The sequence below is a fragment of the Lycium barbarum genome, chromosome 1 (assembly GCF_019175385.1).
Source record: "Lycium barbarum isolate Lr01 chromosome 1, ASM1917538v2, whole genome shotgun sequence".
In the NCBI taxonomy this organism is placed as follows: Eukaryota; Viridiplantae; Streptophyta; class Magnoliopsida; order Solanales; family Solanaceae; genus Lycium; species Lycium barbarum.
Genome location: NC_083337.1, coordinates 137,231,087 through 137,303,175, shown reverse-complemented (window position 1 = coordinate 137,303,175; position 72,089 = coordinate 137,231,087). Strand labels below are relative to the sequence as shown.

The 72,089-nt window shown below is 39.2% G+C and overlaps 1 long non-coding RNA gene across 1 annotated transcript; it reads right to left on the bottom strand.

Annotated features, from left to right (window-relative positions):
* Window positions 1-16,516: 16,516 nt before the first annotated feature.
* On the bottom strand, window positions 16,517-27,430 carry LOC132639189 (uncharacterized). The gene is made up of 3 exons (XR_009582090.1): window positions 27,201-27,430; window positions 26,630-26,685; window positions 16,517-16,777 (listed from the first exon to the last, which is right to left on the bottom strand). It is a non-coding gene; the product is annotated as an uncharacterized LOC132639189 (long non-coding RNA).
* Window positions 27,431-72,089: the final 44,659 nt, after the last annotated feature.

Here is a 72,089-nt window from a genome sequence, read left to right as displayed (position 1 = left end):
AGCCCGCATTAGCGGTGACATGCCCGGCCATATAGGCGCGGTGGAATCATATCATCACAACATCAATCATAACACGCCATTATTATACATCTCAAGCCATAGCATCATGTTATCATTTCTTAGTGTTCCATGTATCCCATAGTGTTACAAGTTAGCATTTCTTATCATCTTATTATCATAACATACAATAGCATTAAGAGCATTCATTAGGCTTTAAGACAATCATACTATGCCGGGGTGACGTAAGGTCGTGAATCCCCGATTGTATTATGGACATTTATGAGTATCATGCCTCGCCTTGAAGGGAAGAAAACGTAAGGCGAGTGTTAACAATAATAGCATCATTAGCATCGTAAGAACATCATGCCACAATTTCTTGAGTCTCTAGACTCTAGCTCATTGTCATCACTATCATGCTCATAGGGGATTTAATATATAGAAGGACTCTTAAGCTTCATCTTATAGAAGGATTTGTGGAAAGCTTGAAGGATTCATGCCTTTTGATAGAAGAGTTAAGCCTCACATACCTTTGTCGTTTAAGCAATTTAGCGTCTGCTTATTCTCCTTCAATGTCACGTCTCTACCTTCAAAAAGAGGATTCGTATGATCGTTAGTTAACCAACTATAAGAACGCATTATCATTTCTAGAGAAAATTGGGCAGCACTTCCTTTGTTTATACTACTTTTCCCGTATTCCATATCAACTCCCAATCACCCACAATAATAATCACAATATAGCAAATCACAATTATCATTCATCTACAATGGCCATGATCCACCATTTCTCTTCATTTTTCCCCACATTTATGGTTTTGGGTTCGCTATTGGATTTTCCCATGTATCACACTTATCTCATGGTCTTCATGTCATTTGTAACATATTCATACTCACAACACACTAACATTCATGATTCAATTCAACTACCACTCACTCATGACACTATTCACTCTTGAATGACCTATTTGTTATGTTTTTCTACAATTCGGGTATCTTAACCTTTCAATACCTTAAACAACATAGAATGGTCATGGAACTTACCTTGGATTATGGTTGAACAAGTCTTGAGTGGAGTTTCTCCTCTAGCAACAAAACCCTATCTCACCTCTTTTGGTTTTCTTTGAGGAGGATGAACTTCACTTGGGTTTCACACTCTTGTTTTCATGAACTTGGTGTGGTTGATCTTGATTTTCACTTGGATTCTTGTATTGGAAGAGTTTTGGAAGGTTTTAGAGAGATGTTGGGTCATGGAGAGAGAGGATAAAATAAGATAAAATGAACTTGGGTCCTTATTTAAAAATTGAAATCTGTCCCGACATCATTATACGGTCCATTATACGGTCCGTATAATCGATCGTAAAGCTGCTCCAATGACTACCCTTTTCCTGTGTCAACTTGACGGTACATTATACGGGCCGTATAATGTTATACGGTCCGTATAATTGACCGTAAAATCATTCCTTCAGCAACCTCATTCTGCCTCATTCTGTGACTCTTTTACGGTTCATTATACGGCCGTATAATGTTATACGGTCCGTATAATTGACCGTATAACCCATTAGTTCACTGAGTCTTATTCTCGTCATTTCGTTTGATCTCCGATCCTTATGGAACCTTCTTAACAATTATTTAGCACCTCAATACCAGTCTAAAGGACGTTGTCCCTCATCAAACACCTTATACGTCATACCCTTCATTGGCCTAATCACTGTACGCTAGCGGGGGAAATTTTCAAGGTGTAACATTCTTCCCCCCTTTGGAACATTCGTCCCCGAATGTTAAACACTCGGGATTCTAGCTACCTGTCCCACCTTGCGAATGACTTTGTAGGGTCCGATGTACCTAGGACTTAGCTTCCCCTTCTTCGCAAATCTCATTATCCCTTTCATTGGTGACACTTTCAAAAATACCCAATCGTCAGTTTGAAATTCCAAGTCTCGCCGGCGGTTATCCGCGTAAGACTTTTGGCGACTTTGGGCTGTCAACAACCGATCTCGAATCACCTTGACCTTTTCTACTGCCTGTTGGATCAATTCAGGGCCCACTAATTGTGCTTCTCCTATTTCGAACCATCCGATTGGAGATCTACATTTCCTTCCATATAACGCTTCATACGGAGCCATTTGTATACTAGAATGGTAGCTGTTGTTATATGAAAACTCAATTAATGGCAAATGATCATCCCAACTACCACCGAAATCCAACACACACGCCCGTAGCATATCTTCTAAAGTTTGAATGGTACGCTCGGCATACCCGTCAGTTTGTGGATGAAATGCCGTGCTAAACTTCACTTGCGTGCCCAAACCTTCTTGAAAAGACTTCCAGAACTTAGCTGTAAACTGTGCTCCCCTATCCGTGATAATGGACAATGGAATACCATGGAGTCGCACAATTTCCTTGAGATACAACCTTGCATAGTCTTCTGCTGAGTACGTGGTTCTAACTGGAAGAAAATGGGCTGCTTTTGTCAATCTATCCACGATCACCCATATAGAATCATATTTACCACGGGAACGAGGTAATCCTACGATGAAATCCATGTTAATCACTTCCCATTTCCAAGTGGGTATTTCTATCGCTTGCAATAAGCCTCCTGCTTTTGATGTTCTGCTTTTACTTGTTGGCAATTTGGACATTGTGCTGCAAATTCTGCTATGTCTCTCTTCATCCCATCCCACCAATACATCATCTTGAGATCATGATACATTTTGGTTGAACCCGGATGAATAGAATATCGAGAGCAATGTGCTTCTTCTAGAATTCGTCGGCGCAATTCCGCCACATTCGGCACACACAACCTGCCTCGGTATCTAAGAATTCCATCACTAGAAACTTCAAACGGAGACTTTTCCTTTCCATGCGACGCGTCTCTATAATTACATAATTGAGGATCTTCATACTGCCGTTCCTTCACTTCCAGATCCAAGGACGAAATTGTGGAATCCTTGATACTAATACATGCATCACCTGAATCAATTACACGCACTCCAAGATTATCCAATCGATGAAGTTATTGAACCATCTCTTTCCTTTCCGGAGGGATTTCACATAAACTGCCCATTGATCGGCGGCTAAGTGCATCGGCTACTACATTCGCCTTCCCGGGGTGGTATAAAATGTTAACACCATAATCTTTTAATAATTCTAACCACCACCTCTGCCGCAGGTTCAACTCCCTTTGCTTGAAAATGTACTGGAGGCTCTTGTGATCTGTACAGATATCAACATGCACACCATACAAATAATACCTCCATATTTTCAGGGCATGAATAACCGCAGCCAATTCAAGATCATGCGTCGGATAGTTCTTTTCATGTTTCCGCAATTGTCTCGAAGCATATGTAATAACTTTATTATGCTGCATCAACACGCATCCTAATCCCACACCGGAAGCATCACAATACACAACGTAGCCATCTGGCCCTTCTGGAAGTGTTAAAACTGGAGCTGAGGTCAACCTGTTTTTCAACTCTTGGAAACTATGTTCACAAGCGTCATTCCATTGGAAATTAGCCGAATTCTGGGTTAACTTCGTCAATGGGGCTGAAATGGATGAAAAGCCCTCTACAAACCACCTATAATAGCCCGCTAAACCCAGAAAACTACGAACTTCTGTAGGCGTCGTAGACCTTGGTCAAGTCTTCACTACTTCAATTTTCTGAGTGTCGACTCGAATACCGTCATTGGAAATAACATAGCCCATAAATGTCACAGAATTCAGCCAAAACTCGCATTTCGAAAATTTTGCATATAGCTCTCGGGCTCGGAGAATGCCAAGAACAATCCTCAAATGATCTGTATGTTCTGATTCTGTGCGAGAGTACACCAGAATATCATCAATAAACACTATCACAAACAAGTCCAAGACTGGCCTGAACACATTGTTCATTAAATTCATGAACACTGCCGGAGCGTTAGTTAACCCAAACGACATCACCCGAAATTCATAGTGGCCATATCTCGTTCTGAAAGCTGTTTTGGGAATATCTGCTTCTCTAACTCTCACTTTATGGTAACCCGACCTCAGATCTATTTTAGAAAACCACTTGGCACCTTGTAGTTGATTGAATAAGTCATTAATCCTTGGAAGAGGGTATCTGTTCTTTATCGTCACTTTGTTCAGTTGCCTATAATCGATACACATTCGTAGAGAACCATTTTTCTTCCTAACGAACAGGACTGGTGCTCCCCACGGTGATGAACTGGGCCTAATAAACCCTTTCTCGAGCAAATCCTTCAACTGTTTCTTTAGCTCTTTCAATTATGCCGGAGCCATTCGATAAGGAGGAATAGAAATAGGCTTGGTATCCGGCAACACATCGATGGCAAAATCAATCTCTCTTTCTGGAGGAAGACCTGGAAGTTCATCTGGAAATACGTCTGGAAACTCATTCACCACCGGAACTGACTGGAAAATTGGTGGCTTTGCCTCGGTATCATGAACCCAAACTTAGTGATAAATATAGCCCTTGGCTATCATCTTCCTTGCCTTGAGGTAGGAAATAAACCTGCCTTTCGGAGATGCTGTATTACCCTGCCATTCGAGCACGGGCTCTCCCAGAAATAGGAATCGAACCACTTTTGTGCGACAATCCACATTTGCATAACATGAAGCCAACCAATCCATACCCATGATTACATCGAAATCTACCATTTCTAACTCAATCAAGTCAACCCTGGTCTGTCGATCGCATATCACAATAACAAAATTTTTGTACACTTGTCTTGCTATCACAGGATCACCAACTGGAGTGAGTACCTCAAAGGGTTTAATTGACTCGGGTTTTACCCCGATGCAACCAGCAACGTATGGAGTAATATAAGAAAATGTAGAACCCGGATCTATCAACGCATACACATCACGGGAGAATATAGACAATATACCTGTGACTACATTCGGAGAGGACTCGAGATCCTGTCGTCCCGCTAAAGCATATACACGGGGCTGAGTGGCACCCGAAGTAGATGCTGGCCCTCGGCCTGCTGTCATCTGAGAAGTCTGCCGTGCGGGGTGTGCTGATGAGGAACCCGCTGCTGAGCCTGTGGGCTAAACCCCACCTATACCATATCGCGAGGGACAATCTCACATCAAATGTCCAGTCTGCCCACAAACATAACAACCATCAGTGTCCTGACGATACAGCCCTGAATGTTATTTGCGGCACCGACTACATCGTGGAACTGGCGGTCGTCTCTGGCTGTAATCACCCCCAAACTGAGAACCCGGAGCTCTCGAGCTCTGACCCTGTCCCGATGGAAAAGAGCGATAAAATCCCCTGTCCGCGAACCAGGGAGGTGCACTAGTCGCTGACTGGTCTGAATGTCGGGAATAAGCCTGCCTCGATCCCCCTCTATAATCACCACCTGTGCCCTCAGATCTAGCCCTTTTGTTTTGCCTCCTATCACTGTCGCGATCGCCCCTTTGTTGTCGTTGTCGCCCCTCTAAATTCTGAGCATGGGCCTGTATCCGAGAAATGTCCATCCCGTCTTGCAAGGAAGCCGTCAGAAAATCTCTAAATAAATGCGGTCCCAAACCACTCACAAATCTATGTACCCGATCTCCCATGTCGGCCACCATAGTCGGAGCATATCTAACCAAGGAATTGAATTGCATGCTATACTCCCGGGCACTCATGTTTCCCTGTCTCAAATTCAGAAATCTATCCGCTCTAGCTCGGCGGACCTCGGGTGGCAAATAGTGGCGAATGAAAGCATCTACGAACTCTTGTCAAACCGTAGGAGGCGCATTCTCCCCTCTTGATAACACCCAATTGTTGTACCATAACACCGCCACATCCCGGAGTCTATAGGATGCCAACTCCATGGATTCGGTTTCGGAGGCATGGACAATCTTCAATGTCCTTAATATTTCATCAATAAAACCTTGTGGGTCTTCCTCCGCCTTTGACCCGAAGAATTCCGGGGGATTTAGACTTATAAAATCAAGGGCCTTTGTACTTGCTGCCCGGTCACTTGAACCCACATTTTGTCGTTGTGCCTGTGCGGCAACCAATTGGGTTAATAACTGAATAGCCTCGGTCATTTGTTGACCCGAAGAAACCGGTGGAGGGATCGGAGCTGGGGATCCTCCTTGCTCTCCCACAAGGCCTCGTTGTGTGATTCGCCTTCCTCTACATTCATCGGAGGCTCTCTTTCTACCCGCCTCTTTGTTGTAATCTTGCCCTTCTGGGCGGCGGTAGCTTTTCCCTTTGGCGGCATTCTGAAATCATAACACACTATTAGGGAGGATAACATCGTATACACGGCTCTATCGCACAATCTCATAGAAGAAAGATGGTCATTTTTCCTAAATGGCCTGTAGCCTCCTGTTTATTGATGTGGCGCGCAACACACCATAAACAAGACTCTACTAGACACAACTCGTAGACACTTCCTAGGACCGAACTGCTCTGATACCACTTTTGTCACGACCTAGCTAGGGGCCGTGACAGGTACCCGGAGCTAACCACCGAGCACCGCTCGTGCCATCACTTATTAAGCTTATTTAGCAATCATTTATCTGATTCATGCTTAATTTATAATAAAATCCATTTTTATTTAGAAATGAAATGCTTTTATACATACGAGCCCTTAGGCTAGCAAAATAATATACATATATATATATACATAATGACCATGCCATGAAACAACACGACCCACGTCGACTATCTACGAGCCTTTAAGAGATGACACCTACAACTGTACACAAAAGAATCATCATAGGCACCTCTGGGACAATGGAGGGCTTCCAATCAGCTAGCAGCCTCTAAGAATCCGAAGCAAGATCTCTTCCCTGTCTACCTGTGGGCATGAACACAGCGTCCATAGAAAAAGGACGTTAGTACGAATATTATACTGAGTATGTAAGGCAGGAATGAAATAAACAAACATAATAGAAAGATCATGAGTCATGGGACAAAGATATAACATGCACACATGTCATAGGCAATCGTATTACTATCATATTTCACATTTTACACAATCATAGTACCCATGTTATCGCATCCCATAAATCATCACGTACGTCATCATATACCTCATCACATCATAATCTGTATCGTTACCCGCGTCCAGGTAACCCTCATATGCCGCCCACTAGTGGTGATCATGCCCGACCCTCTCGGCTCGGTGTAAACATCACAGCCCGCATTAGCGGTGACATGCCCGGCCATATAGGCGCCGTGGAATCATACGCAACTCGTATTTGCGGTGACATGTCCGGCCATATAGGCGCGGTGGAATCATATCATCACAACATCAATCATAACACGTCATTATTACACATCTCAAGCCATAGCATCATGTTATCATTTCTTAGGGTTCCATGTATCCCATAGTGTTACAAGTTAGCATTTCTTATCATCTTATTGTCATAACATACAATAGCATTAAGAGCATTCATTAGGCTTTAACACAATCATACTATGTCGGGGTGACGTAAGGTCGTGAATCCCCGATTGTATTATGGACATTTATGAGTATCATGCCTCGCCTTGAAGGGAAGAAAACGTAAGGCGAGTGTTAACAATAATAGCATCATTAGCATTGTAAGAACATCATGCCACAATTTCTTGAGTCTCTAGACTCTAGCTCATTGTCATCACTATCATGCTCATAGGGGATTTAATATATAGAAGGACTCTTAAGCTTCATCTTATAGAAGGATTTGTGGAAAGCTTGAAGGATTCATGCCTTTTGAAAGAAGAGTTAAGCCTTACATACCTTTGTCAATTAAACAATTTAGCGTCTGCTTATTCTCCTTCAATGTCACGTCTTTACCTTCAAAAAGAGGATTCGTACGATCGTTAGTTAACCAACTATAAGAACGCACTATTATTTCTAGAGAAAATTGGGCAGCACTTCCCTTGTTTATACTACTTTTCTTGTATTCCATATCAACTCCCAATCACCTACAATAACAATCACAATATAGCAAATCACAATTATCATTCATCTACAATGGCCATGATCCACCATTTCTCTTCATTTTTCCCCACATTTATGGTTTTGGGTTCGCTATCGGATTTTCCCATGTATCACACTTATCTCATGGTCTTCATGTCATTTGTAACATATTCATACTCACAACACACTAACATTCATGATTCAATTCAACTACCACTCAGTCATGACACAATTCACTCTTGAATGACCCATTGGCTATGTTCTTCTACAATTTGGGTATCTTAACATTCCAATACCTTAAACAACATAGAATGGTCATGGAACTTACCTTGGATGATGGTTGAAAAAGTCTTGACTGGAGTTTCTCCTCTAGCAACAAAACCCTATCTCACCTCTTTTGGTTTTCTATGAGGAGGATGAACTTCACTTGGGTTTCACACTGTTGTTTTCATGAACTTGGTGTGGTTGATCTTGATTTTCACTTGGATTCTTGTATTGGAAGAGTTTTGGAAGGTTCTAGAGAGATGTTGGGTCGTGGAGAGAGAGGATGAAATTAGATAAAATGAACTTGGGTCCTTATTTAAAAATTGAAATCTGTCCCGACATCATTATACAGTCCATTATACGGTCTATATAAATTTATACGGTCCGTATAATCGACCGTAAAACTGCTTCAATGACTACCCTTTTCCTGTGTCAACTTGACGGTACATTATACGGGCCGTATAATTTTATACGGTCCGTATAATTGACCGTAAAATCATCCCTTCAGCAACCTCATTCTGTGACTCTTTTACAGTTCATTATACGGCTGTATAATGTTATACGGTCCGTATAATTGACCGTATAACCCATCAGTTCACTGAGTCTTATTCTCGTCATTTCGTTTGATCTCCGATCCTTATGGAACCTTCTTAACAATTATTTAGCACCTCAATACCAGTCTAAATGACGTTGTCCCTCGTCAAACACCTTATTCGTCATACCCTTCATTGGCCTAATCACTGTACGCTAGCGGCGGAAATTTCCTAGGTGTAACATCGCAAATCTGCAAAATGCTTTCCTTAAGCTACGCCAATTGAGCCCATGGTCCAACCATACCCTTTAGAGAGTTATACAAAAGGTTTGGGAGTCCAAGTAGATTTGCAGAACATCCCGGGGAGTTCAAGACTTATGTCAAATAGACAGCCACTCGACCTTTAGTCTTCGCCATTTGCTTTCTGGGAACCATGATTTTTCCTAAAGATTGATCATTAGCCATAGAAACCCGAGTCATTTTAGTTGCCCATGCCATCTTCTACGGCATAACCCAACAAGAAGAAACCAAATACTTTGACATAACCCCAATTATCCTAGCCAAATTGTACCGAGCCTTGAGCCTCTGCCGAAACCATTACAAATACTTCCAAGGTTGTAACCTACTCTTACAATGGTGGATCCTTAAGAATATGATCAAAGTTAGGGGTGAACAACACCCAAGTAAGCCAACCAAAAGGGATAGCCTTCTTGATTTTTGCCTTAGCTTTGGGGAACAAAACAAATAAAGTTGGACCTTTACCTTTTCTAGGTTAAAAGAAGAAAGTGTTCAATGGATATTCCACGACTTCGCGTTCGATAAAGTTGTGGTCAAGGGTAGGAAGTGTCCATTTTTACCGCTCATGGGGATCCGAGGGATTCGCCCTTACGCGTCTGCTAGTGTCTTGAGACAATTTGGGAGGTTCCAAGTCATACCCCAGGTCGGAGGCATGGGAGACTATATCATTGACTATGACATCAATAGACTGCCGAGGGCTTTGGATTGTATACGACAATGGAAAGGTCGCATGATTTGGGGTCCTGATATCTTAGCCGAGGATAGGTTTCATCCGGGTTGCGTGGTGGTGTATAAAGATTAGCTGAGGGAAGACTTACAAGGTACTCTTCCTCCCAGACCTATTCTCTACAGTTGTGTACAACATAAGGATTCGCAAGCCGAGACTTGAGCCCGTTTGGTTCAGAGGAGAGCTGACGACAGAGATGCCAAATATTTGAAAAAGATTGAGCATGACAAAGCCATCATAGAGAGTCTGAGACATGAGTTGGAGCTTACTAGTGACTGTTTGGTTGAGCTCGATGACCGGATAAAGAAGAATTTAGATGACGTTGCTCCACTGACTTTTACACAGAAGGGGTTTCTAATTAAAGCCACTTTGACATCGGCCCATCTTTATATCCAGACTACCCTTCGAAAGGCGAAGAAGGCTAATACTGATCGAGCTTTGTCATCATCCACCGGAGAACACTTCTGCTGATTTTTTTTATGCATTGTCTTTTCTTTATCCATTTGTACCCTTCGGGGAAGAATATTATTATCATTTTATGATTATGGGGCAATGGTTCGATTCAAATGGCACATTTATGTTTCAAACAATTAGTACACCTTGGTTTAGGAACGCGAATAATGTACTTGTATGAACTGCCTTATGTGTTTTACTTGCTTTCATATGCTCTGCTCAAATGCTTAAATTGATCTTAAAGTACCAACCACTACCCTAAAGAAAAACAATGAAAAATAATACCCGTACTAAGTCTAGTGACCTTCTCAGAATCTGAAGATGGATGCCAAGAACGTACCAGAGCATGAGGACAAAAAGGAAATGAGGGCTCACTCCGTCGGAAAATCCAAGTTCTCGAGAGGAAGATCCGAGCAATCAAGGCCAAAATTAGGGAGGCCGACGTGTTGATGGATTTGGCGGAAAGTCCACCCAAGGAACCAACTGAATAGAAAACCAAGGAGAGAATGTTTTGGACAAGGGAAAGGGGATACTTCCCGAGGAATCAGAGGAGGAAGAGGTGGAGTCTGATCCACAAGAACCCACTTAGCCATCCATAGAGGCCGCTTCCGTCACGTCACCAAGCCCTAGAAGAGAGGCCGCTTCTGCCGCACCTCCAAGCCTAAGAGAGGAGCCTGGGGAATAGGTAGAATTCGTTCGACTAGCATAGCCTAAATGGTGGGCTATTGCGCTCAAGGCTTTAGCCTTTCCCTACCATGTCTCGCCAAGATTCGTGACAAGTGAGGAAATATTAGACAAACTCGAAAGCAAAGAGATAATCTATGTCAGCTACGAAAGGTTGCCACCCTGTGCCCCAGTTTTTACACATAAAAGGTGTCCTTTACACTTAAATCATACCGATCATACTGCTAACGAGTGCTTAGCCTTCAGGAAAAGGATGATAGGGCTGATAGATGAGAAGTGCGTCACAAAACTATGGGCCCACATTCACTTTTGGTCCACGACAATGTTTCACCAACTGAAGGGATTACGCTGAATACCCACATTTGGCGTTATGATTTCACCGTTTTCAAGGACTCTTATACCAGTATCTTCCAAAAATTGGTCAGTATCGGAAAAATTATCCTAATTAGGACCAAGAGGGCTCAAATCGAAGGAACTATTTGCCGAAAGATGTTCCCGCGTAAAAGTGAATCGTAACAATGTAAATTGAGTTAAGAAAGGCTTATGACATGGATAGTTGGGAGCTTATTGAGGAGCCCCTGAAAGGTTATGGGTTCCCAGTATCTATTACAAAGTTGATCATGGTATGTATCACTTAGACTAAGTTCTCAGTGAAAGTTTATGGGGAAGGACATGGGTATTTTTAAGGTAGGAAAAGGCTGAGACAAGGTGACCCTATGTCACCTCTTATTTTTTTGTTGGTTATGAAATACCTGTCTAGAGCTCTGAAGAAGATGGCAGAAGTACTTGATCTCAGCTTCCATCCAATGTGCAAAAATACCAAGTTGACGCAATTGGTGTTTGCTGATGACCTCATGCTGTTTTGTAAGGGTGATCTTAAGTTAGTTACAAGGTTTATGGAGACTCTCAAACAATTTAGCAAGGTGACAGGATTGGTGGCCAATATGAAAAAATCTATCCACTTTGTTGCAGGTTTAGGGGATGAACTGAAGGAGCAGATGCTGCAGTTGATAGGATTCTCAATAGGTGCTTTACCTATTATATATCTTGGCTTTCCCTTATCATAAAATAAATGGAGTAATTTTGAGTGTCATTAGTTAATTGGCAAAATAACACACAGAACCATAAGTGCCTATTCCAAGGCATTGTCATATGTTGGATATCACAAGTGATCAATGCATTCCTATTTTCATAGTTTCAACTTTTAGGGGGTAGTTTTTATTTTACCCTAAAGCATTCCCAAAGAGGTTGACTGTCACGACTCAACCCGCCATGACTGGAACCCAACTAAATCCTAGTGGGCGAACCAACACACAAGATCTCTATTCATTCAAGTCTGATTTTATATTAAACAAGTCAACGATTATACTCATTCACGCATCAAATAACTGAGTAAGTCATGCCATAAAATACTAAAACAAGTGCGGAAGTCTAACTATTACAAATTCCCCAAAATCCGAAAGTCATCGTACAGGACTCTAAGCCAAAAACACGTCTAAGAAACTGAAATCTGTCTAATAAATAACCATAATGTCCATAATAAGAAAAGACATCATAAGTAGAAGATCTTCGGGGGGCCTGGCATGGGAAGGAGCTCACCCAAAAATCTGTCAGCAATTATCCTCCACGTCAGATGTGAGGACGAGTAGCGGTCTCTATATCAAAATCTGCACTCAAAGAATTCAGCAAGGTAGTATCAGTACAAACACTATGTACCGGTAAGCATCATAGGCCGACTAAGATTAGTATCATGCATATCATATGAAATCACTAAAATAAACAAGCCAGTCAATCATACACGAATATCAATACATCACAACAAGTCAGCCACAGACAAACACAACAGATCACCGAATTTCCAAGAATCACAAATACGTTAACTACAACGGAGATAAAAGTACACTATACCCCCACTCGTTGTACACACATGCTATCTGATGTCATAGCTCAGTAGGCATGACCTGCAGGGGACCCATGGTGTCCATGTACCATTCGTTCCGGAACACTCCTCGAACCTGAGCACAACCTCCGCTCCAGAACGAACCTCGGACGCAGGATAAAACAATAAACCTCTCGTTTCCGAAACTATCCTCGGACCACGAGCCCATAATCTAGGCCACATATGTGCCTTGTCATACTTTCTCAATAATTATATTCACCTTATCTTTTCATGTCACGACACCCTTGAGAAGACTATATTAACTTCTCATCAAAATACAATCACTGCAGATTGAATCACACAGGAATAATGGCATGAAGCCTACACGACATTCAATCACAACACATAGGAGCTCAACTATATAATATCATATAATGAACACTAGACATGCTTTCTCCTAATGAAATCACAAATATACATTCAACTAATCAAAGTCTAACTCAAGTAAACCGTAACCTACCTCAAAGCAGAGCTGGAACAATGCAAGTCACTCTGCTACAACCTTTCCTTTCCTCAAAGCCTCAGAAAGCTCAAAGTCTAGAAATAGAAGGCTCAATGAGTAATAATACTCAATCACAAGTTCCAACGCAAGAATACCTTTCCCTTACCCCATTCCAAGGGGTGGATGATTTCCTAGGTGATAAACAACTTATTTAGACCCTTAGTAATCATTACCCATCACTTTATAACAACATTCTATCAATATTCCCATTACAAGCAGTTTTCCATGGCAAGAACCCTAGGTCTCCAATCACTTCGTTTATATCTCTAAATGTTCAATTTATGACAAAAAGCAACTAACCAACGCATTTAGATGATAAATAAGCGATAATAACCATAACCCATCAAGTTTAGAAGGTTCATTAATATTCTAGGGTTTCTAATTCAATTTCACCATTAAAGACCCATGGGGATGATTACAATAATGAAGGGGAAAGGAATGATAGAATGAAAGCAATGGAACTTACCTCACTAGATTGTCTTGCCCTAGCTTTAAAATTCTCTCTAAGTGTTTGTTGGGAAGTGTGTTGGGGTGTTATGAATGAGAAAATAAAACTAAGGCATTTAAAACCCGGTTACTGCCTCCCGTCGACCGTTGCGGCGGTCGCTACGCCGCTGCAGTGGTCCCGCTATAGCGGTCCCCAACTTTCCCGCCTGGTGGTCAGTTCACCGCTATAGCGGTACCGCCATAGCGGTCCACCTTCCGCCACAACGACCACCAAAGAAATGGTTGGCCACTTGCAGCGGTCGAGGCACCGCTATAATGGTACCGCCGCAGCGGTAATCCCACCGCTGCAGCGGTCCAATTTGGGCAGTGAGGTCGGTTTCTATCCAGTTTTTCCCCCTATCACCCCACATTTCATCCAAGGCCTCAAAACACAAAACGCAACATGCACACATTCAAAAAGACGCCCTACGAATCCATTCGCTGCCTCGGAATTCCCAATGGAGTCCTAAACTCCCATAACGACCGGAAGGGTCGTTACATTGACAGAAAGTGCAGGGACTATTATGGGAAGCAGTGAGGATAAAAGGAAAGTTGCTTTAGTATCATGGGACAGTCTTTGTGTTCCAAAGAAAAATGGAGGACTCAATGTTAAGAGTTGCAAACTGTGGAACATTGCTTTTTTAGGAAAGCTGCTCTGGCAATTAGCTTGCAAACAGAACACTTTATGGATCAAATGAGTGTATGGTCTTTATATGAAGAATGATAATGACATTTGGTCCCATATACCTACTATAAATAGTTGTTGGTACTAGATGAAATTAAACTCAATTAAAAGGTTCATGATGAATTGGTACAAAAATGGTTCATATTTTTTAACTGATAGTGGTGTGTATTCAGTAAGCAGGAGCTATTTCATCCTGCTGGAAAGACTGCAGAAAATGATGGAACCTGATTTGGTTTGGAACTCAATAATGCTACCTAGGCACAGATTCATTATCTGGGTGGCACATCGAGAAAGGTTGTTGACTAAGGAGAGAATGCACCGACTACATCTACCAGCTGATGAAAGGGAATGCTGTTTATGTGATGATAATAAGGAGGAATCCTAATTATATCTTTTCCATGAATGCAGATGGGCAATAAGAGTGAGGGAAGAACTAAAACGATGGTCAGGCATTGATGTTCAAAGGAAGAAGGTGCTACGCTGTTTGACGTGGATAAAAGGCAGACACTGGAAGCAATTCAAGAAGGAACAGGCAACAAGAATTTTGGGAGCAAGAATCTACCATACATGTCAAGCAAGAAACTGGAAACAGTTCAAAGGGATTACTGTAAATACTGAAATAGCAGTGACACATATTAAAAAAGGAGATTATAGGCAGGCTAGAACTCGTTAAAGAATCTAGGAAATGTAGGAGTTTGATACAAAAGCTTGGAAACTAGTTGCTTGTTCTGTTTTCTGAGGCTTTGGAGAGATTAACATCCTTCCTGGAAGGTGGTTAAGATCTTTACAGTGTTATTTAGGTGTAAATATTATTTTGTCTGTGGTAACCATTCATGGCTTACCAAAAAAAACTCGAGTGGTTGTGTAATGGAGACTTTTTATTCAAAAATAGTTAATAAAACATGCACCAGAAAACATCTATTATAATTCTCGCCTACTTTAAATTATTAATTCAATTAAAAGAAATCTCTTTTCATGACTAAAATTTTCCTGATGGGCAGGCCAGAGATGATTTATTGTATATTAATTTTGGTGCAATTTTTTATTTTGCAAATGTAGCAATGATTTTTTTATTAAAACGTTACATCCCACATTATGTTGTAGTAAATGACCTGTGGAGTCCAGTACGGCTCAAACCAAGGCGAGTGAAGCAATGGCTTTAGACCCATTTTAAATTATTTTATGAATTATTACTTTTTTAAAAATGAGTATCTTAAAGTAAAAAAATACCATTTTTAATTGATTTGTTATTGGTGATGACCGTGTATGAGAATATGTATTTATTCAATCGGAATTGACAATTGCGAAGCGGACATATGAGAATTTATTTGGATTTCTATTTGGGGAAACAAATTTGAAATTATAAGATGATGAGAATCTCAAAAAAGAAAAAAAAATCCATAACCTCTAATTTTAAAACATAGTAGTAATTCCTTTGATATTGATGGTATAAACTTACTTTCCAGATAAAAAGTGTTAAGGAAAATATTGCAATTAGAAGACAATACTTTAATCGATATGCTCAATCAGATAAAATTACTGTATTATAATGTCTATATTGCTTTAGAAAATGTTAACAGTTTTTGTAGCCTTTGCATATGCGGAAAGAGGTATGCCAAAATTAAAATTGATAATATCTCACCTAGGATCAACAATAAGATAGATTAGCTATATTATCAATTGAAAAATAATTATTAAAGAAATTGATGCTAAAAAATTATTTAAAAATTCGTCTTAAAAAGTTAGGAAAATAAACTTCAAAAATAAATATATACAAATGTTTTTTAAGAGAAAAAATGCAGGCTTCAAAGTCAGATTTGGTTTTACGCCACTAATTGTGTTTAGCCGCTCCCGGTGGAGTCTTGTCATGTCCCTTATGTAATGTTGAAGATGAATGTATCTCACATGTGCTCTTCTGCTGGTATTTGGGGCAAGATTGTCACGATCCAAATCTGACACTCAAGCTGTAACAGGGCACCTTACGAGCTTCTACCCATAAGGCGAACCCTCTAAGCTAATCATGCGAAAATTAACGAATAAAATGAATAATACTACATGTCTCATAATATAAAGAAAAGTGCGAAAGCGAACTACAAATACTGAGTCTGCCAATAAATCCCATAAAATGTCTAAATCATGGAACTACTAGTCTGAATACAAAAGAAAGACATAGCTCGGAATACTACTAAGTCAACTAACGAAGAAGAGGCCGCCATGATCTAATGGTGGCTCACCTCGACTGAACTAGACTTAAGAAGGCTGGAATGATCAACAACCGACTACCTGGTCGCCGTTAACCACACCTGCACACATACAAACATCAACAAGCGTGAGTCTAAAAGACTTAGCAAGATCATCGACACTCTCAGCTTACCCTTGGGGAAAGTCTTTGAATCCCTGATAATGCATAAAGCACTTAAATAGTACAAGTATATTAAATACATGCAAACACTGAAGCTGAAACTGGAATCATGAAGCATAAACAAGCAAGACATGAAATACACTGAATCTGAATCTAGACACGGTACATATTTGTCCATATCTTACCCCGTCTTCCGGAGTGGGCATTATTTACCCACATCTTACCCGGGTCACTTATAATTCTGGCATCTACCTCTGACCGAACCCAATAGGGCCTGTCGAAGTATACCCCTCTGAAGATATGATAAAGTGGAACAAACATCCAATCAATACCAATTTAAAACTCTACATATCTAGCAATTATCTATTTAATTACGCTAAAGGACTCATACGGTCATTACTTTAGACACTTGAAAATAATCCAATTTAGACCATGCTTGCCCACTCACACGAACTAAATGGTTTTAAATGCATACATACAACGCAAACCATATGCTTTTTATGAAAAGCAAGTAAGCTAAGATTTTAAGTCTCACTTGCCTTATAATCGAAACGCAAATCTCTCTTGAAACACCAAAATCTCTTCAAATGATCTCCAATAACCTCAATCTATTCAATACCATAAATAATGGGTCCAAATTAGTCTAGTGAAACTAATTCTATAATTTTAGGTTAGAACTAAATCTCAACATTTTATACCTTGATTCCCTGATTCTTTTAAAAAGTAGAAATTGAATATCAATCTCTTAGTAAACAGTTATACAAATATGTTATAGTCCCAAATAATAATCATAGTGTGTAACTAAAGAAATGAAAGAAACTAAAACAAAAGAAAAGAAAAAATGAAAACGATACAGTGACGGGGGTTGAAACAATTTGAGAAGTTGCTGTAGAGTAATTTCACACCTTGAGTACCTATTTTGTCTTATATCCAATCCTACCACTACAACTAGTCATCATTGCTATGATCATTGCTCTCCCTAGTCATTAGGTGATCATTAGACCTTCTCTTCATTCTTTTGTTGCAATAGCTTTCATACTAAAAGTAGTAATAAACGTACCTGAATAATTATATTTAACTCAAGAGAATCTTCACTGCAATGGTTCTTTAGAGCAACAACGAGAACTGCCCTATGTCGTTCTCTTTTCTATATTTTTTTCCCTTTATTTTTAAGGTGAAAAATAGAAGAATGGTCTTTCTGTGTCTTCACATTAACCTAAAGACGTGATCAGTAGTGAAGTAGTGGGCCTGACCCACTAATACACTCTTAACTAATTCACCATCTCATTTATTATATCATATAAATAATATTTTTAAAATATACACACATGTTATATGGATATAATTAGTACTCGCCACGATATGAAACTCGATAAAACTAGTAAGCTATAATTAAGTAACTCTAAAATTCACTTGGAATATACTGGGTTACATTCTCCCCCTCTTAAAATAACGTTTGTCCTCAAACATAAGAAAAGCTCTACGCACGGTCAAAGAGGGATGCATTGACAAACCTTAATCATCTTAACAAGTCTCTTAGTCCTACCGAAATTTTGACGGAGCTTCCCCTATAATTAGGACTAATGCCATTTATATACCTGTCTCAAAACCGCTAACAACAACACCCAACAATCATAATTTATAAACCAACATATAGTAGGGAGTTTCGGGCGACGCCATACCATCAATCACATGCAAAATGGGGTACCGGGTGACCCATCCATTTACAAAATAAAGACTATAAATACCAACGTAAATCGAACGACTCAACATACAAATATGAATATGTAAATTCATGATCTATTAGTTCAAAATTCTTGGGAGAACGCACTGAGAGTATACCTGAAACAATGTACATATGCATTGAAACTTCTTTGGATCATAATATGATCTGTTAAAGGACCCAAGATTCAATAAAGTGTTTGATATTCTTACTAGAATGTCTTGTGAATATTTCCATGCCTTAATGGTAAAGTTCATGCTCTAGTACTGGGGATTTGGTTGGTCTCACATATGTGTCACCTCTTTGTTCATCTTAGTGATATGGCCTTTGATTTATTTATTTTTTAATTTTTTTTTTTGCCTCAAAGTCTGTCAATGGCTTATAAAATGTGTCTATTAGTATTCTACCTACAATTCTTGAAGATACAGTCCATTGAAACCCCTTTCTAACTAATCTCTGTTACAACTTACTCTGCCTTCAACAAACTGAACATAAACATAATTGCTTTTACCTCTGTCGTTTTCACTTATCTAAATAGGCCATAGTTTCATCAATGTCTCATCCATTTTCAAACACTTGTTTGAGAGTTTCAACCCTCATGATTCTCCTTGCCTTTGGATTTATTTGGTTTAATTGTCAACCTTAAAAAAATTGTGGATATATGTTCAGAATGTCCTGCTGTCACGACTCAACCGAAGGGCCATGACGGGTATTCGGAGTTATCCTATCGAGCACCTCTTAACATGCTTCTCATAGTAATATCTAGATGGACCACGAAAGATAACTCATGAATGTCACAAGCTGTAAGGGCATGAGTCCAAGAGTTAAATGCACATCTATATGATCATCATCATCTATGCCCATAGGCGCTGTTACGGTTCGCATTTTCGCGGGTCGAGTTAGCGCTCGAAAAAGCTACTCCGAACTCATTAGTGCTCTTTCGGACTTTGTTTTAAAAGAGTCACCACCTAATTTTTAGGAAATTAGGAAAACCCGTTTTGAAGGGTTTATTCATACGCCGTGAAAAATCCTTCTTAATCCAAAGTTCTAGGTAAGGATTCTGGTGATCCCCTAGGAAAGGTGTTAGGCACCTTAGTATTAAGGATCCGTACTATACGGTTGACCTTCGAGTTCCAATGTGTGATTATTTGCATGAACTGTTTATTTAGTGTTTATTTCCCGCAAAAGATTTGTCATGTTGCATATTTTTTTTAAATAGTTGAATATATTCCCTTGATATGTAGGGTATTTAGGTTCGGATTTATGATATCCGGGTATAATTAGTTCCTTTTATATATAACGATAGCAGTTTTCCTTATAGGAATAGATAGAAAGTTCATTTTTTTGGATTTGGGTGACCAAGTTTTATTCATGCTTTACTCACACGTGGACCGGGTTAATCTGTTTAATACACTTTCAAAATATCCATACCTAATTTTTTTTTATATTTAGGCATAATTTGGACGATTTTGATTTTTTAAGAAAAGAACACTTTATACGTTTTGCGCAATTGGTTTTTTAAAAGAAAAATGAATGTACTCATGGTCTAAAATCTTGCATATACTCCTTTAAAACGTACTTGTTGCATATATCTATTTTAACAAAGTCCCAATTTTATTTAAGAAATAAGAGCTTCATTTCAAAATCAGTTCTGTTTTAGCAAAATGTTTTTCTTATTTGTTGAAATCATGAGTCTTAGCCCAGAAAAATATTGACCGTGATTTTATTATTTAGAAAAGACCAAGTGGGTTTTAACCCAAAGAAGCAATTTTTATTTGGGTTTCTAAAACAAACCCAAGTTGTATGGGCTCTGGCCCAAACACACCCTATTTCTAATCATTTAAAACATAGGCCCTACCCACGTTCATTTGACCACAGATTTATGTAAAATCAAATGGGATTTTAGTCCAAAAGAGACCTTCATGATTTGTTTTCAAATACCAGACCGAATGGGCTCTAGCCCAAAAAACAGTTCAATGAGCATTTGTTTTCTTGAGAAAAAGGCAAGTGGGCTATGGCCCAGTAATATCAAAACTTTTTACCAAACCCAAAAACCAGAAAAGACACACTTTCAATAGTTTTTAAGAAAGAAGCTTTTTTGCCTAATCTATTTATCCTCTAAATTTTCGCAAGCTGTTATACCATTTTTGTGTTCCCAAAATATTTTCAGTTTATTACTTATTAAAACTACAACAGTTGCCTCCCATTTTTTTAAATCTTTAAATCAGTACGCATTCTCAAGGTTTTAGAAAAAAAGGTTTTTAGGTGCTAAAGTCAATGTAAACGGCATATGTACCGTTTGCCTAGGATGCCTAATTCATAATAAAGATTCTAATAATATTTGTGGGTTTACAAATAACAAGCACAATACAATCAAGCCAAAGATAGCAGAAATGTGATGAAATAAAAGAAAATAAAATGGGGTGTACCAAACCCCAACTATTTTCACCCATGGCTGGGCCTTCATATCATTTTTACCCATGATTGGGCCTTCAATTATATTAGGAAAAATTACGTGTTATAGCTACTTTTAGTACATAATTAGTGATATTAACTACCTTCTGTTTTAATTACTAATAATAACTAAATACTTTTTGAATTTAACTAATATAGCTACACAGTAATTTTCAGTTACTGGTGCACAAATACACCTAAAATTTAGCACTCCCAATCTTATATCCCCCTTTTAATGGTAACAATATTAATCACTTAATATACATTATCATTCTCTCTCATTTTTCATAAATTTTTGACATTTTCTATTCTCACTCACTACCCATTTCAGATTTTTCATTTCTCAAATCCCTAAAAAATTCTCTCTCCTTCTATCAACCACCACCACGACGGGTGGCGGCCGCCCCTCTCTCAATTTTTTTTGGTTTCCATGATTTCAAGCTTTGTGGACAAATTAAACATAAGAAGGCAATTAACCTTTCCATTTTTTTTTATGTGAATGATGTTCCAACTAGAATGGTCATTCATTATGGTTGACGGCTTATCTCCCATTGTGGGCAAGTTGTAGCTGTAAATGCCAAGACTTTTGGGTTATGGACCAGTGCCCATAAATTTGGACCGAGTTGCATTTGCTCTGTGGCTAGGGTTTTTTTGGTGGTCTAGGGTTTTTTAGGGTTTTGAGAAGATGAAAAATATATGTATTTGTGTATGTTCTATGATATAGCTACCAATTGTTTGTGGTTGGTGGTGTATTTATGTAAGTTTTTCTATATTTTTGTGTATTTTGTTCAAATTAATTTCATCAGTTCATCTAGTTTCAAATATATGAGTGACGAAAATACATTGTAAGTTTTCTATATATTTGTGTTTTTTGTTCAAATTAATCCATCAAATACATGTGTGATGCAAATTGTTACTCACACAAATACATGAGATTTAATATAAAAATATATGGGGTTTGATTGGTAACTTCAAATACATTGGTTATGCTATCAAATACATGTGTGAATCAAAACGAAATCAATATTGAAAACTTCAAATACATTACCGCTAAAATACATGGGTGATGCAAATTGTTAATCACACCAATACATGAGATTTAATATAAAATACATGGGGTTTGATTGAAACTTCAAATACATTAGTTATGCTATCAAATACATGGGTAAATCAAAAACGAAATCAATATTGAAAACTTCAAATATATTGACTGTTGAAAGTTTTCAAATTTTAAATTTTTGATTTTTTCTGTTTGAATGTTGAAGATTGGATGGAGGAATAGAAAATGGTTATGGAAAGGTAATCTAAAATCTGATTTTGTGGAAGGGTATGGTAAAAAATACCAATTAATAACTAATTAATTGATCCCAGCGTTATGGCCTTAAATCAATGGATATGTTTTATTTTTTACTGTGTTACTATGTATTTATAAGCATCAAATACATCCGAAAAAATACATTAATTTGGGAAAACATAGCTACAAATGGTAATTTTTAAAAGGTAGCTATAAATGATAGGAAACTACCAAAAGGTAGTCATTTTGTTAATTTTACCATTATATTAGCTTCCCTTTCTTCCTTTTGGACCCGAATACATTTGAAGGAAATTTTCCCTATTGGGCTAAAAGCCCAATAACGTGGCTTAACCTCGGCCCGAATGGCCATGCAGTAGAGAGGGGAAAAGCAAAAGACCTCGGTTAGTTTATATTTACTGTTCCTATCATACATATGATATGTACACATAATATACAAAGTATACTACTATTTTATAAATCCCATTATATACATACAACATATATAAATGGTATATCATATTTATTCAAGAGACCATGTGAGGCATATGTGTTTCCATGTCCTCAAACTCAACATCCCAAACTAGGCGGTGGAAGGCCAAGTCATCACCCCCTTTTAATCCTGATGCCGCACAAGTTCCAAGAGGGTTCATGAACCTCCGGCATGGCTGGTTACCAGGGAAGGGTTCAAACTAGACCCCTTTTTACCTAAACTGCCTCTCAACCAATAAACAGGGAAGACACAGATTCACATACACCCACACATGGTTCAGAGTAAATAAGATATGCCTAATATATATGTATATGGAACAGCCATCAGCCAACAAGAATAAATGAGACCAGTAGAGAAAAACATGACTTGAGCATGAAAATGAATGTAATCTATATGGGCACAGCATAGCCTAAACTAAACTTAAACCAAACAAACCACAACATATCAGTCAAATGCAGTTCTGAACAACATGGAATCAGGCAGATGTGATAAAGTATAAGAACACAAAGGAAAAATCATTCTCTAAGCACAGTGTCATCACAACAGGATTAGTTTACATAAAGTATACCTGTAACCATATAAGCATAACTCTCAAATGGTTCTAGACATTTTATGGACAATTCAAGTGAATACTTTGTTATCTTCAAGACATTATATTCCAAGTCTAAATGATTCCTCTTGTAAAGGCAAAAATAAATATGTAGATACAAGTTATAATCTTAACAGCTATAGCACAGCCAAAGACAAGTAGGCACAAACCAAGGTCCTTTATTGGTGTGATACCAAGTTATTTTCTCACAGAATCCAATTCAAGACATAAGCAATGATGGAAACCAAGCTAGAACTGTCTATAGAACCAACTGCCCAGAACCTTTTAAGCTTCATGTTCCCATATAGAGTATATAAATCGTAGACACAATCAGTTACACCCTTTTACATGATTTAAGCAAGTAGGAAGGTCACAGTCTCAAAATGCACAGGGATTCCACATTCTTTTTAGTCTAGGGGTCCTAACCTTTACTCTTAATTCTATCTTATTTGCAGGAAAGTTTAAATTAACTTAAGGGATGCACTTAATGTTAGCTATAACCTTATTCTTAATCTTCATCTCTTCTTTAAAATTTGAATAAGTATCACATATTTCTAACTTAATGTGTTGCACAGGAGGAAAACAGCTTCATTCAAACATGACTAGAGTAGGGCCAACATTATCTATTGCTGGCCTTCTATATTAATGGACTCATGACTCAGTTCAAAGAAAGAAATGAAAAGAAATCATGATTTACTGTTTAAAGAACCACAGAGAAGAAGGGTCAAATATACCCCCCATCAACCTACATTGCTATCCTGACTAAAAACAGGACCATTGACTTTCTTACCTTTTAAAAGAGTCACTTATTAGGACTTAGGGTGAAAGGGAGAAACAAACCACTTTTCAGAAAACACAGGTTGAAATCACAATAATACACACAAAATCTACGTAGGGTCCAAATCATAAACCTAACATAACTAGTTGCTAAAGGTTCTGTCATATACCACTATGTCCTTTTTCACAAAGGGGAAAGGACTTTTCCATCTCATTTACCAAAACAAGTAGTGTCCCTTAAGAAAGCAGTTTTTCCTTTTCCATTTTAATCACAGTCTCCAACTAATCCAAATATTTCCTTAAGGCATATTAAGACAGACACAACAAATCAAGCTAAATCAGTTCCAGCAGTCCATTACAAGTGTATAAACAATTCCACCTTTTAAGACTCAACAACCTTAACAGAATGAAAAGATGATCCCAAAGTGCAAAGGGTAAGAGTCTATACCCCATATACTTGAGAGGGATGCCATGACAACCTTTTATTTGGGAGAAAGATACTATGGGTCAAGCCATGCTTGACCTTTTCTCAATCCTCTCCTAAGGTGTCTTTAAAAGACCTTCCCCATCTAGCCAAGTGGCTTTCAACCTCAAACCATATAATCATGACCTTTTATTACCCTCATTTCCCAATCACACACCAGATGAGCCTAGGTAGTTTATAGATCAATAGACAAGTTGTTTTGCCCTTTTTAGTTCTCAAATACTGCTTTCTTCTATTTCATTCCTTCATACTCCTTTTTTACTTGGCTTATTATCATGAGGAATTTTCTTTCTATCTGTACCTATTTTTACGCCTAGGCAGTTTGCAAACAAAGGGATTTTAATGACTATATCAATTACTTATAAACATAGGAGAACAAAGAGAATATTCATGTCCCAAGGTAAAGCCTTAATCTCTAAATTGTTCAGGATTTGAGCAAATCAAAGTCAGGTTGGTTCTTTTCACTCTTCTTTCAATACTTAGACTCATAAAATTTGAACATTCATGATACCATACCAAATTAAGACTCATACATGGGTGAGGATAATAAAATACAAGAGCATGATATATCAGTCCATTGCTTTTCATAATAGATTACTTCACCCTTTAAGGTAAAACCAATTAATAAGGGCAGTGTCAGCAAAAGGAATCACAAACAAGAGAACAACCCTCTTCTTTAGACATCATTTTCATTTTATTTTTTATGTTATACCTTTTTAGTTTCAATATGACTAGGTGGCAAGGTTGATAGTTAGCCTATTAATCATTTAGCAACTAGATCAACTCTTGTTAACCTTAAATGAAGACTTGATCTTATGGTTTCTATCACTTCTCTCACTTTTTTACTTTTCCTTTTTCATCAGATTCTACACATTTAGGGAGGTAAACTACTACTAGGTAAGAACTTGTGGTATAGACTATCAAGACAAGTTGTGAACACAATGTGCACAAGCAACAAATTTCATCAAGATAAAACAGCCTTAAGCGGATCAAAAATGAAAACAGGGTTCACATTTAGGTGTCATGAACAGGATAGTTCTAGGATTCTGCTATGAGTCATGGACAATTAACATACACTTGTCATAAGTCATAGGTGGTTATGCATAATCTACATTAGGTGATGACACAAGCATAGTTACAGCCATGAACAAACAATCAAGCTATAGACCTAAGGCATGAACCTGCTTCACCTTTGTTCTAATATTAGACAATAAACAAACAATTGGCTTATTTTGTCTTAATTTATTCTAAGTGCAAGATTATTTAAGAGAAAAGAAGCAGTGAGACATCTCACTATTTTATTCAGAAGTTCAGCACAACAGATTCATTATTTATCTAAATTTTCCTTTGTTTAATCATTTTCCAGAAGAAAATGGAGCATGTCAGGAACCAAATCCAAAAACAACTTATCAAATTCAAACAACCCAGTTGAGACTTTGACAACAGACCTCACTTCACAAATAGGGCAATTCATGACTGACTAGCAAAATAGGGAGATTTAACTGTAATCACAAGCACACACTACCAACAAATCAACCATGTTCAACTATATTACACACAAACTGTCTCACCTTCCTTTTTTTTTTAAGAAAAAAATACTAAGTTGAACTTATTATACTTACTCTACTTAAGATCATGCTCAGTGAACTAACAACAATATTCAAGAACAAGGCAAGGGAAAGGGAAAAACACCTTCACAACACCTCACACACACCTCTTTATGATGAACACAGAACCTCAAGACCACACGAACAGACAAGACTAAAAGCACTTCAATAGTCTACTTCTTGAATGAACTTCACAATGATATTTTCCTCCATTCTTATCATGTTCTTATCAAATGAATCACACATTAAGAACAGAGTCAAGCAGGACATATTCAGCACATGAACATATGAGCATAACTAACCTACAAATATTTATTTACTAGGCAGGATGTTAAATACTAAATACAAAATGAAATAAACTAAATCAAGGTTTACCTTTTAAATGCGCAGCCAAGAAAAGAATGGATTTGGGATCCTCTGTGCTTCCAAATCTCAGCAACCCCAGCCGCATACGAAGAAAGAAAAAGTAAGAACAAAATATTTTAACTAAAACCCCAACTACTTAGTCTAGGTTTTATCAAAATTCTTTTCACTAGGAAGTTTTCTGAAAAATCTGAGTTTTTCCACTTCCTTTTTTTCAATTTTTTTTCCTCTATATATATTTTCCTTGCTATTTTTCTCAGTTTTCCAATTTTTTCTCTCCAAAAAGACTTGTTTTGTGCAAAGGCTGGGGTTCTATTTATAGAACCCCAAAGTTCAAACGAAATCAACAACAATCAATGTGGGACAAAACCTTTTTCCTTACAATCTAAAAAAATTAGCCAACAAATCAACGATCTAGATCATAAACGAGCCAATACATGGTCAAATCTTACCCTCTTGGGTCGATTTGACCCAACGAATATGGACCAATAACAAATACCAGCGAAAAAAAACTTAAAAGCAAAAGATAAAGATGATTTTGACTAAAAATTTGAAAACAATAGAGTAAAGCAAAGATTTTTACCATATTCGGGTAGAAAGAACATGAAAACGTGTAAAACTTTAGCACTTTCACCACAATAAGCATGCAAATGTTGTGCATATCAGCCCAGGTATGCAAATTTGCCATTTTTGGCATGAGAGACGTGAGGAAAGCGAAGGCGGCTACTAGGGTTTCATGAAAGTGGAAGAGAGAGAGAGAGAGAGAGAGAGAGAAAGCGTGTAGGGGGTGGGTTTAATTTGAAAAGGATAAAATGAAATAAGGATGGGGTGGGGGTATACCTATTATTCGTTTAAAAGGAATTGGGCCGGGTCTCAGCCGGGTCTTGGGTTGGACTCGGTCCGAAATGTTGAATATTAATTGAATATTAATTAAAAGGGCCTAAGTGTATATGTATACACCAAGTGTGTGTGTGTGTGTGTCTATATATATATATATATATATATATAGACACACACACACACACACACATATGTGTATCTAGTACATAAAAACAAGTAATTAGAAAAAATATAAAAATTGAAGAAGTTTTAATTATGGGACAAAATTAGGCCGTAATTGTTTTATTAAAATAATTAAAAAGGATCGATCAAATTATTAATGGGCCTATGGCCTTAATTAATTAACCCAGCATAATTATTTCAATTATGGCCTTGCTTGGCCTAATTAGCAATTTTGAAATTAATTAAACTAGTTATTTCAAATGAAACATTAACAGGATGATTTTGCAAAATAACTCTAATTTCTATAAATCATGAGCTGGATAATTTAATTATGGCCAAGACAAAATATATATTTATATAAAAAGGATCAATTTTGCAGTAATTATCACTTAATTAATTAATTAGCCTAATTAAAACATTTTTGGGCAATTATGCCTATTTTTGACAAATCATGCAGATTATATAAAAATCAGAAGTTTAAAAGGTTAAATAGTTAATTACTTAAATTATTTAAATTACTCAATCTTTCAAAGATTAAAAAGAGAATGAAGTGTTTGCAAAATTTTGATAATTTTAAATAATTAAATAAATGAAGACCTTCTGTTTTTCAATTAAATTTAACAAAATCTCATAAAAGGTCATTAAAATACTCATTAATTTCTAAATAAATTTATAATGCATGAAAATCCCCTTTATTAATTTAAGGGAAAGAAATATTGACCTGGACAATTTATAAAAATCATTTAAGGCTTTCAAAATGCTCAGCTCATTTATTTATTACCAGGGGACTCTGAGTGATTAAAATAAATTATGGGAGGTCAAACATTAGGTGTCGACAACTGCCCCTTCGGTGTTCGGGGATGGCGGGACTATTCCTGAGCAATGAAATTTGACTAACCCTAATTTTTGACTGACAAGGCTCCTTTTACCCTGTCTTTATGCAGTTTTCACATATATGGCCGGACCCTAGTTTCTGGGTTTCCTACATATCTCATGTCATATGAAAATTCGGGCTGTTTGTAGTTCGACTCAACTAATGACCTTAAAGTGATTTGGGAGAAACTCTCCGGGGATCCCAATATTGTGATTAGATTTCCCCAGAAGACTTGTTAGGATGTGACCGACTCTCGAGGCTTGAGTTTGCCTACATATGCTGGAGAAGAGTGTATCCCTTATGCGGGAACATCTTCAGACTTCCCGGTGTGTATCCGACCGGTTGCAGTTTTTGGTGGAAAGGGACAAAAACAAGACAAGTTGTGGCTGAGTCTGAGATTGGATGGCCGCCAAATCCTGGCCGAAGAGCTTGACTCTCATGGGCACCCTATCTTGACTGGCTGCAAAAGAAAAAGTTCCATATTTGCTCTGCAATTTGTTTGGATCTGGTTTAGCAACTGACTCCTTTTTGGGAGGTTGTGTGCCTCTTTCCTGGATTTTGACAATATGCAAATATTCTTGTGGAAATTTAGATGAATTGCCCTCTTGGAAAAAATAAATGAATGGCCCTCTTGGCAAAATAAATGGATGGCCCTTTCAGCATGCATATGACAATTATGGCCCTTGTGGCTGGATAATCTTTCTTTCGCCCGTTGTATTGGCTATTGACCTTTGTGGTTAGATATGCCCTTTTTGTGCTTGTCAGTTGTGACCCTCTTGGTTTGATACATCTTTGTTGTTCACTTTTTGTGTGACCCTTTCGCTCAGATGCGTCTTTATTACCCATTTCTGTTGTGACCCTTTTGATGTCTCTCCTCTGTTTGGGCTTTCGCCTTTCGCTTTTGCTGTGAGTAAGCTGGTTGGTGGTGTATATGCTGTCCTGTAAAAGGTAAAACCTGCATCCACAAAAAAATTGTGAGTTTCCTAAGAGGTCGATTAACGTCGTTGTCTTCTTGCTTGGTGCATCCTCTTGATGGCTCCCGGACCTTCTTGGGCTCGGTATTTTGAGAGATGTTCCTGGGACGCAATTGTGCTATATATTTTGAAAAAATGGGAGTAAAATTCATAAAGTGCATGCTATTATTATTATTATTATTATTTCTTAAGAGGTAAATGTTTGTTTCGTTTTAGAAGTCATGACGTGTGTTTCCTTCGAACGAGGTTTTCTGGTTCTTCTCGGTAGCCTGATTGCTGACTTAGAATTTTTGAGATCTTTCTCAAAACTTCTGCCCCGGTTTCAAGACTCGTTCCGGGTGTCCCTTGTGTTGTCATGCTAAGTGGGAATTTTTGAGGTCCCCTAAAAACTTATGCCCCAGTGTACGGCATTACTTGGTCCCTTTCTTTGTTGACTGTTTCTAATAGGAATTTTTTAGGTTTCCTCAAAAAAAATTCCCCAATGTAGGGTTGGCACCGTCTGGTTCTCGTACTGACCCTTGCAAGCCTGATTTTGTTGACTCTTCCACTTCACTGCCTCTGAGGTTTCCTAGGGGTCTTTTGTTTTTTCTTTTTATGACGATCGAGCTCGAGAGCCCCTACGTATCCCATCGCAGTAAAAATTCTGGTCGAACGTAGTTCGAACAAGGTAATTGTGCTTTGGTTTTGTTAATAAAGCGACCAAGTCCAGTATGGACTGCCTACATATCCCATTGTGGGGAATTCAGGTCATTGCGTAGTTCATTACATAGATGGTTTGCTTTGCTCCTATTCTAGTACAATTACAAGCAAAAGGTACAATTACAAACAAAAGGCAGTGCGATTACAAGCAAATGGAATCTTAAACGTAGTATCTCTTAAGTGCGTCTGCATTGATGGCCTTGCCTCACTCTTGCTCGTCCATCTCGGCCAAGACTACGGCTCTTTCTGAGAGTACTTTCCTGACCATGTATTGTCTTTGCCAGTTCGGTGCAAATTTCCCTTTATATTCCTTTTGGTGGGGGAAGATTCGCTTGAGCACGAGTTGTCCGATCTAAAAAAGTCGAGTTCTGACCCGCTTGTTGAAGGCTCTAGACATCCTCTGTCTGTATAGCTGTCTGTGGCATTCCACCACTATTCTCTTCTCCTCTATCATGTCCAACTGTTCGTAATGATTCTTAACTCATTCAGCATTTTTTAGCTCTGCCTCTTGGATTATCCTGAGTGAAGGGATTTCCACTTCTGCCGGTATGACCGCTTTAGTACTGTAAACGAGGAGGTATGGAGTTGCCCCAGTGGAAGTTCTGGTTGTCGTTCTGTATCCCAACAAAGCATAAGGCAGCTGCTCTTGCCAATTCTTGTAGTTGTCGACCATCTTCCTTAAAATCCTTTTGATGTTCTTGTTGGCAACCTCTACGGCTCTATTCATCTGTGGCCGATTGGCGATAGAGTTCCTGTGAGTGATTTTGAATTGTTCACTGATGTCTTTCATCAAATGGCTTTTCAGATTGGCACCATTTCCGGTGATGATGGATTCTGGCACACCGAAACGACATGTCAGATTGTTATTGACAAAGTCAGCCACGACTTTCTTGGTCACTGATTTGTGGTAAGTTGCCTCTACCCATTTAGTGAAGTAGTCTATGGCGACTAAGATGAAGAGATGCCTGTTAGAAGCCGGAGGCTCAATGGGTCCTATGACATTCATTCCCCACACCACGAAAGGACAAAAAGAGCTCATTGCATGCAATTCTGTGGGTGGAACCTTGATCAGATCCCCGTGTATCTGACACTGATGGCACTTTTGCATGAATTTACAGGAGTCAAGTTCTTTGGTCATCCATTAATATCCTGTCTGTAGGATTTTCTTAGCGAGGACGAATCTGTTTATGCGGGGTCCGTATGCCCCCGTGTGCACTTCTTTTAGCAATTCCGTGGCCTCTTCGGCATCTACGCATCTGAGCAGCCCGAGCTCAGGGGTCCTTTTGTATAGTACTTCCTTGTTCAAGAAGAAACCATTGGCCAATATCCTAATGGTTTTCTTTTGATTTGCCGAACTCTCTGGGGGATACTTCCCTATTTCCAAGTAGGCCTGATGTCGACGTACCATGGTTGTCCATCTAGCTCAGCCTCTACATAGGGGCAGTGAGGCTTCTCCTCCCTCAGTGTGATCTCTAACGGATCAATGTGGGTGCTCTCAGGATGTTGGATCATAGACGCTATTGTGGCCAATGCGTCTGCGAACTCGTTCTGGGCCCTTGGAGTATGCCTGAAGTCAGTACTCTTGAATCTTCCGTACAATCTTTGTGCAAGATTTACATATGGGAGTATTTTATCATTTTTGGTTTCCCAGTTTCCTTTCACTTGATTGATGAGAAAATCGAAGTCTCTGATTACCAACAATTCTTGTATGTTCATGTCCAGCGCCATTCTGAGGCCTAGGATACATGCTTCGTGTTCCGCCATATTATTGGTACATCTAAAGTTGAGCTTTGCAGCCATCGGATAGTGCTGACCTATTTCTGATGTCAACACCGCTCCGATGCCTAATCCTTTGTAATAGACTGCTCCATCGAAGAATAGTCTCCAGCCCGAAAATGGTTCCACCGCCTTTTCTTGTATGGCCATCACCTCCTCATCCGGGAAGAAAGTTTGTAATGGTTCCAGGTCATCATCCACGGGACTTTTGCCAGCAGGTCCGCTAGGGCTTGTCCTTTGATTGCCTTTTGTGCTACGTACACGATGTTGAATTAGCTCAGCAACATTTTCCATTTATCCAATTTTCCTATGGGCATTGGTTGCCAAATAATGTGTATTAGCGGATCTATTTGAGAGATGAGGTGTGTGGTAAACACTGATAGGCAGTGCCTCAGTTTTTGAGCAATCCAAGTTAAAGCACAACAGGTCTTCTCTACGAGTGTATACTGTGCTTCGCAGGAGGTAAACTTCTTACTTAAATAGTAGATGGCATGTCCCTTTTTGCGCTCTTCATCATGCTAGGCGAGCATGCACCCGAAAGTTTTCTCTGATACCGATAGGTATAGTAACAGAGGACTCCCCGACCTGGGTAGCACCTAGATGGGAGGATTGAAAAGGTATCTCTTGATCCTATCGAATTCCTTTTGGCATTCCTCTATCTAATTTGTGGGAGCGTCTTTCTTGAGTAACTTGAGGATTGGCTCCATAATCACAGTTGACTGGGCTATGAATCGTCCAATGTAGTTTAACCTTCCTAAGAAACTCATGACTTCTTTCTTGGTTTTGGGGGGTAGTAACTCCTGAATTGCTTTAATCTTAGTAGGGTCTAATTCAATGCCCATACGGCTGACTATGAATCCCAGCAGTTTACCTGTAGGCACCCCAAATGCGCATTTTGCGGGGTTCAGCTTTAGATTGAACTTGCGAAATCTGTTGAAGAACTTACGTAAATGCACCGTATGCTCTGAACTTTCCCTTGATTTTATGATGACATCGTCCACATAGACCTCAATCCCTCGATGCATCATATCATGGAATAGGGTAGTCATGGCTCTCATGTACGTGGCACAGGTGTTTTTAAGGCCGAACGACATTACCCTGTAGTGGTAGACTCCCCAAGGGGTGATGAAGGCTGTCTTTTCTGCATCTTCTTCGCTCATGATTATCTGGTGGTACCCGGCGAAACAATCCACAAATGACTGCAGCTCATGTTTGGCGCAGTTGGGTACTGGCACTATGTTGGCAACCCAAGTAGGGTAGGACATCACTTCCACCATTCCGGACTTGATTTTTTTTCACTTTGTCCATTATCCTGATACTCATGTCAGGCTTAAATGTCCGGGTCTTTTGCTTAATCGGAGTGATGCCTTCCTTGATAGGCAATATGTGGGCTATAATTTCAGTGCTCAAACCCGACATATCTGCGTATGACCAGGCGAAGACATCCACATATTCCTTTAATAGAGTCACGAGCTCTTCTCTTTATGGAGCTCCCAAATGAGCACTGATTTGTGTCTCCTTGATATCCTCTTCGTTACCGAGGTTAATTACCTCAATTTCATCCGTATTCTGCTTCTTCTTTTCTTCCAATTCTTCCACCAGACCCTCTAGCATCATCATTGATTCATCGTACTTCTCGTATTCCTGTTGTCAGTTTTCCTCGCTTATTTCACGACACGTCATGACATTTTGGTTATTTTATTAAGGTTACTACCGAAAAGGCGAGACAGAGTAAAGTTAGGCTTATTATTTCCTATTATGTGTATTTAGTTAGAAAAACCTTCATTATTATTATTATTTTATAAAGATAGCAGTTTATGGAAATTGAGACTTTTCATTAATTCAAAAATAGTTGGCTACAAGTGTGGTCTTGGTTCGGAACAACGTCGGACCATTTCCCTTTTTTGAAACATTCCGACGTAATTTAGAAAAAAGGTGATCCTTCGGGCCTCAGCCGATGTCACAGCTTTTAGCAAAAGGTTTTAAGGAAAATCCATCTCTCTACCGAGGAGCCAAAAGGGGGGTGGACGTTCAATTGTTCAGGCACTCTCTTGGCCTTAGACTGCATACGCTGGGTGTCTCCTGGTTTTCTTTAATTACCTCATAGCATCCCTCTTCTTGGAATAGCGACTTGAGAGTCCCATCCATTTCTTCTTCGTTCAACGTCGACATCTTTCTTGGGAATGACTGGTACAGGCCCGAAATTGGACGAGGCAAGTTCCTTGTTTTGGGATCTCTTTTTATCGTCCTTGTGAGCTCGTCTTCGCTAGGAGTATACCCCAGACTGAAATGGTAGTTTTCCTTTGGGATTGGGACAGGCTCTGTTATCCTTCTGAGGTCTCTTCATAGACCATTGCCTGTTTTGAAGTCATTCTTCAACATGGTGGATGCCATCATTCTGTAAACCACTGGCATGGGCCTACCAACCTCTTTCTCCACATGAGTGGCCCCAACATATTCCACTACATGAAAGTTTGGTGATTGAGGGCTCCCTTTGATCATAGGGACGATGTCGCAAGGATACTTCTGAATATCCTTCTCAGCTGCCATAATAATTTCTCGTCCTTGCCATTCAAATTTTATGGCTTGATGCAGAGTTGATGAGATTTCACCGGCGGAGTGTATACATGGTCTTCCCAAGAGCATATTGTAGTTGGCAGTGATTGTCATGACCTGGAATTCTATCTTGAAGGATGCAGGTACAACCTGGATCTGTAGGTCTATCTCTCCAAGGGAATCACTTAGAGATCTGTCAAACCCTCTAACGTTCGCTCCACTTTGGCGAATCTTTCCTACGTCGCAACCGAGCTGGGTCAATGTGGTGATAGGGCAAATATTGAGGCCTGATCCATTATCCACCATCACCCTCCCTATTGCTTTACCATGGAATTCCACGGTGATGTTAAGGGATCTATTGTGAGCGGTTCCTTCTGTCGGCAGATCCTCTTTGGAGAAGTAGATCTTGTGTTCTCCAATGATATGGGTTGCTAGTCCAGCTAGGTCTTCGCTGCTTTTCCCGACTGGTACGTGTGCTTCGTCGAATACTCTCATGAGAGCCTGCCTGTGTGATGGGGAGCTGGCTAGCAATGACAGCACCGATATTTGCACGACTATTTTATTCAAATGTTCAACAATAGAGTAATCTTTCAGCTGCATCTGCCGCCAGAAATCCTCAGCTTCTCCTTCAGTTATTGCTCTCTTTTGGGTGTTTTTCTTTCTTGAAGTGTTCTGAGCTAACTCTTCGGGGGTGTAATATCTAACTGAATGTGTCATGCCTTGGGCCATGGATTCTTAGGTAGTGATTGGTTTTGCGGGAGCGTCTTAGTGTGCCACCTGAGCCACCACGGGCGCTGGAATCAGGGATTTGAATCTTGATGTCATTGCCGTGGCTCCCAGCGCTGGGACCAGAACTTTGAAATTTGGATGCTCCTGGAGTGTGAGGGAGGCCACTGTGTGCTCCAGGGATTCTACCTCTTTGGGGATTAATGCTCTGCAAGCTTCCCAGTCCTCATTCTTTTCAATCATGTGGACTCCGTTATTTCTATGGTTGGGCAACAGGTTTGTGGTCACATTAGGAGTTGCGGTTTCCAAGACGATTTCTCTCTTGTCAATCAGATCCTGGATTTGGTGCTTGAGGTTTATACAATCTTCTGTTTTGTGCCCATTTCCTCCTGAATGATAGGCACAGGTCTGATCGGCCGATAAAATCTATTTCCCGGCTGTGCTAGTTTTAGTGGGACCTTCTGAATCAAAACCTCAGCAAATAACCTTTCGAAGAGTCGAGCCCTAGGCTCAAGGAGTGTGGTGAATTCCCTTAATAGCCTTCTTTCGAAAGCAGGACGTAGAGCATTGTATGTTGGGGATGGCGGTTGATTTTGATAGTTTTGGGGTGGTTGATATGCTTGTGGTGGGTTATTTGGTCAATAATTCTATTGAGGCGGTACTTGGTAGGTGGGAGCGGACACACGGACACTAGGCGGAGCCGTGTAAGCTGGTACAGTGATGGTAAAGTTGGGCTGTGTGCAGTACACAGGTGTTGGATAATTTATGAGGGGTGTAGCTATGTGGGTGAATTGTGGTTCTTTTAGGCTCGGATTTGGAGTATGGGATACGCTAGCCACGTCCTCTTTCTTCTTACGGAAGATTCCTGCAGCAGCTTTTCCAGATGCCTTGTTGAAGACTCTAACTATCTTCTCGGATTTGAGGCCATCTTCTATAGCCTCTTCCATTTTGACCAATTCAGCAAACGGTCTTCCGGCCATGGACATCATTCTGTCCTAGAAATCTGGTTCTTGGGACCTGAAAAACATAGAGACATGCTCTCTTTCACATATTAAAGGCTGCACACGGGCTGCCTCGGCTCTCCACTTACTGGCAAGCTCCCTGTAGTTTTCTGTGGATTTCTGCTTGACCTTTTCAAGATAATAGCGGTCTGGTACTGTTTTGACATTAAAACAAAATCTTTCCATGAAGGATTCCACCATGTCTTCCCAAATGTGACATTGACGCATATCTTGAGTTGCGAACTATTCAGCGGCTTCTCTAGTCAGGCTATGACTGAATAGTCACATGATTAGAGGTTCATTTTCTTTACTTCAACCAATTGGTCACAGTAGGATCGGAGGTGTGCCTTGGGATTCCCTGCTCTATTGAACATTTCAAATTTTGGGATTTTGAACCCCTCTGGCAAGTCTCAATCTATGTGCATGCACATGTGATCTTATCTTAGGCTTGTAGCCTTTCTTCCAGACCTGTTGTACTTCTCTAGTAATTCCTCTATCTTTTTCTCCTTATCTTTTTCCCGCTTATCCTGTTCGGCTCTCTAGGCCCTTTCCATTTCTTCATAATGGTCTAGTTCCTTGTGACCTAGAGAGCATTCGCTGGGGATGTTGGGAGTGAAGAACGAGACCTGGTGGATGGTATGGTTGAGCGGGGCAGTGGCAGTTTGCCCAGTCGGTGGAGCTGGAGCACGTAACTAGCCTGCTAGATTAATGAGAACAGGATGAGGAACCGGGTATGAAGGAACTGAGTGAGTGGTCCCTAGGACTCAGGTGTATTGTGTTGGAGGAGGAGTGCGGTAGGAGGTTCCAAGATGATTCGGGTTGGTGGAGCTTAGTGAAGGCGGGATGGTTCCTGGCAGGTATATGGGGAAGTGATCGGGCATAGGTGAGCTCAGGGAAGGGAATGGAGGGGGAGGCCTTCTTTCCTCTGTTGAGGAGTCCTTGCCTGTTTTTGGGGCTTCATTCCTGGCTACCTTTTCTTAGAGCTCCGTTACGATAGTCAATAACGTTGTAATCACATCTTCTTGAGATGACACCTCTTGTGGGTCTTGAGCATCTCCATCATGGAGAGCGAGCTCAGTTCCGTTATCGGGAGTACCAGTCATCTTCTCTTTGCCTTTCTCTATGAGGGATGCTAACGAGGTTTTGGATCTAGTGAAGTATGCCAGCTTTCAGTGTCACGCTAATCGACCTTTTTCTATAAGATAAGAATAACTCAACGGTAGACAAAGTTAGTTACTAGGCATAAAGTATAAAAGCAAGATATCACAAATTGATATTTAAAGCGCACATAACACATAAAGTCATATATTAAGCTTGAACACTTTTGATCCTCTGTCTTAAAGACTCGGATGTTTGTGGGCTTTTGATGTTTGGATGGATCTTGGTCTAATGGGATTTATGGCTGACTTACCCTGGCAAACCCTCCCTTGTTACAAAAGTTAAACAAAGAGGGGGGGGGGGGGGGGGGGGGTGGAGGGGGAAGAAGGGGCTGGGGGATTGTAATTTATATTATGTAGGGCCCGAGTCTTACGTAGACTGCCTATGTATCCCACCAGGGGAAATCAGGCCCTATCGTAGTTCGTTTTACAAAAGGACATATATATATATATATATATATATATATATATATATCTAAAATATCCTTTAAACTAAACCTAGCTAAAGACATCCCTAGACCAGGCCCGGCTAGGGCTTCCCGTGTATCCCTCCATAGGGACGTCAGGTCGGCGCGGTTCCTTATAATATTTATGGGAAGGGGGTAACTTTTTATGTGCAAAAATGGGGCCACCTATTATCTATCCAAAATATAGCTGTACGAGTCGCTGTCCTTACGAACTTACTCTCTCTCTCATTCTCTTTCCCTCTCAATACTGTGGTGGTCAGATGACCAAGATCTCTCTGGTGCTGATCTTATGTTCCAGTTCGATCTTAAAGGCGTAGCACTCTTCTATGTCGTGCTCAAACACTCCTGTATGATATAAGCAAAACTTGTTTCTGTTAGGCCCTAATGGTACGGGCTCGTGGGCAGGTTCCACGTGTCTAATCTTCCTTAGACTAGCCAGAGTCGAGGATATGCGGGCGCATGATGACTCCTTCTCCAGGGACGATACGATCATAAACTAATAGGGTGTGTGCCCCCCACAAAGTCCAATGATCATATCATTAATCAGACTGTAAATTCTTCTTCTTAACCCTAGACACTCATTCAGGGCATGAATGTACTGGTTACGGTGAAAAGGACATCTTTTATATACGTACACCAACTCGGGCGGCGGAAACCTAGGTTTGGTGGTGCAAGGCACTCCTGTGGCGACTATCCTTTCGTACACCTCCTTATAGGTGACAGACCGTAGGGCTACCCTGAATGTGGAGGAATGGGCTTTGAAGGCAATTCCCCACCAAACAGTTTCAGAAGGGCCTACCCTTCCAAAATTCTCAGATGCAATGGTGGAGGTGGAAGGCACCATTGTAGGCGATGGTGAATAAAAGTTAGACCCCTCATCGGTCGGGGCATAGTAGTCAGATTCTTTGTTTGCCTCGTTCTCAAACTCTGCAAACTTACGGAACATCTCAAATGGTTCTTCTTCCCCCTCAGTCTCCATGTTAACGGGATCTAATTCCTCCCCCTCCATATTCTGAGGATCTTCCTCTTCTTCTTCCGGTTCTTCCTCCTCGACAGGTTCAGAGGCTCTTTGTTGAGGCTCTGACTTCTCTTGTGGGACTGTTACCCAATGATTTGATCCAACTCCTTGGTTTTCCTCCCTTCCTCCTGGAGTCCCTTCTCTAGAAGTCATGGGCCTCCTCTCTAGAGGTATAGTTCCGTACTAACTCCCTTACTTCTTCTGGGACATTTTCGTAATATTGTTCTTAGGGTATGGCCTTAGGTGGGTTCCCAACCATCTCTACCAATCGGCCCACCTCTTCGATTTTCCTCCCTATCTCTTGGAGGTGCTTCTCCATTTGTAGTACTTTGTCCCTCAACATTTCCGCTGTCTCTCCCAGAGTCTGTGCCTCTTGTTCTCCTTGGTTTGCCATGGCAAGTCAACCTTTTAACGGAGATAAACTTGGGTAAGTTTTAAGCTTCTGGTTTTCCTTTTAGTATGTAGTATTAGATCATCGGATCAAATGTATTGAAGCCTTAATACATGAAAACACACATAGGAAATAGGCATGTTAAGCATGTAGCAAGCATTCATGTAGTTCTGCAAGTATTCATGTACTTCTGGCAGATATTTATGCTACTCGCATTCCTAAAAGCTTTTTGAGTTAAGGCAATCCTAAACGATTGAAGCATGCAAGTGCCATTTGTGAAGGTGAACCATTTCCCCGAAAATCATCATATAATAATAATAATAATAAATAAATAAAAAATATCTTCCCTGAAGGGATTACAAAGATGATGTAGCCGACATGGGGCTTGATAGAAAGCAGTAAATTAGCAGGGTTCTCCTTCGGTGACTGATGTCAAGGCCTGACTTGTTTTGGCCTTCTTCACCTTCCGAAGGGTGGTCTGAATCCGCAACCGTGCTTGGTACATCTCCATCCTAACTATCACCGGATCCGTTTCTTCTACGATTGGAGCTAAGTGTTTGTCCGTGTTTTCTAGACATTCTTTCAGACGATCTTCTTCTTAGGCATCGTGAGAAAGTACGGGCCTTGGGATAGATGCCCGGGCCAGGTGTCCCTGTAGCCATTCATGATACCCCGGGTCACACCCTGCTTCGAATCTGTTTGGAGCTAAAGTGTTTGGACCCTAACTCACGCGACCATTCCATTTTCTAAGGATCACCCCGGCGTTCTTGATCTTCTGCCCCGTGTGATCAATGATGAATTCCTCAGGATTGCCTCCTGCTGAATTGCCTCAGAACCCGAGATGGATAATAAGGGCGGATTCCTCAAACCCCGGCTAGTGGCACAAAAGGACAATTTTTACCCCGAACTACCAAATTTTCTGATATGAAGTCAGGAAACATCCATTGGATTCTACCCTCAGTCAGTTCTTCGAAGAAGCCGACCCATGCCCCTTTGGACATGTAACTAAGATTTGGACAAGAGTTTGTAAGACGGTCTACTCTGTTGTGGTTGCTCAGATATTGGACTTCCTTAGCCATGTTGATGTGTTTGATAATCCACCATTGTAACAACATGCTACATCCTTGGAAGTATCAAAAACCACTTCGGCATTTGTCCAAGGCCCAGAAGATGTCCGCTAGGATAATGGGTGCTAAATCAAAGTACCTCGTTTCTTGGTCCTTGGATATACAATAGAAAATAGCATGGCCTAAGTAGATCACTCGGGTGTCTATGGCCATCGAGTCACCCTGTGGGAATACCATAATGCCTAGCAGCTTGTCACGACCCGGCTAGGGGCCATGACAGGTACCCGGAGCTAACCGCCGAGCACCACTCACTCTACTACTCATCATACTCATCCTGCATTCATTCATTATTCGCATGCTTCGAATCATAAGGGAGACCGTTTTCACTATCAAACATATTTACCTTTAGATACATAAGTCCTCCGGCTACCAAAATAATATACATACAAGGAGGAAAATCGTGAGACCATATTACCCACATATACGTATCTACGATCCTCTACTAGAGTACTAGACATATGGACGGGACAGGACCCTGTCGTTCCCAAAACATATTTACACAAAATAATAAAGCAATGGCACCTAGAACAATGGAGTGCTCTCAAAGTCTGCTGATAGCTCCTACAAATCTGGATCACCTCTCTGTATACCTGTGGGTATGAACACAGCGTCCAAAGGAAAAAGATGTCAGTACGAGCATTGTACTGAGTATGTAAAGGCATGAATAAAATAACATAATGAAGAGATCATAAGATATGAGATGAAGATATAACCAGCTTAACCTTTTAGAATAAAATACGTTTTATACATCTCACATATATCAACATAGCACATGTACCATCATCGTTAACCCGCGTCCGGGTAACCATCATACGCCGCCCACTAGTGGTGTCATGCCCGGCCATCTAGGCTCGGTGTAATCATAAGCAGCCCGCCTTAGAGGTGACATGCCCGGCCATCTAGGCACGATGGAATCCTATGCAGCTCGCCTTAGCAGTGACATGCCCCGCCCTATAGGCTCGGTGTAATCATATCATCATATACTCATCATAACCTATCATCATCATACGTTCGTCATAAATCATGCATTAAAACTTAAAGATAATCTATCACTATATCGGGGTGACATAAGGTCGAGAACCCCCGACTATGGAGTGATCATATTCACCATACCTCACCTTGAAGGGACTAGCATTGTAAGGTGAGTGTAACACAATGAACAACATCAATGGATCGTAGTTAGGGTCATTAGCTTTGTAGGAACATCATGTCGTAGACTTTAGAATTCTCTAGACTCAAACTCAACATCATCATTATCAAACCCGTAATATATCTTTTGCCTTTATCTCATGTGAAGCCCCTTATGAACATAGACTCACACTACTAAAAAACTGCTAAAAATCGACGCACTGCGTCGGTTTTTTGTATTTCTAATTTTTTTAAATTATTTTAATTAGAAAACCGACGGACGACGTCGGTTTTTTTGGCAGAATTTTGAAAATATATTTCCGCCAAAAAAAACCGACGTCCCAAGTCGGTTTCATTAAAAAAAAATTAATATAAAACCGACGGACGATGTCGGTTTTGTTTTTAAAAATATTTTAAATAATATGCAATTCATTTTGCTTTTTAAAAAAATGATAATTTTTTTTTAAAAGAAACCGACGGACATGGTCGGTTTTTTTTTTTTTTAATTTTTTGGGTCAAAATCTGGTCAAATGTGCGGAAAAAACCGATAGACACGGTCGGTTTTATCCGTCAGTTTTTCTTTAAAATCATAACAGACGGGTTTTATAGCCGTTTCTTCTGCTCTTCCAAATTAAAACTCCCATTCCCCTCAAACCCTACCCGCCGCCCCCTCCCCTCCGCGCAGCCCTGCCGCCCATTTCCCCGCCTCCCAGCGCCGCCGCCTGCGAAGCACGTCCCCACCTACCCCAGACCCGTTTTGAAGTTAATAAATTGAGGTTAGTTTCTCTTAAATTAGGGCTTTTAAATTTCTTTCAATTTTAGTTTTATTTGTAGATTTTAGGCCTAATGCTAGTCTATTTAGCTTTTTTAAACATCATTTGCAATGTTATTAATGTTGAATTTGTGAAAAAAATGTAAACTTTATTTGACTAGTTTACTTGTCATTTTTTTTTGGCTTGAGATTGTGCTATATTTCATGTTCTTTGTCAATGTATTTGTGTTATCTTAGTTATCATTCTTTGTAATATTATTGATGTTGAATATGTGCAAAAATGTATACTTTAATTATTTGACTAGTTTTTTTTTTTTTTTTTTGGATTGTGCTTTTTGTTAGAATTCCATAAGTTATTAGAATTGTTATTGATCATTCCAAATTAGAATTGGTTGAGATTGTGCTTTTCAAAGTTAGAATTGTTAAGTTATAGTATTTCTATAACCTCAATACTAAAATATAGACTTTATGTCTCTAGATTTACTTTTCAATTTTTAGAATTGGTTGGGATTGTGCTTTTCAAAGTTAGAATTATTAAGTTATAATATTTCTATAACCTCAAAACTAAAATGTAGACTTTATTTGACTAGATTTACTTTTCAATTTTTAGAATTAATGTTAGAATCCATAAGTTATTAAAGTTAGAATTGTTATTGAGAATTCAAAGTTAGAATTGGTTGGGATTGTGCTTTTCAAAATTATATTAAAGTTAGAATTTATAAATTATTAAAGTTAGAATTGTTATTGAGAATTCAAAGTTAGAAGTGGTTGGGATTCTGTTTTCTTAAGTTATAACTTAAGTTATATCTTAAGTTAGAATTCTTAAGTTATAATATATTTCTATAACCTCAGTAATTTGTGGGCATATTTTTGTAGATGGATCGTATGTGGATGTATAATATGAATAATAGTAATCGTGTGGGTGTACATGATGAATATTTTGAAGGTGTTGATGGGTTTATCACACATGCAATGACACTTCATCCTTTTCAAAATGAAGGGATAATTAGGTGTCCTTGTTCTCATTGCCGGTGTATGAAGTATTTGAAACCGGAAGCGGTTAGGGTTCATTTATATAGTCGTGGATTTAAGCAGAAATATTATGTTTGGACTGATCATGGAGACACAGATGGGGTCAATGGTATATTTTACAATATGGTTGTCGGTGAAAGTAGTGTGTCGCAGGAATATAGTCATGTCCAATATGATAGAGTTAATGATATGGTTAATGATGTTTTTAGCGTACAGTCTGGGTTTGAACCTGAGCAAAATTTTGAGGAACCTCCTAATGAAGAAGCAATGCGCTTCTATCAAGAATTAGAAGAGGCTAGTCGTCCACTTTTGGTAGGGAGTCAGCATTCTAAGTTGTCTGTTGCAGTTAGAATGATTAACATCAAATCAGATTGGACTGTTGCTGAAGCTGCTATAGACTCAATGATTAAGCTAGTAGGGGAACTAGTTAGTCCGGAATTCGACATACCTAAGAGTTACTATGAAGCAAAGAGATTGGTTTCCAAATTAGGATTGTCGTATGATAGAATTCATTGTTGTCCAAACGGTTGTATGTTGTTCTATAAGCAAGATGCTGATTTAAATGAATGTAAAATATGTGGACATGCGCGTTATAAGCGGACACCTAGTGGGAGGATGGTTCCAATTAAGGCGATGCATTATTTACCTATTATACCTAGGTTAAAGAGGTTGTTTGCATCACCGAGTTCTGCTCCTCACATGAGATGGCATAGCGAAAATAGAAGGACACCTGGTGTTATGTGTCATCCATCGGATGGAGAAGCGTGGAAACATTTTGATAGAACTTATCCTGATTTTGCTAGTGAACCAACAAACATTCGTTTGGGTTTGTGTGCGGATGGTTTCACACCATACTCTGTTTCAGCTGCACCCTATTCTTGTTGGCCTGTATTTCTTACTTCATATAATCTACCGCCTGAGATGTGTAGGACAAGTCCCTATATATTCCTAAATTGTGTTATCCCTGGTCCTCGTAATCCAAAAGTTTTGATTGATGTCTATCTACAACCTTTGATTGATGAGTTAAAAGAATTGTGGTGTGAAGGTGTAGTGACATATGATATATCAACTAAGAGCAATTTCAATATGCGTGCTTCTTTAATGTGGACTATTAACGATTTTCTTGCGTATGGGATGTTGTCTGGTTGGATGACTACTGGAAAGCTTGCTTGTCCTCATTGCATGGAAAATAGTAAAGCTTTCACTTTAAAACATGGCCACAAAAATTCATGGTTTGATTGTCATCGTCAATTCTTGCCTATGGATCACCAATTCAGGAAAATGAAACAAGCATTTAGAAAGAATAAAACTGAAAATAATCCCCCACCTCGAACATTGTCAGGAAAAGAAATTTGGGGGAGGGTTTGTCACTTGCCTAAGGTCACAGAAGGTGCCCCTTATAGACTACCTGGTTATGGTGTTGAACATAATTGGACTAAATAGAGCATATTCTGGGAGTTACCGTATTGTAAGGATAATCTTCTACTGCATAATCTTGATGTGATACATATTGAAAAAAATTACTTTGATAATTTTTTAAACACTGTTATGGATGTTAAAGGCAAGAAAAAAGATAACCCAAAAGCTAGATTGGACCTAAAGGAATATTGTAGGTGCCTTGAATTGAACTTGCAAGAGTTAGCGAATAATAAAGTGTTCAAGCCCAAGGCTAGTTTTTCATTCACTTTGGAGGAGAAACGGCAGATTTGTCAATGGGTTAAGAATTTGCGGATGCCAGAGGGGTATGCGTCTAATTTTAACAAGCGTGCTGATATGAATAAAGGAAAATTGATTGGTATGAAAAGTCATGATTGCCATGTTTTCATGGAAACTTTGATTCCTATTGCATTTAGCTGCCTACCGGAAAGAATATGGAAACCAATCACAGAGATAAGTTTGTTCTTCAAGGATTTATGTTCTAACACTTTGACGGTAGAAAACCTTCAAAGAATGGAACAGAATATACCAGTCATTACAACTAAGCTCGAGAAGATCTTTCCATGTGGATTTTTTGATGTGATGGAACATCTTCCCATACATCTTGTACAAGAAGCGCGCCTTGGAGGCCCGGTTCAAACTAGGTGGATGTATCCTTTCGAGAGGTAAGTAACCAAACTTACTACCTCTTTCTTTAACAGTATTTTGTTAACTAATTACTATTCCTATTGATATTAAACACGTGTGCAGCACCATTGGCAAATGCAAAAAATTGGCTAAGCAGAGATCTAAGATTAAGGATCTATTTGTGAAGCGTATCTTGCAAAGGAAACAACGCATTTCTGTTCATATTATTTCGGAAAGCAAGTGTCGTGTATGAGAAATAGGCACAACCGTAATGATGAGAGTGGGGTTGATCCTAACTACCCACCAATGTCCATCTTTAATCAACCAGGACGAGGTTCTAAAACGCCTCCAAAATGAACCCTGAGTAGTATGGAGAGGCAATCAGCTGTTACACATGTTTTGCTCAATTGCCCTGAAATTCAAGTATATATTCGGCGAGTGTCGAATTATGTTGCTGAATTAAATGGGTAACTGATAAGGGTGAAACTAATGAAAATCTTGCATATGTCGAGCAGTTATTTCGTAGAACTTGAGGGCGATGAAGCCATATATTCTAAGTTTTCCCATTGGCTGTACGATTTTGTAAGTGTGGAAATTCATTGCATAATTTAAATTAAATGTAGGCTACATAGAAGTTGTTGAATTTTAATTTTCCTTCTTATTATATAGGTTTATCATACAGGAGAACATTCCCAATTTGTGAATGATATAGCTCTTGGACTAGGCAATGAAGTTAGGACAATGAAAAAGTACATTGTTAATGGCTACAAGTTTCAAATCGAAGAAGTTTCTCAATATAAAAAAACGAATAATAGTGGAATGTGCATTAAAGGCGATGCTGATAGTAGCGGTGTAACTGTTGATTATTACGGTGTGCTGGAGGAGATCATACAACTTAAGTATCCAGGTTACCCTAAGAAAAAGATAACATTTTTTCGGTGCAAGTGGTTTGATCCAAGCCAAAGAGGTACAAGGGTGAATCGTCAACATAACGTAATTGAAGCCAAACACACAAGACAATACAATCGCTATGATCCCTTTATAATTGCACAAAATGCTAAGAAAGTGTATTATGCTCCATATCCTTTGCGTAGGGATAAGGCTGATTGGTGGGTGGTTATAAAGACTAAGCCTGTGGGGAGGATTGCGGTCGATAATGCGTTAGATGTGGCGTATCAAAATGATGTACCAGTTGTTCATCAAACGGTTGACACAGAGTTAGAAAATAGTTTGGAACATCCTCGACACATATTAGAAGAAGTTGATGAAGATGATGTAACTATCATACAAAATGTTGAGGAAGAATCGACCGATGGACTTGAAACAAGCGATGAGGAAGAATCATCTGATGAAAATGAAACAAGCGAGGATGAGTGGGAGGATAAATAGTTGCATGTTAGTTTATTCTATACTTGATAATAACACAATTCTATACTTGTTAAATTTTTATTCTAACGTTATTAACTTTCTGTAAGCAGATGTCATCAGGTGGTAGTGATCAAGGTAGAGGTAGAGGTAGAGATAGAGGTAGAGCTGAAGGTACTAGTAAGAGAAAAGATAAGAGACCTATAGATCCTACAGCTACTAGTAGTCAGTCCATTCCATCCGCTCTACATATGCAATCTACTCCGCCTTCTTTTTTTATGTCTGGCTCTTCTATGCAGGCCCAGTCTGGTCAGTGGGTCTTTCAGCCGGCACCACCTCAGCCGACATCATTTACCTATCCTACTTCTATACCTATACCTATGTATAGCCCACCACGTGGCAGATCTCCTAGCACATCGGCCACTTTGTCTCCTTCTCCTTCTCCAAGTGGTACACCTCCAAGTGTATCTAATTTGCGCCTTAGAGATAGCAACTCTGAGCCTGAGTCACTGCCATCCAGCCAGTCTCAGAACCATCTTCATCCTGTCCTGCACCTGTACCTGCACCTGCTCCTGCACCTGCACCGGCTCCTATACAGTCACCGATATATCATAGTTTACATCCGGGAGATAGAGATGCGATGGATTAGATTTTTATCGTGCCTGAGGGAGCTGGGTAAGATTGTCTTTTATTAAGTTTTCTTAAAGTTTTTTTTTCATCTTAATCTTTTATGCATTAAATTTTTTAACTAAAGGTTCTATCCAGATCACGAAACTACAAAAGTCTTGCTGGATATTGTTCGGAGGCTTTATGGCGATCATTTTTATACTTCATGGGGTGAAATCCCATATGATACTCGACAGGCTATGTTTAGAGAGTTTAATGTATGAATCTTATTATACATTTCATAACTTGAATTTACTTTTATATAAATCATCTAACATTAGCTATTTGATTTGCAGATGTATTGTACATGGGATCTAATGGACAATGATAGGGTTGCTGCAAACTTTGAGAGGAAGGGGAGTGCAAGGTTGTCGGATTGGTTTTCAAGGGGTAGAAGGTATATGAAGATGCCCCAATGGCTAAACGCTGAACAGTGGGAGAAACTTAAGGCATATTGGCTAACTCCTGAGTTTATCACCAAGTCTGAGCAGGCAAACGCTGCCCGTGCATCCCACAAAGGTGGCTATTTCCACACTGCGGGTGCAAGAAGTCAGGGGCACCTGGCTAGGAAAATGGTAAGTAATTTTATAATTTTAAAGTTACCTACGATCAATATATCATTATTGAGTTGTTAATTTTATGTTTAACTTTTTTTTTTTTGCAGAAAAAAGCTACGGGACAGATGCCAACTCAGGATCAGCTATTCCTAAAGACCCACACAAAAAAGAAGAAGCAAGAGTCGGATCCGACCGTATGGGTTGAGGACAGGGCTCGTAATTCCTATGTAAGTGATAATTTTATTATTTAAGTAATTATATATAATTTTAAATATGATATATTCGTTATATACTAAGTTTCATTTTTTAATATACAGACACAATTTATGGATAGTGTGGACCAGTACAGCCAAACTCGGCCTGAGCATCCGCGCCGTCCTCCACCAGAATTAGAGATAGATTTTTGGTGTAGACCAGTTGGGGGAGTACAAAAGGGTAGAGCATACGGTCTAGGCCCAAGGAACAAATTAAGTTGCCTTCGGTCAGGATTGCAAGGTGAAGGGTCTTCTCAACAAGCCGAGGGAGTTGATGGTGTTCAGGTCGCAGCTATGGCGCAGCAAATTGCTGAACTTAATAGGAAATTAGCTGAGATTGAGGCAAAAAGAGTTGAGGAAAGTAACACCATGAAAGCGAGCCTTGAATCGCTCATGGCACAAGTTAAAATCCACATTGCATGTGGACAATTTGGTGTGCCCCCTTCCCCCCCCCCCCCCCCCTCCGACCCAGAAGATGATGATGACGGTGATTACGTCGCCCGGACACCGGATGATCAGTTTTAGTAGTTTGGATTTAATAATGGACTTATGTTAAAACTAGTTAATGGTACTTTTGGTTGGACATTTAAATATTTCTAAACTTTGAAGGTCGATTTAGATCGAATTTTATGTGTTTAGATAGTGTTTGATGTGTTTTATTATTAATTAGGGTGATTTTATGTGTTGTAGCTCTTTTAGAATTGATTTGGAGCATTTTAATGCTAGTTTTGAACAGCTTTTGGTACTAGTTTCTGTGCAGGTGTGGCTGCAGAAAATGCAGGAAATTTTCCAGAAACCCGATGCAGTCCGTCGATTTTCTGGAAATTAATTTTGGAAATTTTCCAGAAAACCGACTCTGTCCGTCGGTTTTCTGGAAAATAATTCTTAAAGTTTATGAAAAAACCGACGCACTATGTCGGTTTTGTATTTAAAATAAAAAAATTTAAATAAAAAACGGACGTAGTGCGTCGGTTTTTTCATAAAATATATATTATTTTTATATAACATAATAAAGCAGAAATTAAAAAAACCGACTCAGTCCGCCGGTTTTTCTAATTTTTTTTATTTTTTAAAATTATTGGATAAAACCCGACGGACCACGTAACCGACGCAGTCCATCGGAAAAAACCGATGTGGTCCGTCGGTTTTCAAAAAGCGAGGCTATGTAAACTGACGGACCGTAAAGGGTCTGTTTCCCGTCGGGTTCTTTGAAAAAACCGACGCGGTCCGTCGGTTTTCGTCGTCGGTTTTTGCCAGTTTTTTATTAGTGTCATAATTTTCCGGAATGTAAGAAAGTCATGGAAAAATCGGAGAACTCATGCTAGGGAGTCATGCCTAAGAAAAAAGGGACTAACCTTACATACCTTTTCGTTTAGCTTCTCTATCGTTTGAACGTTCTTCTCCAATGTTCTCGTTTCTACTTTCAAGAGAGTTCGTACTAATATTAAATAATTGATAACATAAGCATGCTTGATCTAAAGCTAGAGAAAATTGGGCAGCATCTCCTTTGTTTTTACTACTTCCTCCATATCATATATCAACTCCCCAAACGTCTATAATAACATTCACAATACCATAAACAATAATCTCCATTCACCTACATTATCCACATTTCCCAATTTCACTTCAAATCATCCATAATCATGGTCATAGTAAACTATTACATTCACTCATATATAATGTTTATCCCATGTTCTTAATATCATTTATAACTTAATTATAATCACAACATATCAAGAATCATGACTCATTCCAAGCTACTACTCAAAAATACCACTATCCTCACATTTATGACCCATCTCCTACTTCCTTTCATAATCCAAGTCTTTCAACCTCTTAACACTTTAAACAACATGGAATGATCATAAAACTTACCTTTGGTAGTGTGGGAATGAGCTTTGAGTGGAAATACTTCACTTGAGCAAAACCCTAATTTCACTCATAAAGGGATGTTTTTTATCTTGAATGAACTCTAGTGAACTTCTTGCACTTAATTCCCCTGGTTTGATGAAGTTGATCTTTGATTTGCCTTGAATTGGTGTTGATGAAATATGTAGAACACTCTAGAAGCCTTGAGAGAGATGGAGAAGTGGAAAGCATGAGAAAATGAAAGTGGGAACACATATTTATACTTGCACTTAATCAGCCCGTCGGGTATTATACAGACCACTTATACGGTCCGTATAACATTGTACGGTCCGTATAAGTGTCTGTGGTTCACCATCAGGGAAAACATCTTCCTGTTGGGTGTTATAGGGACCCTTATATGGACCGTATAAAGTTATACAGACCGTATAAGCGGTCGTATAACCCCATTTCTCAGAAATTATTTCCGTCGTTCGTTTGATATCCAATCCTTATGGACCTTCTTGACACTTGTTTAACACTTCATTACCAATCTAAGGAGCTTTATAACTCTTCCTTAAGACATCGTTAAATCAACTTTAGCTCGGTACTTTACGGAACTCTTCCAAAACACGACATATGCTTTGCCTTCCTTAATGAACTTTCTCCTCTTACTTCCAACGTCTTTGGAATCTTAATTAGAATCATTAAATAACCTTTCTTACTTATAGAAATATCGCATACTTCTTACCCTGCGTTAGTCTATTTACTATGCAATGGCATGGAATTTTTCGAGGTGTAACATCCTTCCCCTCTTTTAAAAACATTCGTCCTCGAATGTTCAGTTCTCGGGAATTCGACGAAAATTTCGCCAGAGTTTCCCCTGTAATATGGCGCTATCACCCTGTAACAACAGCCCACAATAAACATGCCTCACAGGGCCACACCACAATAGCAATATTTTTATGGCCACACACGACCAAAAGCATGAAAAGATAGCATACATACCTCATAATGTTGATGTTTCGTCTTGATTCTCTTCCGGGGGTAGAAATAAGTGCGGGTACTTGGAATTCATATTTTCTTCCGTTTCCCAAGTCATTTTTTCTCGGTTATTGTTCCTCCATAAGACTTTGACTGAAGCCACTTCTTTATTTCTAAGCCTCCGTACTTTCCTGTCTAGTATAGCAATAGGTACCTTTTCATAGGTTAGATTTTCTGTCACTTGAACGTCATCTACCGGCATGACCCTAGTAGGATCTCTAACACATTTCCGAAGCATTGAGACATGGAAAAGTGGATGGACTGATTCAAGTTCTGAGGGTAAGTCCAATTCATAAGCTACTTGACCCACCTTGCGGACAATCTTGTAAGGGCCAATGCATCGAGGACTCAATCTCCCTTTCTTACCAAATCTCATAACGCCTTTCATCGGTGATACCTTCAGAAATACCCAATCATCAACTTGAAATTCTAAGTCTCACCAACGGTTGTCCGCATAGGATTTCTGGCGACTTTGGGCTGTCAACAATCGATCTTGGATAATCTTGACATTTTCCACTGCTTGTTGAATCAATTCTGGGCCTATCAATTGTGTCTCCCCGACTTCAAATCACCCAGGGGATCTACACTTTCTTCCATATAGAGCTTCATATGGGGCCATTTGAATATTGGAATAGTAATTGTTGTTATATGCAAACTCAATAAGGGGTAAGTGGTCATCCCAATTACCACCGAAATCTAGCACATATGCCCGTAACATATCTTCCAAGGAGTGAATAGTGTGTTCGGTTTGTCCGTCAGTTTGTGGATGAAATGTTGTGCTAAGCTTTACCTGAGTACCCAAACCTTCTTGAAAAGACTTCCAGAATTTGGCTGTAAATTGTGCCCCTCTATCCGTGATAATAGATATCAGAACACCATGAAGTCTCACAATCTCCTTGAGATATAACTTTGCATAATCTTCTACTGAATAGGTAGTTTTGACTGGAAGAAAATGAGCTGATTTTGTGAGTCTGTCCACGATCACCCATATGGAGTCATACTTGCTTCGGGAACGAGGTAACCTTACAATAAAATCCATGTTTTTTGCTTCCCACTTCCAGGTTGGAATTTCCATTGCTTGCAATAATACTCGTGGCTTTTGATGCTTAATTTTCACTTGTTGACAATTTGGACATTGAGCCACAAATTCTGCTATATCTTTCTTCATTACATCCCACCAATACATTAGCTTGAGATCATGGTACATCTTTGTCACTCCTGGGTGGATAGAATACCGAGAATAATGAGCTTTTTCTAGAATCCGATGACATAATTCCGCAACATTCGGAACACATAGCCTGCCTCGGTATCTAAGAACTCCAACTATTTAAAGTTCGAATGGAGACTTCTCTTTCTCGTGAAATGTATTTCTATAGTGGCTCAATTGAGAATCTTCATATTGACGTTCATTCACTTCCATATCCAAGGATGAAACGTTTGGACTATTGATATCAATTCCTGCACTGCCCGACTCAATTAGACGAACTCCAAGGCTAGCTAGCTAGTGGAGCTCACGAATTAGTTCCTTCTTCTCCGGAGGAACCTCACATAGACTACCCATTGATTTGCGGCTAAGTGCATCCGCTACTACATTTGCTTTTCCGGGGTGGTATAAAATACTCATATCATAATCTTTCAATAATTCTAACCACCACCTCTGCTGCAGATTTTACTCTTTCTGCTTGAAGAGATATTGGAGACTCTTGTGATCTATATAAATATCAACATGTACACCATACAAGTAGTGTCTCCACATCTTTAGTGCATGAATAACCGCAGCCAATTCGAGATCATGAGTTGGGTACTTCTTTTCATGTTTCCGCAACTGCCTCGAAGCATAGGCAATGACTTTACCGTGCTGCATCAACACACATCCTAAACCAACACTAGAAGCATCACAATATACAACATAATCATCTGGCCCTCCTGGGAGTGTCAAAACTGGGGCTGAAGTTAGTCTATCCTTCAATTCTTAGAAACTGCGTTCACAAGCATCAGTCCATTGGAATTCCGCTGATTTTTGAGTTAACTTCGTTAACAGTGCTGAGATAGATGAAAGCCCTTCCACAAATCTTCTATAATAACCTGCCAATCCTAGAAAGCTACGGACTTCTGTGGGTGTTGTAGGCCATGGCCAAGTCTTCACAGCCTCAATTTTCTGAGTATCAACCTGAATGCCATCAGTTGAAATAATATGGCCCAGAAAAGTCACAGAGGTTAACCAAAACTCGCACTTAGAAAATTTTGCATACAATTCTCGTGTCCGAAGAATTCCAAGGATAATACGCAAATGGTCTGCATGTTCAGACGTTGTCCGAGACTATACCAGAATATCATCAATGAACACTATCACGAATAGATCCAAAAGAGGCCTACATACATTATTCATCAAATTCATAAACACTGCGCGAGCATTAGTTAACCCGAATGACATCACCCGAAATTCACAATGGCCATATCTCGTTCTGAAAGCTGTTTTGGGAATATCTTCTTCGTTAACTCTCACTTGATGATAACCTGACCTTAGATCTATTTTGAAAAACCACTTGGCACCTTGTAACTGATCAAACAAATCATCAATCCTTGGGAGAGGATATTTATTCTTGATCATCACCTTATTCACCTGCCTATAATCAATACACATCCGTAGGGAACCATCTTTCTTTCTTACAAATAGGACAGGTGCTCCCCACGGTGACGAACTGGGCCTAATAAATCCCTTCTCAAGCAAATCTTTCAATTGTGACTTTAGCTCTTTCAACTCTGCAGGATCCATTCGGTAAGGAGGAATAGAAATAGGCTTGCTGTCCGGCAACACATTAATAGTGAAATCAAGCTCCCTTTCCGGAGGAAGGCCTAGAAGTTCATCTAGAAATACATCCGGAAACTCATTCACTACCGGAATGGATTGGAAAGTTGGCGACTTTGCTTCGGTGTCATGAACTCGAACTAGGTGACAAATATGCCTTTAGCTATCATCTTCCTTGCCTTAAGGTAGGAAATAAACCTACCTCTTGGAGATGCTGTATTACCTTTCCATTTAAGCACGGGTTCTCCCGGAAATTGAAATCGAACTACTTTCATTCGGCAATCGACATTGGCATAACAAGAGGCCAACCAATCCATACCCATAATCACATAAAAATCTAACATTTCTAACTCAATCAAATCAGCAATAGTTTGACGTTTACATACCATCACTACACAATTTTTGTACACTTGTCTAACTATTACGAGATCACCAACCGGAGTAGGTACCTCAAAAGGTTTAATTGGCTCGGGTTTCACCCCAATACGTACAGCAACATAATGAGTAATATAGGATAACATAGAACCCGGATCTATCAATACATATACGTCATGAGAAAATACGGATAATATACCTATAACCACATTCGGGGATGACTCAAATCCTATCGTCCAGCTAGAGCATAGATACGGGGCTGAGTACCACCTGAACTGGACGCTCCCCCTCTGCCTCTACCTTGACCTGCTGGAATCTGGGAAGTCTGCCCTATCAGGCGAACAGAAGAAGAAGCAGCCGCTGATCCTGTGGGCTGAACTCCACCTCTACCGTACCTCGAGGGACAATCACACATGACGTGCCAGTCTGTCCACAAATATAACAAGTGTTCCATCCTTGGCAACATGGCCCCGAATGTAACTTTCTGCACTTACTACATCATGGGGCTGGTGGTCTCCTCTGGCTATAATCACTCATAAACTGGGAACCTGAAGCCCTCGAGCTCTGACCCTGCCCTGAATAAATGGAGCGATCAAATTCCCTACCTGCAAATCGTGGAGGTGCACTAGTCGCCGACTGGCCCGAGTGTCTAGAATATGACTGCCTCGATCCCCCTCTATTGTCGCTACCGGCACCCATAGATCTGGCCTTCTTACTCTGCCCTCTATCCGTATCACGCTCTCCCCTTTGCGGTAGCTGCTTCTCTTCTAAGTTCTGGGCATGGGCCTGAATCTGGAAAATATCCATCCCCTTTTGCAATGAAGTCGTTAAACAATCTTTAAATAAATGTGGCCCTAGGCCACTCACAAATCTGTGCACTCTATCTCCAATGTCGGCCACCATAGTCAGAGCATATCTAGCCAATGAATTAAATTGAAGTCTATACTCCCTGGCACTCATATTTGCTTGCTTCAAATTTAAGAATCTATTCGTTCTAGCTAGATGGACCTCGGGTGGCAAATAGTGGTGGATGAAGGCATCTACAAATTCTTGCCGAACTGGAGGAGGCGCATTCTCTTTTCTTGAAGATATCCAATTATTATACCAAAGTACCGCCACATCTCGGAGTCTATAAGATGCCAATTCCACAGATTCAGTTTCGGAGGCATGAATGATCTTCAATGTTCTCAACATTTCATCAATAAAACCTTGCGGGTCTTCATCCGACTTTGACCCGAAAAACTCTGAAGGATTTAAACTCATGAAATCACGGGCTCTAGTACTAAGTGCCCTGTCACTTGGACCCGAAACTCTGCCGCTATGCCTGGGCAGCAACTAACTGTGTCAATAGATGAATAGCTTTGGTCATTTGTTGACCCGAAGAAGCCAGTGGAGGGACTGGAGGCATAGAAGCTGGAACTGATGCCCCCCTCTTGTTCTTCTATAATAGTGGAGTATGAGAGGTGTTTGATGGAGCCTCATTATGTGATTCGCCTTTCTCTACATTAGTTGGCAACTCTCTTTCTATCCGCCTTTCTGTCGTAGCCTTGCTCTTCGGGGCGGCTGCAGCTTTTCTCTTTGGCAGCATCTTTGAAATCATAACGCACTATTAGGGAGGAGAAAATCGTATAACACGGCTCTATCGCACGATCTCATAAGAAGAAGAATGGTCGTTTTTCCTAAATACCCCGTAGCCTCCTATTTATAAGTGTGGCGCGCAACACACCATAAACAAGACTCTACTAGACACGGCTCGTAGACACTTCCTAGGACTGAACTGCTATGATACCACTTTTTTCACAACCCAGCTAGGGGCCATGACGGGTACCCGGAGCTGACCACTGAGCACCACTCATTCTACTACTCATCATACTCATCCTGCGTTCATTCATTAGTCTCATGCTTCGAATCATAAGGGAGACCGTTTTCACCATCAAACATATTTACCTTTAGATACAAAAGTCCTCCGGCTACCAAAATAATATATATACAAGGAGGAAAACCGTGAGACCATACTACCCACACATACGTATCTACGAGCCTCTACTAGAGTACTAGACATATGGATGGGACAGGACCCCGTCGTGCCCAAAACAAATTTACACAAAATAATAAAGAAATGGCACCTCCAGAACAATGGAGTGCTCTCAAAGTCTGCTGATAGCTCCTACAAATCTGGATCACCTCCCTGTCTACCTGTGGGCATGAATACAGCGTCCAAAGGATAAGGACATCAGTACGAGCATTGTACTGAGTATGTAAGGCATGAATAAAATAACATAATAAAGAGATCATAAGATATGATAAAAATATATAACCTGTTAACCTTTTAGAATAAAATACGTTTTATACATCAAACATATATCAACATAGCACATGTACCATCGTCGTTAACCCGCGTCCGGGTAACCATCATACGCCGCCCACTACTGGTGTCATGCCCTGCCATCTAGGCTCGGTGTAATCATAAGCAGCCCGCCTTAGGGGTGACATGCCCGCCATCTACGCACAGTGGAATCATATATTGCCCGCCTTAGCGGTGACATGCCCGGCCCTATAGGCTCAGTGTAATCATATCATTATATACTCATCATAACCTATCATCATCATACGTTCGTCATAAATCATGCATTAAAACTTAAAGATAATCTTTCACTATATCGGGGTGACATAAGGTCGAGAACCCCCGATTACATTATGGAGTGATCATATTCATCGTACCTCACCTTGAAGGGACTAGCATTGTAAGGTGAGTGTAACACAATGAACATCATCAATGGATCATAGTTAGGGTCATTAGCTTTGTAGGAACATCATGTCGTAGACTTTAGAATTCTCTAGACTCAAACTCATCATCATCATTATCATACTCGTAACATATCTTTTGCCTTTATCTCATGTGAAGCCCTTATGAACATAGAATCATAATTTTCCGGAATGTAAGAAAGTCATGGAAAAATCAGAGAATTCATGCCAGGGAGTCATGCCTTAGAAAAAAGGGACTAGCCTTACATACCTTTTCGTTTAGCTTCTCTATTGTTTGAACGTTCTTCTCCAATATTCCCGTTTCTACCTTCAAGAGAGTTCGTACTAATATTAGATAATTAATAACATAAGCATGCTTGAACTAAAGCTAGAGAAAATTGGGCAGCATCTCCTTTGTTTTTACAACTTCCTCCATATCATATATCAAATCCCTAAACGTCTATAATAACATTCACAATACCATAAGCAATAATCTCCATGCACCTACATTATCCACATTTCCCAATTTCATTTCAAATCATCCATAATCCTGGTCATAGTACACTATTAGATTCACTCATATATAATGTTTATCCCATGCTCTTAATATCATTTATAACTTAATTATAATCACAACATATCAATAATCATGACTCATTCCAAGCTACTACTCAAAAATACCACAATCCTAAAATTTATGACCCATCTCCTACTTCCTTTCATAATCCAAGTATTTCCACCTCTCAATACTTTAAACAACATGGAATGATCATAAAACTTATCTTTGATAGTGTGGGAATGAGCTTTGAGTGGAAATACTTCACTTGATCAAAACCCTAGTTTCACTCCCAAAGTGATTTCTTATCTTGAATGAACTCCAGTGAACTTCTTGCACTTAATTCCCCTTGTTTGATGATGTTGATCTTTGATTTGATTTGAATTGGTGTTGATGAAATATGTAGAACACTCTAGAAGCCTTGAGAGAGATGGAGAAGTGGAAAGAATGAGAAAATGAAAGTGGGAACACATATTTATACTTGCACTTAAATCAGCCCGTCGGGTATTATATAGACCACTTATACGGTCCGTATAACATTGTACGGTCCGTATAAGTGTCCGTGGTTCACCATCAGGGAAAACATCTTCCTGTTGGGTGTTACACGGACCGTATAAGCGGTCGTATAACCCCATTTCTCAGAAATTGTTTCCGTCGTTCATTTGATCTCCAATCCTTATGGACCTTCTTGACACTTGTTTAGCACTTCATTACCAATCTAAGGAGCGTTATAACTCTTCCTTAAGACATCATTAAATCAACATTAGCTCGGTACTTTACGGAACTCTTCCAAAACACGACATATGCTTTGCCTTCCTTAAGGAACTTTATCCTCTTACTTCCAACGTCTTTGGAATCTTAATTAGGATCGTTAAATAACCTTTCTTACTTATAGAAACATCACATACTTCTTACCCTGCGTTAGTCTATTTACTATGCAATGACATGGAATTTTTCGAGGTGTAACACAGGGCTATGGCGAATGCCAAGGGTCTAGCAGCTTCTCACTCTTCTCTACTCTTAAACTCTATCTTTTACAGAGTATACCCAGGGACATCTCTGATACAGATCCCTAAAGGTTATAGTAGGTCATCGCGCCCAAGGCACCTCAGTTAGTGCAAGAAACTTCATGATTTGACCGACTGTGGGCCTTTATGGAAATAACTAGTGGTGATCTGGTTTGTATCGTATCCTTAGACAGGTTCCATTGGTGTCTATGGCATCTTTAATTTCTTCTAAGGTTGGCTTCATCTCAATTTCACCAAAGCGGAATAACATATCCTTATCGTCCCAATGTCCGGTTAATACCTCTATTAGTTCCGGACGACCTTTCATGGTCATGATAGCTGGTAAATGACCTAAAGTGCAGCTTCTTGTGAGCATCTCCTAACCATGCCCACCAAACCCTCAACAAATCTAGAGCCTCGACGATTATGTCAAAATGGATGCGGCCCTCCATCTTCAAAATAAAACACCATTAGGATTCCCCCCGCCCCCATAGGGTCAATGGTTCATTACATAGGCACTAAACATGTTTCCACATAGCATATAAATGAGATGCGGTTCTCTTCGGGTCATAGACCGTCCAGGCACAGGGTGGTCTTCCTTAATGAGCTTTATGTAGGTCTGAGATACCCAAAGCTCGTCTAGGTATGAATTCTCTAGTTCAATAGGGATTTGGCTTAGCTCTATCCTAGTTTTACCAGAGTGGCTTTTTCACAAAAGACCAGGAACCCGAGCGAAAAGCTGGGGTAGAGCCGTCAAGGCTGTTGGACGACCATGAACCAACCCCGCCTCATAATGATTCCAAAAGTAGTATTTGGGTTTTTAGTGAAGGTAGGACCACGTGCTCCTCGAAGTCGCCTTTAGAACAAAATGTAAAATAAATGCCAGGAGTGGCGGAGTTATGATATGCATGCAATGAAAGCTGATAATTGCGGGAAAGTAAACACATAAACAGTTAAAGCAAATATACCCACATTATATTGGAACCCTTATGGTTAGAACCTTTAATTCCCTAGCGGAGTCGCCATCTATTACGGTTCGCATTTTCGCGGGCGAGGTTAGTGCTTGAAAAAGCTACTCCGAACTCGTTGGAACTCTTTCGGACTTTGTTTTAAAAGAGTCGCCACCTAATTTTTAGAAAATTAGGAAAACCAGTTTTGAAAGGTTTATTCATACGCCTAGGAAAATCCTTCTTAATCCAATGTTCTAGGTAAGGGTTCTGGTGATCCCCTAGGAAAGGTCTTTGGCACCCTAGTATTAAGGATTCGTACTATACTGTTGACCTTTGAGTTCCAATGTGTGTGCATTTGCATGAACTGTTTATTTAGTGCTTATTTCCCACAAAATATTTGTAATGTTGCATATTTTTTTAAAAGAGTTGAATATATTCCCTTTATATGTAAGGTATTTAGGTTCGTATTTATGATATTCAGGTATAATTAGCTCCTCTTATATATAAGGATAGTAGTTTTCCTTATAGTAATAGATAGAAAGTTCATTTTTTTGTATTTGGGTGACCAAGTTTTATTTATGCTTTACTCACACGTGGACCGGATTAATCCGTTTAATACACTTTCAGAAAATCCTTACCTAATTTTTTTTATAATTTAGGCGTAATTTGGACTGTTTTGATTTTTTAAGAAAAGAACTCTTTATACGTTTTGCACGATTGTTTTTTCAAGAGAAAAATGAATTGTACACATGCTCTAAAAGTCTAAAATCTTGCATATACTCCTTTAAAATGTACTTGCTGCATATATCTATTTTAACAAAGTCCCAATTTTATTTAAGAAATAAGAGCTTCATTTCAAAATCTGTTCTATTTTAGCAAAATGTTTTTCTTAGTTGTTTGAAATCATGGGTCTTAGCCCAGAAATATATTGACCGTGATTTTATTACTTAGAAAAGACCAAGTGGGTTTTAACCCAAAGAAGAAATTTTTATTTGGGTTTTCTAAAAAAAAAAAAAAAAAAAACTAAGTTGTATGGGCTCTGGCCCAAACCCACCCTATTTCTAACCATTTAAAACATAGGCCCTAGCCACGTTCATTTGACCACAGATTTATGTAAAATCAAACGGGATTTTAGTCCAAAAGAGACCTTCATCGTTTGTTTTCAAATACCAGTCCGAATGGGCTCTAGCCCAAAAAACATTTCAATGAGCCTTTGTTTTCTTGAGAAAAAGGCAAGTGGGCTATGGCTCAGCAATATCAATACTTTTTACCAAACCCAAAAACCAGAAAAGACACGCTTTCAATAGTTTTTAAGAAAGAAGCCTTTTTGCCTAATCTATATATCCTCTAAATTTTCGCAAGCTGTTATACCATTTTTGTATTCCCAAAATCTTTTCAGTTTAATACTTATTAAAACTATAGCAGTTGCTTCCCATTTTTTAAATCTTCAAAAATCAGTATGTAGTCTCAAGGTTTTTAAAAAAAGGTTTTCAGGTGCTAAAGTCAATCTAAACGGCATATGTACCGTTTGCCTAAGATGCCTAATTCATAATAAAGGTTCTAATAATATTTGTGGATTTACAGATAACAAGCACAATACAGTCTAGCCAATGATAGCAGAAATGCAATGAAATAGAATAAAATAAAATGGGGTGTACCAAACCCAAACCATTTTCACTTATGGCTAGGCCTTCATATCATTTTTACCCTTGATTGGGCCTTCAATTATATTCGCTTCCCTTTCTTCCTTTTGGACCAGAAGACATTTGAAGGAAATTTTCCCTATTGGGATTTTAGCCCAATAAGGTGGCTGGACCTCGGCTCGAATGGTCATACAGTAGAGAGGGGAAAAAACAAAAGACTACCGTTAGTTTATATTTACTATTCCTATCATACATATGATAGGTACACATAATATACAAAGTATACTACTATTTTATAAATCCCATTCTATACATACAACATATATAAACGGTATATCTTATTTATTCAAGAGACCATGTGAGGCATATGTGTTTTCATGTCCTAAAACTCAACATCCCAAACTAGGCGGTGGAAGGCCAAGTCATCATCCCCCTTTTAATCCTGATGCCGCACAAGTTCCAAGAGGTTTCATAAACCTCCGGCATGACTGGTCACTAGGGAAGGGTTCAAACTAGACCCCTCTTTACCTAAACTGCCTCTCAACCAACAAATAGGGAAGACATAGATTCACATACAACCACACATAGTTCAAAGTAAATAACATATGCCTAATATATATGTATATGGAACAACTATCAGCCAACAAGAATAAATTAGACCAGTAGAGAAAAACATGACTTGAGCATGAAATGAAGGTAATCTATATGGGCACAACACAACCTAAACTAAACTTAAACCAAACAAACCACAACAGATCAGTCAAATGCAGTTCTAAACAACATGGAATCAAGAAAATGTGATAAAGTATAAGAATACAAAGGGAAAATCATTCTCTAAGCATAGTGTCATCACAACAGGTTTAGTTTACATAAAGTATACCTGTAACCATCTAAGCATAACTCTCAAATGGTTCTAGACATTCTATGGACAATTCAAGTGAATACTTTGTTATCTTCAAGACATTATATTCCAAGTCTAAATGATTCCTCTTGTGAAGGCAAAAATAAACAGGTAGATACAAGTTATAATCTTAACAGCTACAGAATAGCCAAAGCCAAGCAGGCACAAACCAAGGTCCTTTATTGGTGTGATACCAAGTTATTTTCTCAAAAAATCCAATTCAAGACATAAGCAGTGATGGAAACCAAGCTAGGATTTTCTATAGAACCAATTGCCCAGCACCCTTTAAGCTATCAGGTTCCCATATGGAGTATATAAATCTTAGACATAATTAGCTACACGCTTTTACATAACATAAGCAAGTAGGAAGGTCACAGTCTCAAAATGCACAGGGATTCCACATTTTTTTATTCTAGGTGTCCTAACCTCTACTCTTGATTCTATCTTATTTGCAGGAAAGTTTAAATTAACTTAAGGGATGCACTTAGTATTAGCTATAACCTTATTCTTAATCTTCATCTCTTCTTTAAAATTTGAATACGTATCACACTAACTTTATATGTTGCACAGGAGGAAAACAGCTTCATTCAAACATGGCTAGAGTAGGGCCAACTTTATCTATTGTTGGGCTTATGTACTAATGGACTCATGACTCAGTTCAAAGAAAGAAATGGAAAGAAAGCATGATTTACTGTTTAAAGAACCGCAGAGAAGAAGGGTCAAATATACCCCCCCCCCCCCCCCCCCCTCAACCTACATTGCTATCCTGACTAAAAACTGGACCATTGACCTTCTTAATTTTTAAAAATGTCACTTATTAGGACTTAGGGTGAAAGGCAGAAACAAACCACCTTTCAAAACATAGGTTGAATCACAATAATACACTTAAAATCTACATAGGGTCCAAATCATGAACCAAACATAACTAGTTGCTAAAGGTTCTGTCATATAGCACTAGGTCCTTTTCACAAAGGGGGAAGGACTTTTCCATCTCATTTACCAAAACAGGCAGTGTCCCTTAAAAAGTAGTTTTTCCTTTTCCATTTTAATCACCGTCTCCAACTAATCCAAACATTTCCTTAAGGCATATTAAGACAGACACAACAAACCAAGCAAAATCATTTTCAGCAGTCCATTACAAGTGTATAAACAATTCCATCTTTTAAGACTCAACAACCTTAACAGAATGAAAAGATGATGCCAAAGTGCAAAGGGTGAGAGGCTATACCCCAAAGACTTGAGAGGGATGCCATGACAACCTTTTATTTGAGACCTTCCCCATGTAGCAAAGTGGCTTTCAACCTCAAACCATACAATTATGACCTTTTATTACCTCCCCCCCCCCCCCCCCCCTCCCGCCTTTCCCAATCACACGCCAGATAAGCCTAGTCAGTTTACAGATCAACAGACAAGTTGTTTTGCCCTTTTTAGTTCTCAAATACTTCTTTCTTCTATTCCATTCCTTCATACTCCTTTTTTACTTAGCTTATTATCATGAGGCATTTTCTTTTGATCTGTGCCTATTTTTACGCCTAGTCAGTTTGCAAACAAATGGATTTTAATGACTATATCAATTACTTATACACATAGGAGAACAAAAAGAATATTCAAGTCCCAAGGTAAAGCCTTAATCTCTAAATTGTTCAGGATTTGAACAAATCAAAGTCAGGTTGCTTCTTTTCACTTTTCTTTCAATACTTAGACTCATAAAATTTGAGAATTCATGATCCCTTACCAAATTAAGACTCATAGATGGGTGAGGACAACACAGACACAAGAGCATGATATATCAGTTCTTTACTTTTCATAACAGATTACTTCACCCTTTAAGGTAAAACCAACTAATAGGGGCAGTGTTAGCTAAAGGAATCACAGACAAGAGAACAACCCTCTTCTTTAGGCATCACTTTCATTTCATTTTTATTTTATACCCTTTCAGTTTCAATATGACTAGGTGTCAAGGTTGATAGTTAGCCTATTAAGCATTTAGCAACTAGATCAACTCTAGTTAACCTTAAATGAAGACTTGATCTTATGGTTTCTATCACTTCTCTCATTTATTTACTTTTCCTTTTTCATCAGTTTCTACACATTTAGGGAGGTAAACTACTACTAGGTGAAGAACTTGTGGTATAGACTATCAAGACAAGTTGTGAACACCATGTGCACAAGCAACAAATTTCATCAAGATAAAACAGCCTTAAGCAGATCAAAAAGGAAAATAGGGTTCACATTTAGGTGTCATGAATAGGATGGTTCTAGGATTCTGCTATGAGTCATGGACAATTAACATACACTTGTCACAAGTCATAGGTGGTTATCCATATACTACGTTAGGTGATGACACAAGCATAGTTAGAGCCATGAACAAACAATCAAGCTATAGACCCGAGGCATGAACGTGTTACACCTTTGATCTAATATTACACAATAAACAAACAATTGGCTTATCTTGTCTTACTTTATTCTAAGTGCAAGATTATTTAAGAGAAAAGAAGCACTGAGACATGCCACTATGATATTCAGAAGTTCAGCACAACAAATTCATTTTATATCTAAATTTGCCTTTGTTTATTCATTTTCCAAAAGAAGAAGGAGCACATTAGGAGCCATATCCAAAAACAACTTATCAAATTCAAACAGCCCAGTTGAGACTTTGAAAACAGACCTCACTTCACAAATAGGGCAATTCATGACTGACTAGCAAAACAGGGAGATTTAACTGTAACCACAAACACACACTACTAACAAATCAACCATGTTCAACTGTATTACACATAGAAAAAACTAAGTTGAAATTATTATACTTAGTCTACTTAAGATCATGCTCAGTGAACTAACAACAATATTCCAGAACAAGGCAAGGGAAAGAGAAAAGGACCTTCACAACACCTCACACACACCTCTTTATGATGAACACAGAACCTCAAGACCACATGAACAGACAAGACCAAAAGCACTTCAACATTCTACTTCTTGAATGAACTTCACAATGATATTTTCCTCCATTCTTATCACGTTCTTATCAAATGAATCACACATTAAGCACAGAACCAAACAAGACATATTTAGCACATGAACATATGAGCATAACTAACCTGCAAATATATATTTACTAGGTAGGATGTTAAATACTAAATACAAAATGAAATAAACTAAATCAAGGTTTCCCTTTTAAATGCGTAGCTAAGAAAAGAATGGATTTGCGAGCCTCTATGCTTCCAAATCTCGACAACCCCAGCCACACACGAAGAAAGAAAAATTAAGAACCAAATATTTTAACTAAAACCCCAACTACTTAGTCTAGGTTTTTTCAAAATTCTTTTTACTAGGAAGTTTTCTGAAAAATCTGAGTTTTTCCACTTCCTTTTTTTTAAAAAGTTCCTTGCTATTTTTCTCAGTTTTCCAATTTTTTCTCTCCAAAAAGACTTCTTTTGTGCAAAGGCTGGGGTAATAGAACCCTAAAGTTCTAACGAAATCAACAACAATCGATGTGGGACAAAACCTTTTTCCTTACAATCTAACAAATTAGCCAACAAATCAACGATCTAGACCAGAAACGAGCCAATACACAGTCAGATCTGACCCTCTTGGGTCGATCTGACCAAATGAATATGGACCAATAATAAAATACCAGCGAAAACTAACTTAAACACAAGAAGAGAAAGACCATTTTGACTAAAAATTTGAAAACAATAGAGTAAAGCAAAGATTTTTGCCATATTCGGGTAGAAAGAACACGAAAACGAGTAAAACTTCAGCACTTTCACCACAATAAGCATGCAAATGTTGTGCATGTCAACCCAGGTCTGTAATGCCATTTTTGGCATGAGAGAGGCGAGGAAAGCTAAGACGGCTACTAGGGTTTCATGAAAGTGGAAGAGAGAGAGAGAAAGCGGGTAGGGGTATGGTTAATTTGAAAAGGAAATAAAATGAAATAAGGGTGGGGTGGGGGTATACCTATTATTCGTTTAAAACAAATTGGGTCGGGTCTCAGCATGGTCTTGGGCTGGACTCGATCCAAAATGCTGAATATTAATTAAAAGGGCCTAAGTGTATATGTATCCACCAAGTGTATACATACGTGTGTGTGTGTGTGTGTGTATATATATATATATATACACACACACACACACACACACGTATGTATACACTTGGTGTATACATATGTATATCTAGTACATAAAAACAAGTAATTAGAAAAAATATAAAAATTGAAGAAGTTTTATATATGGGGAAAATTAGGCCATAATTGTTTTAATAAAATAATTTAAAAGGGTCGGTCAAATTGTTAATGGGCCTAAAATGGCTTTAATTAATTAACCCAGCATAATTATTTCAATTATGGCCTTGCTTGGCCTAATTAGCAATTTTGAAATTAAATTAAACTAGTTATTTCAAATGAAACATTAACAGGCTGATTTTGCAAAATAGCTCTAATTTCTATAAATCATGAGACAAAATATATTTATATAAAAAGGATCAATTTTGCATTAATTATCACTTAATTAATTAATTAGCCTAATTAAAACATTTATAGGTAATTATGCCCATTTTTGACAATTCATGCAGATTAAATAAAAATCAGAAGTTTAAAAGGTTAAATAGGTAATTACTTAAATTATTTAAATTACTCAAACTTTCAAAGATTAAAAAGAAAATGAAGTATTTCCAAACTTTTGATAATTTTAAATAATTAAATAAATGAAGACCCTTCTTCTCTCTTTTTTTTTTTAATTAAATTTAACAAAATCTCATAAAATATCATGAAAAATACTCATTAATTTCCACAATAAATGATGTATCCCTATCAACGATGTGTTCATAACTTATAAGAGAACTTACTTAGACATTTTTTCGAACATCTTATGTGCATAAGATTCATGTAACTTGTTTTACTTGATCCTATACATATTTTGGCACCACAAACTCTTCACTAGCTCCTTTCCATCTTCACAACTCACTTAACAACCCAAAAACTTCATATTACAACTTTATTTGCATAACTAGCCCAACAACATCACAACCATATCAAGACTAGAATAATTCATGACTCAAACATAGCTAAGAACAAGTTCTAGCATAATTTAAACTTTACTTTCACATGTTGTCCTTCCCATAAGCTGTGCAAAGGCCAAATAATACCATAAACAAAAAGATGGAGTGATAATCTTACCTTCACTCACAAGGATGACTCTAGATTCAAAATTTCTTCATTTCCAAGAAGTCTCCAAATTCAACACCACAAGGGGGAAGACAATCTAATGATGATTATGGAATTCTTTATGTTAAAATCATTTGGTTTGCCCTTGATTTTGGTCTTAGATTATATGAGGACTTGTAGAGGGAGTTTTGGAAGTGTCTAGGTCTAAAAATGGTGAAATAATGAGTGAGGGTCGAATTACGTCTATTTATAGTAAGTCTGGAAAATTCTGGACCGACACCACCTGCAGTGAGGTTTGTGGCGTCGCATAGTGTGCCCTGAGAGCCGCATGTCATGTCGCAGACCTTGAAAAATCATCAAACTTTTCAGTCACACTGTGTTGCACCATCTGCGTCTCTCAAACATGGTTTGTGTCTCACAGAGTGTGCTCTGAGAGCCACATATTACGCCATGATGTGACACTTTGTTGAACATTCGCTGAAACTTAACTCTAATGATCCGACAAGTCTTAGACCTTCCCGAAGCTTAATAAACATGATTTTAATCACTTATATACCCAAGATGGACATGTCTATCCACACGACCTTGAAACAATTAGTCCTGCTTCCGAAGACTAGGACAACTAGTACTCGGCGAAACTCAATGTACAAAAATGTGAGGTGTAACATCCTTCCCCCCTTAGAAACATTCGTCCTCGAATGTTAAACACTTAGGGCTCTTATAAAAATTTCGGTAGAGTTTCCCCTATAACTATACCACTACTATCCTGCCACAACAACCCAAAATATACAATGCCTCACAAGGACACAACAACAATTACAATAATGGCCCCATACGACCAAGAAATCATAAAAAGAAAACATTACGCACCTGAAGACAATGATGTCTCTGTATGAACCTCCTCTAACAAGTGTGGATATCTAGACCTCATATCTTCTTCAGCGTCCCAAGTCATTTCTTCCTTATTCCTGTTCCTCTAAAGGACCTTCACTGAAGCTACTTCCTTAGTCCTCAATCTCCGAACTTGTTTATCTAGGATCACAATAGGAACGTCTTCATAAGATAATTGCTCGGTGACTTGAACGTCAACTAGGGGTACAACTCTGGAAGGATCTCCAATGCACTTGCGAAGCATTGACAGATGGAAAATCTGGTGGACTGACTCCAAGTCTGAAGGTAGATCAAACTCATAGGCCACCTGGCCTACATTGCGTACGGTCATGTAAGGTCCAACGTACCGAGGACTAAGCTTACCTTTTTTGCCAAATATCCTAACGCCTTTCATAGGTGAAACCTTCAAGAATACCCAGTCATTCACTTGGAACTCTAAGTCTCGTCAGCGATTACCTGCATAAGACTTTTGATGACTCTGTGCTGCCAATAATTAATCCTGAATAAGCTTGACCTTCTCCACTGCTTGCTAGATCAAATATGGCCCTACAGACTTATTCTCTCCCACTTCAAACCATCCAATTGGTGATCTACACTTTTGCCCATATAAAGCCTCGTATGGGGCAATCTAAATACTGGAATGATAACTATTATTATATGCAAACTCAATTAGCATCAAATGATCATCCCAACTACCTCCAAAGTCTAACACATATGCCCGTAGCATATCTTCGAGAGTCTGAATAATACGCTCAGCCTTCCCATCAGTCTGGGGATGAAATTAGTTTAAGATTATGCACAGCTTTATAACAATTTTGGAAAGATTTCCAGAAATTAGTTGTAAACTGCGCACCTCTATCGGAGATAAAGGATACCGGAACACCATACAGACGTACTATCAATAACCCAATAAAGCTTTGCATAATCTTTAGCTAAGTACGTAGTTCTGACAGGTAGAAAATGAGTTGATTTCATAAGTCTATCCACACTTACCCATAAGGAATAATACTAACACTGAGAACGAGGCAAGCCTGTAATGAAATCCATATTAATTACTTCTCATTTCTAAGTTGGAATTCCAATATCTTGTGATAATCCACCGGGCTTCTGATGTTCAATCTTTACCTGCTGATAGTTAGGACATTGAGCTACGAACTCTGCTATGTCTTTCTTCATTCCATCCCACTAATAAATTGACTTAACATCATGATACATCTTTGTCGCTCTCGGATGAATAGAATAACGGGAACAATAGGCTTCTTCCAGAATCTGGTGACGTAGCCCTCCAACATCGGGAACATATAGTCTGCCTCAGTACTTGAGAACTCCATCTGCAGAAGTCTCAAATGGTGAATTTTTCTTCTGAGGGGATGCATCCCTATAATGAACTAATATGGAATCCTCATAGTGGCACTCTTTCACCTCAACTACTATAGACGAGACAGCTGAATCCTGAATAGTAACTCCCGCATTACCCGAGCCCAATAATCAAACTCTTAGGCTAGCTAACTGTTAAAGCTCACAAACTAACTCCCTTTCTCTGGTTGGACACCACATAAGCAGTCCATGGATCTGCGGCTAATGCCATCGGCTACTACGTTCGCCTTCCCAGGATGATACAAGATACTAACATCATAATCTTTCAATAGTTCCAACCATCGCCTTTGCCGCAAATTCAACTCTTTATGCTTGAAAATGTACTGGAGACTCTTGTGGTCTATATAGATATCAACATGAATGCCATACAAATAATTCCTCCACATCTTCAATGCATGAATCACCGCAACCAACTCTAGATCATGGGTTGGATAGTTTTGCTCGTGTTTCCATAACTGCCTTGAAGTACATGCAATAACTTTACCGTGCTGCATCAACACATAACCTAGCCCAATGCCTAAAGCATCACAATAAATAACATAGCTTTTCGATCCTTCTAAAAGTGTCAGAATCGGGGCCGAAGTCAATCTATTCATCAACTCCTGAAAAATACGCTGACAAGCATCCGCTCATTGAAATTTAGCTGATTTCTAAGTCAGTTTCGTCAGCGGTGCAAAAATAGAAGAAAAACCTTCTACAAATCTTCTGTAATAACCTGCCAAGCCTAGAAAACCACAAACTTTAGTAGGTGTTGTAGGTCTCAGCCAAGTCTTCAATGCTTTAATCTTCTGGGTATCCATGAAATAATATGCCCCAGAAAAGTCACGGAATTCAAACAGAACTCACATTTTGAGAACTTTGCATATACTTTCTGAGCCTGAAAAACCTTAAGGACAACACGTAAATGATCTGCATGCTCTACCTAAGATTGGGAATATACCAGGATATCATCAATAAATACAATTACAAATGAATCCAAGAAAGGCATGAATACACTATTCATTAAATCCATGAATACCGCCGGTACATTAGTCAACCCAAACGACATTACCCGAAACTTAAAATGACCATATCTAGTTCTGAAGGCCGTCTTCGGAATGTCCTTCTCTCGAAATCTCACCTAGTGGTACCCTGATTTTAAATCTATCTTTGAGAACCATTTCGCACCCTCTAACTGATCAAATAAATCATCAATCCTTGGAAATGGATACTTGTTCTTTATCATCACCTTATTCAACTGCCTATAGTCAATACACATCCGCAATGAGCCATCCTTCTTTCTTACAAACAACAAAGGTGCTCCCCATGGCGTCGAACTAGGCCTAATAAAGCCTTTTTCAAGCAAATTTTTTAATTACTCTTTCAACTCCCTCAATGCTGTAGGTGTCATTCTTTAAGGAGAAATACATATTGGCTTAGTATCCGGTAACACATCAATGAAAAAATAAATCTCCCGTTCTGGTGGAAGACCTGGAAGCTCATCCGGAAACACATCTGGAAACTCATTCACTACTGGACCAGATTGAAGAGTTGGTGGCTTTGCTTCCATATCCCGAACCCGGACTAGATGATAAATAAACCCCTTAGCAATCATCTTCCTTGCCTTGAGATAGGAAATAAACCTACCTCTCGGAGATGCTGTATTACCCTTCCATTCCAGAATTGGTCTCTAGGAAACTGGAAACGAACTATTTCTGTCCTACAATAAAAATTGGCATGATAAGAAGCCAACCAATCCATACCCATAATAACATCAAAATCTATCATATTTAATTCAACCAAATCTGCCACAGTATGACAGTCACAGATTATAACCACACAATTTCTATATACCTGACTAGCTATCACTAGGTCACCAATGGGGGTAGACACCTCAAAAGGTTTAATTGACTCAGGTTTCACCCCAAAACGACCGGCAATATAAGGAGTAACATACGATAATGTAGAACCTGGATCAATCAATGCATATATATTATGAGAAGATACTGATAATATACCTGGGATAACATCGAGGAAGACTCAAGATCCTGTCGCCCAACCAGTGCATAGATGAGGTTCTAAGGACCGCTCGAACTAGATGCTCCCCCTCTACCTCTACCACGGCCTGCTGGTGTCTGTAAGTTTTTCCCCAGAGGGTGTACCGATGATGAAGAACCAGCTGATGATCCTACGGGCTGAACAATACCCCTACCACCTCTCGATGGACAGTCGCGCATCACATGGCCTATCTGGCCACAGGCATAACAAGCATCAGAACCCAAGCGACACCGCCCCGGATGTAGATTACCACACTGAGTACATCGTGGTAAAGGTGGCCTCATCTGGCCTGAATCACCCCTATACTAAGAACCCAAGGCTTTAGAACTCTTACCCAGTCTAGAATAAATAGGTCGATCAAGTCTCTTGCCTGCAAACCGCGGAGGTACACTAGCTGCTGAATGGCCCGAATGCCTAGAATACGGTTGCCTCTGACCCCCTCTGAGCTCACTAATAGCGCCTGAGGTTTGGCTATCTTACTATATCCCTTATCATACTCACGCTCACTCCTTCGCTGCTACT